Below are 60,948 nucleotides of genomic sequence, written 5' to 3' on the forward strand. Positions count from 1 at the left end.
ACCATATGTAATGATGATGGACCACCATGTATTTGGTATCGATGGATTCAGAAGACCCTAAGCTACCATAAGCATGCATGCAATGTGTTTATAAAGGAAGTATGAGTGAAAAATTGTACAATAAACTAGAGAATTTCAAAAACGAAAATTAGATTTTTTTTTGTCATTTATTACTGAAAAACACACAATATAGAACAGTTTTTGAAAAAAAATTTTTTTTTCAAACTCTTTGCTTGACAGAAATGTGTTATTGTTTAATCAAATGTGTAAAGAACAATTAAATTATTAACTTTTTTTTACAAACAGTCCTAGGCATGCCAGTGAGCAAAGCAAGGCCAGGAGGTCTTGTTGTACACTTTGCTTGCCTTGCAGTGCTCACAGTACTTTCTGACATCTGCAGGCTTGTGTGCAGGGTTTGCTGGGTCCAAGGGACAATGGGTAGGGGTGTGCGGCGAGTTGTCCTGTCTGCATTCTGCATCAGAGCAAATACACAATCAAACTGGAAGCTTTTTTTGTGTCAAAATTCAATGTAGAAAAAATAACTCCTATAAACTCATGTAACCCTATGAAACTCCACTGTACACTAAAAACACACTTCACCTCTCTTGACCTGAGCAGTTTACTTAGTTGAGTAAGTCAGTCTATTGAAACAAATTGCACACCACTCTTGAACTGAGTTTACAGGGAAAGAGTAGTATGGTACACTAAAACAAATATTTCATGCCTCAATCGCTATCTGACTAAAAATCCAAAACATATACATACTCAAGATGTATGATATAATAATTAAAATGATAAAGAGGTTATTTGAAGTTACATACCAGTCCTCAAATGGATCTTCCCCATCCTGGTAAAATACTTCGTCATCTGTGTAAAAGCTGTCTGCTCCAGATTTCCCCTCGTCACTTTCCAGTAATTGTTCCAGAGCTTGTTCTGCCCTAAATCTTTTACTGCTTGCAATTTTGATAAAACAATTCTGTAATAATGCTATATCTCTCTCGAATTTATCTCTTTGTGCTCGCTAATACTCCGATCGTTCTCTGTAACACTCCGATCGCTTTCTGCTTTCTCCACCTCATGCTGATTCTCCGATCGGTTATTGATTACACCTGGCTGGAGGTCGTTTTACTATAGTCCAGCCCAGCTTTTACAAGGCTACAGCAGAGCTACAGAGTCCTCTGAATGGCTAGAATAAATCATGGTAACCTTCCTCTGATTGGGTTAGAAAAATATTCCTCCCAGCGGTTTTTACATTGGTTGTTGTGTGTTGAATCTGCCTAACATAATAGTTTTCATTGGCCTGTTTACGCAGTGGTATTGCGCAATAAGGGAAGCGTGTTTAATATACAAACTGGATACCGCTGTTTTCAGTGGAATCTGAGGAAGACGGCAAAAAAAAACCGCATCTCTCTAGCATTAATAGTTTTTGAGATAACTACACATTTGTAAAAGTATGCCATTTTGGGCGGTACCGCCCAATCCGTCCCCAGAGGGTTAATACACAATTTGGTCTACTCTGAAATTCATACAGTATATCAGAGTCCAAAAACAAAACCTTTCATCAGTACTGGGGCACATGTCTCCTGATAAAAATGTGTCCCCATATTTTGATACTCTTCTATGATACATTTATTGATAAATGGCTAACTCGTCTTTACCTGCTGTATGAGGTTGTTCACAACCTGCTCCCTCAATTAAAAGCTGAAAAACGATAGAATAGGTTTTAATGTTTTGTTTCCTAAAATGGATAGGTAAATATTCACCTCATTCGGTGCTTTTTTTTTTTTTTTGTTAAACTATCCCTTACTATTTTGGTGTAAGAAACCGCGGGAAATGATTCAGTGCGACAATGAACTGAATGAATCAAACTGAATCGCCAATAGATTCAGACCTTGTTGATCTGAACAGTTGACATGATTCCCATAACACATATGACCGCTGGAAATTATTTGTGGAAATGGTTATCAGATCGGAATACGGTAGCTATTCTTTTTAAAAAAACAAAACAAAAAAAAAAAAAACAGTAATATTTCACCAAATATACATGACACGGTGTCGAGTAGCTTTTTCCAATTAACGTACTTTACGAAGCTTAGCTACAAACGCACGATGTTTGTTAGTTTGATTGAGTAAAATTCACATTTGGTTCGATTTCAGGTTAAAGTGTTTACAATTTATTGTGTGCCTGAAATTGTAGCAAATGTTTCCCCTCCTGGCAATGGAGTCGGCATTGTTCAGACCTATTGCTAATAATAAATAAATAAATAAATAAATAAATAAATAAATAAATACATACATACATAGGCTAACTATATAGTTATAAATGTTTTTTTTCTGATCACTCTGTCAGGATGCAGTGATTTACAGTAGCACATTGCTATGTTTTATTTCCGGCATTTGCAAACAGGAAGGGCTGGAAGGAATGATGGATGAAAGCCTGATCAGTATATTCACTGGATGAGATTCATTGAATACCACGGACTATTCAATACACCTCCATAAAGCAACACAAGCCTATGTTTTCTAGACACGATGATTGACGTTACTGATCATCTTTGGCTCCAAAGAATAACAGAATTAGTAAAACATTGTAACTTGCCAATTGCTATAATGTGTGATAAGAATGAATATAGTGTAATAATTGTCTAATTTCAGATGATCCCTCATGCACCTGAGTCAACTAACACTGGTTTAGTTGGAAGAATAACAGACATCATCTCTTTAGAGAGTACAACCCTGAATCTGCCGGCAGGATACAGTGATGCTGTGGAAAATAGCTATAATTGAAGTGACCGGATAAAGTCAAATCTTATAATGAAGCCAATTAGTCTGTAAATGAATGACCAGGACTCAGGAGACCATATGTGTGCTGGCTGGAAGAGTGCGAGAAGAAAAAAAAGAGACAATGAAATAGGTTTTTAAAATATAAATAAAAATACAAGTATAAATAATAATATATAATTAAATAAAATATATTAATAATAAATATATAATACCAAAAAATGGCAAAAGAAGCAAAATGAGTTTTGAAAAAAATGTTAACACACTCCGAGATAAACTGTTCCATCCTTTATTAAACATAGCTTGCAAGTGATAAATATTACAAAGTTATTTCCTCCAAAATTAGCTTATTTTTTTTTCGGTCAATGCATAATTGTTGTTAATCAACCGGCAGTAATCAAACAGCTTTTTTTTCATCTCCATTTTAGACAGTTAAATATCAAGGATGTGCAAAAGGTCTGGATTAATGTTCTAAATGAAAATAAAAACTTGACAAAAAGCACTTCTTATCCTTGACTAAAATCAATAATTGTTTAAGCCAATATCCAGTACTTTACTTTTTTTATTTTCTTTTTTTTTTTAAACTGTACACATTTTTAATTATTCATAGTTTTCTTTTATGAACGGATTTCAACATATTGCCATTTGCTTTAAAATTCTAACTGGGTAAATTGCAGCTAAGTCTATTTAAAAAATATTTGAAACTTCAGATGAAATTTGAAAATGAAATTTAGAAAATCCAAAAGAAATGATGACCCAAAACCCTCTCTCCCATTTCAATAACAACAACAAAAAAGACTCGTAACTTTCAACAAATGAAAATTGGGGAGAGGAAAAATTGCAGAAAAAAGAAAAGAAAATTGAAGAGAGAAGTAAACCCCAGCATTAGAACTCCAGAAAAGCTGATTGTCCAGTCAGAGAATTATGGACAGAGATTCCATGACATTAACCATGTAAAAGTATATCTAATAATGTCACAAACCTTAGAATCAAAACTTGCATGTGTGCAAATTGTCCATTTTTTGTCTTGTGATTTAAAGGCTGAAGGCAATAAGCATTGGAACAGTCAAAAACAATCAAACAAAAACATTTTTTTTCTTCATCGTATACAATGTATACAATCTTCCATGAAAAAAAAATTAATAAGAGCATTGTGTTTTTTTTTCCCAAGAAAGAAAAATGGGATATACCGAGGAAAGTTTGTACTTTAAGCAACAGAAAACAAATGTACACAATCTCCCCTGTAGGGTTTTCTGCACCCAGTTATTTAACTAAACGTAATGTTATTGAGCGCTAGCATGCTTTGATTTTACATTTATGATGAACGCTTTGGATTTGGTCAAGTGAGGGGTAATACTGTCAAATGTTTCATCCAGTCCATGTTCTGTAAGATCAACACTTTGTGTGGGACATTAGAGAAAGAAACTTATTCACCGAACATCTACAGAACTTCAATGTTTGAAATAAAAAGCAAAAATGAAATAAAAGAGAGGTAACAAAAAAAGTAACATACGAGACTGTCCCATCATGTCTCAGTCCAAAGACTACAGAATGGATCAAACGCTCCACCAGAACAATGAACTTTTTTTTTTTCTTCTGCAAATACTACATACTACAAAAACGCACAGCCGGGGAGAAAATGCATCTAAAGAGCTCATTCAAAAACAAGAGAAGTATAATCCCATACATTTTGCACATTTGTTACACAATAATACACAGTGATCACAAAACAAAATGACAAGCTTCACAATATTCATGGCTTTTTGTTTGCTTTTCTACACAATATACAACCATTTTAATTTCATTTCAATATTTTTAATTCAAGGGAGAAAAAAAAGCATATGTACAATAAGTCATTATTACTTCTGACCTAGCAAATATCGTGTCATCATCTGTTCATACATTTTTTTTGTTTGATTAAATTTGATTTTTTTTTCTCCTTTTTACTTTTTTCTTTTTTTTTTAAGAAACAGCTGAAATTAACCAAACAAAAATGGAACTTAATTGAGGAGTCAAAAGGAAGTTCAACTTCAAAATCCAACTTTCTCGTAAATATATGACCACAGGTATATGGATTCATCTAATATAGTCTACAAGAGAGAGCAGGAGAGAGAAATGAGTTACTATAAACACCCTACGTTCATTTAAAATAAAACAACAAAAAACATTACAGACCATAACATTGGAGCAAAGATAAAACCAACCCCTTAATATCAAAGATTGAACAGAATGACTAAAAGGGACTGATTTACCAGGAAAAAAAAAAAAATGTAAACATCCTATTATCTAATATTGCACCTGAAAATTTAATCCAAGGTAGCTTCAAAATTCTTTTGTTCAAAAGTTGCATCGTTCCACCACAAATCAGTGGCATTTATACAGGACAAAAACACATAAACAAAATCAAACTGCAAGGATCAGTGTCCATACACATGACAGAAAAACGCATGTGCATGGATTTATTTCCATTTATTCACCATCGAACACATAATAGCTTTCAAATTTCTCAGCTATTAAACATGACCTGCATGACAGACCTCAAAGTCTGATTTCCAAAAGAAACAAAAACCGTGTCATGGTGAATGTTTAGGCTGGGGGTTAATGTTAAGTGCTCAACTTCTTGTCAACAAGCAGATGTTAAACCCTTTGAAAGCCATTTGTGATCCACGTTTCCGAAACATGGAGCACTACCTCACTAACAGAGAACTAAATCTGACCAAAAGATAACCGTGAGTCCAACCAGAATGTAAAATCATCCTGCACAGAATCCCTAATACTGCATATTGACTAAACACTGCTTATATTGTGACCATCATTCAAACGCCTCCGGGTTATGTCTACCGAAACATAAACGTGTACCATAATGTGGGTTTGAAAAACCGGACTCTTTCGGAAAAAATGAAATGCACCCTGCACGACGCACAAAAAAAGTCTTTCTCCCAGCTCTCTCCGAGACATCCGATGGCATCCATACCTTAAGATTCTGTGCGCTGAAACATTCTTGTCCTCTTTTGCTTAACCATTTGTTTTGATTTTTCCTTTATTAAGAAAAGTGCTCCTCCATATCGAGGCATCTCTTGTGCATTGCTTTAACACGATGATTGATCCTTGTCAATGCTTTCTGTTAAAACTCACGTTAACAATCTACGCATAAACCGTTTTTCCAATAACTCCGCCTATTTGCCATATCAATGATTATCGTCTCCGGTGGCAAGTACCTTTAAGATACATGGCCAATTCAGATGGAGACGTCGCCCGATTAAAATAAAAAGAACGAAACCGTAAAGACGAAAAAAAAAAAGATAAAAAAAACACCCAAGCAGAAACACAAATCAAAAAGGAGACAAAGTTCATGATGATGGGACTCTCTTGCTTCATTCTTTGCTGTGCAGTGAAACGCACCGTCACCACAAACAAAGTTACATGACATCACTGCATCCTGTGAAAGTGAAGGCATTGAGAGACACGGGAGAGATCCTGTTCGTGGGCGCATGCACTCCAATTTTACAGTTCTCTCTGTACATTCGGCATCAGGAGACTCATTCGTGCTAGTGCAGGTCCCATTTTCCCTGTGGCCTTCTCAAGGCAGAACCAACATTGACTAGATCAGCAGCGCTCTGCATAAGGATCAATCTGATCAATGTACACGAGTTTGTCTCGCTCTTTCTGAACCAGAAGGTTCTTGGAGGACTTTGTAGTTCCTAAGCGTGTAACGCTACAAAGATTCTGCTCTCTCCATCTCAGGTAAGAATGCTTTAACCATTCCAACTTCGAAACTGAACATATACGACACGAGAGAGAATGATTCAAACTTTACAGGGGCGACTGAGGGAGGAAGCTTTCAAATGAACCAAAAAAACGAGCTTTTATATTTTTAAGTGACCCTGGAATCTGACATCCCCCCTCTGAAAAGAAAAACATAAGGGTAAGAACATAAAAGGATGCAAAAAAACACTAAACCTACTAATAAAGTGTAATATAAGTAACTGTAACAGAAGCAACAATAATAATAATAACTGTGATAATAATAGAAGTAGCAATAACAACAGCAATAATAAGTTGAGATAACAATAAAGAGCTTTGCTATAGTAGGAAACCGAAGTTTGAGATGCACGGACAGTCTGGTGTTTACAGTCTGACTGATTGAGCTGTTCTTATGGGTTAGTTGGGTAGGCACACGGACAGGCACTGCATGCGATGGGGTGATGGTGTGCTTGTGTATGTGGTGGGGATGTTCTGATGTAGAACAGAGGGGTGGTGGGGCATCCGAAAGGGGGATCTGCAGTCCCGTCAGGGCTCATTTCTGCCCGGTGATGGACTGGGATATGGAGCGTGGGGGAATCATGTCAAGCAGATATTCCCGCTGACGGTCCGCTAGGCTGGATGCCTTGTGGCCCCCGATGGCTCCTGGATTTAGATAGGCAATATTCAGACCTGCGATGGAGGACAACGACAGAGAGGGGCCGGGAAAATTCAAGGAAATAAGAAAACAGATAAGAAGTTTAAAAGGTTGAAAAAAAAAAAATAGGTGCTTTACAAAATAGAGTTTGTGACATAAATTGGAAGAATGACAAAAACATGTTCTAACTTCTAATCGAATCCTAACAATCATGACAGAACATAAAAATAAAACGAGTGAGAAATTGATTATGATTCAAATAAACGGCTAAATTTATCATGTAATATTACAGATTTTCTGTATATTCAATGGCCCCCAAACATACTTGGACACTTTCGAATACTAAAGTAAAAATTTAAATAAGTTAATACAAGTAGAAAAATTAAATCATTATTAAAATTAGGGCTCTCAAGCAATTAACCTTTTTGGTCCTACTTTATATTAAGTGGTCTTAAAGGGAAAAAAGAAAAAAAAGAAAATTCTGTGATCATTTATTCACCCTCATGTCATTCTAAACCTGTATGAGTTGCTTTCTTATGTTGAACATAAAAGAGGATATTTTGAATATTGACAGTTGGTGGGTCCCATTGACCTCCATAGTATTTCTCTTCCTACTAAGGAAGTCATTGGGAACCACCAACTGTTTGATAACCAACAATCTTCAATGAATAAATGATGACAAATTTAAATTCTGGGTGTACCGTCCCTTTAACTACTAAGTACTTAACGTCAAAAAATAAGTACAGTGTACTTATTGTGTTCATATTGTATTGCAAAACACTTCTGCTGCTATTGACATGGGTAAGGTTAGGGACATGTTTGGTGGTATAGGTAGGTTTAAGCTGGTGTAAGGGATGGGTAAACAGTGTAATTATACATGTAATTAAAGAAATTAATTACCTGATGTAATTACATGCAGGTATACTAAAATAGAAATACAATGTAAAAACATGTATGTACACAAAAAGTGCATTGTACCAAATGATTAATTTAAAAGTACATAGTAGTACACTTAATATAAAATGGGACCACATTTTAAAATTACATAATGTGGCGGTTAATTAATTGCACACCAAATTTGGCTGAGAAATCATTCCCAAAAGATAATTTGAAGTCATTATGGTGTTAAATTAGAAAAGCATAAAATAGACATGACAAAAAAATAGCTTTAGAAAGATTTTTTTTTTCAAACTTAATTTGTATACTTTTTTATATGTTAAATACATAATAAAATCCTAGATACGGTAAGTACATTTCAAAACAAGGAAAATCTTCAAAGAAAGGATGTTAGACCTTCACTAACTTTAAATCTATTTTATTAACTCATCGTTTTTTAATAACATCCTAAAACTCTATAAAGCATTAGCTCCAGCCATTGTTCACATGAAGAGAGTGTTGACTTTCACTGCTTTATTATAATTCTACATCCGGAAATCTTTGTCAGGTGGCACAGCCTAGTTTTATGATGAATTTAATATTTTCCTTTATCTTCAACACTATTGCATAGCACTTTCTCTGCTAATTTTATTCTAGTCAGTCTACATGGTGTCCAATAGCATGTCAAGAATTGCATAATCAATGAGTTGAGACTGGACCCCGGGGGTGGATGAAAATCAGTTTAACAAAATGTGATTCCATAATTAATCCTTAACCCATACAACATTTCCTGACCATGCCATTTCAAAATCATGTAATTAAGGTATGCTGTGCATTCCTAATTAAACGGCATCATCTTACCAGGGATGTTGTAGATCTGCCTGCGGCTGTCATGCTGAGCCCGACTGCTGCTGCTGGTACTGCTGCTGCCACAGCGCTTGCTTGTCATATCCAGCAGCCCACTGGCCACTGAGAGCTGGGAGGCCTGGGCGAAGTTAGAGAGGACACCTCGGGCTGAGCTGGACAGACCCCGCTGTAGAGCGGCCTGTGGCTGGGGAGTCTGAAAGAGAAAATGAGGGAGAATCAGCGTTAAATTTCATGACACCTCTTTGTACCATTAAACTGATTAAAATCTGTGATTAGCTGAAGGGCCAGAATAAAACAGCCATTTCAAAATCCATAAAAATGGTCTCATGAGATCCCGTTATTTGTACACAATGAGAGTGTGCACCTGTCGGAGGGCATGGTGTCGGATCAAGGTCTCCGCTTTGCTCACGTTGGGCACAGTCTGGGTGGAGCTGGGGGACAGAGCAGCCTGCTGCTGCAACCTCTGCTCTATTTCCTGAATGGACAGAGACAGAAACAGGAAGTCAACATACGGTTACAGAAACTACAAGCTAGCAGTGTCAGTTGAAATGTCAGCAAAAGTCAATACTGCAACTACCACCACTTCTACTACTAAAAATAGCCGGTTTTCATTAATAAATAATACAATTATATATGTTTTGTATAGTTTATTTGTCCTGAATAATTACTTAAATTTAAAGCAAATGTTAAATAACTGAGAAATAAACAAAGGGATTATGTCGAAGTTTTTTTTTATTATTATTATTTGTTAATATTTCAATCATTATTATATTTTTTTCAAATAAAGCATTATGCTTTGTAGCTTACCAATGTTATTTGAATATTATTTACAGTATATCCTATAACATTATTTATTAATATTTTAGGTCAGTTTATATAATGTTATTATAATTTCAGTTTTAGTTTATGATAAAGTATTAAATTTAAAATAAAAAATCTCAAAGGTGAAGTTTGTAATGTTATGCTAAAATACATTCGCTTTTGCAAGGGTTGTTTTTTTAATTCCGCTAGGTGGCGCTAGAAGCACAGTAACTGCATACTTCACCTACATTTACTCATTTCAGTTAGTTGCTGGAGCAACATTTTTAATTTTCCTTTAGATTTTTTCTATTAAACGATTTTTAATCATTTTAATTTTAGTTAACAATAACAGCAGTGTAGCAAACTAGTTTGTGGTGTACTGAAAGTCAACGTTTAAGAAGAATCATCAAGTTTAATTTCTTCATTCAAATGTTGGAAATTAAACTCTATCATCAGTAAAATGAAAACTCAAGATACTGACTGACCTGTTCTTGCTGCAGAGCCTTAACGAAAGCGTTCTTGAGCCTATTGGTGTGCTCGGCCTTCAAAGCCTTCTTCTGATTGGACGTCATGCACTGCTCACAGAGAATGCGACCACTTTTCTCCTGCTTCCAGTGTGGGGTAAAGTCAGTCCTGCACTGGGCACAGAAGAACGGCTCCACGTGTGGCAGTGACCCCCGCATTTTACCTAGCAAAAGCAGAAAACATGAGTTTAGTGATTGAGCAGAATTAGAACTTCAATACATAAACTGAAATTGCAATATGGTCTTTTGTGATTATTAAACCAAATTCGCTCACTTCACTTTTAGGTCAAGTGTGAATGGTCTATAACGGTTTCCACTTGCACAACTTAAGTAAAACATTTGAACATGAGACCGGCTGTTTAAAAGTGTTTTTTGTCTTTTTTGATCCTAGCATTAGATGTCAATGCTTATAATATGGAAATTCATATCGCAGTATGATTTTTTTTAAGTTTAGGCCATATTGTGCAGGCCTACTGTGCAAGGTGTTTTTGTGGATTCCTCTTGCTCCTACCCTGACTATCAATGACACTCTGCACGACCTCCTCCAACCCCACCATGTAGATGAACTCCGAGTTGGCAGCAGAGGGCAGGAAGTGCAGCAGGGGCGCTGGAGGTTTAGGTGGAGGTATCTCCAGCAGGGTCTTCTCCAGCTGCTTGCGGAGGGCCAGTTTAGCGGCTGCTTGGCTGCTGGCCTGGTCGTTCAGAGAAGCCACGCTGGAGGCACTGGAAAGGGTGGAGGGGCTGACGGCACCAACCCCACTCACACCCACCCCGACACCAGCTGCTCCTGCTGCCTGCATGTGTGCCAAGTTCATGTAGATAGCCGAGGACGAGCCCGAGCGCTGCGAGACCCCCACCTGCTGGCTGGCAGCCTGCATCACACAAAGCAAAAGGGCAAATCATCAGTAACCCACATAATCCATTTTTATGAATGATTCATGTTGCAGCTGGGCGATGTATTGAATATACAACATATTCAATATGATTTTGTTGGCGATATAAAACTAAACAACACTATAAATATTGCTGTGATTTAATGCACAATTTTTATTCGCCAATTAAGCTGAGGCCTGTTCCAGTTGGGTTGTTTTATGCACCATCCTAAGGAAGAGATATTTTAAAACATGATTTAAACATCCGGAGAAAAAAAAAAGAAAGACCTTTGATTCATCTTTCAAACTGTGCACTTGAATAAATGGGTTCAAACACTTATTCAAAATGATAGAAAACAGATATACAAACACTAATGTTAATGTTGAAGTAAAAACAAATATATATAGGGAAATTAATGGTCATACTTTATTTTAAGGGTCCAGTTCTCACCATTAATAAACCCTTAACTATGACTTTTGCCTCAATAAACTCCTAATTTGCTGCTTATTAATAGTTAGTAAGGCAGTTGTTAAGTTAAGTTAGGTATTGGGTTATTAGAGATGATTAGAGATTAGAGATGTAGAATATGGTCATGCAGAATATGTGCTTTATAAGCTCTAATAAACAGCCAATATGTTAATAAAAGCCATGCTAATAAGCAACTAGTTAATAGTGAGAATTGGTCCCTATACTAAAGTGTTACCAAATTATAATTACATATTCTGTGTAAGTACCGAGATATTTATATATATACACACACACACACACACACACGCACACACACGCACGCACACGCGCACGCGCACGCGCACACGCACACACACACTACTATTTAGACATTTTGGGTCGGTAAGATATTTTTAGGTTTCTGAAAGATGTTCACTAACGCTGTATGCATTTGATCAAAATACAGTAATAACAGTAAATACTGTAAAATATCACAGCTTAAAGTAACCATTTTATATTTTAACATATTTTAAAATATAATTGAGTTTAGTGATGGCAAAGCTGAATTTTCAGCAGACATTATTCGTGTTCAGTGTTCAAGAAACATTTCCTGCTATTATCAATGTTGAAAACAGTTATGCTGCTAAATATTTTTGTGAAAACTGATACATTTTTCAGGATTCTTTCAATAGAACGTTAAAAAGAACAACATTTATTTTAATTAGAAATCTTTTCAACATATTATAAAATTTTTGCTGTCACTTTTGATATCCTACCTAAAAGTTCAATGAATTGCAGGGAGGAAACCCACGAAACATATTAGAACTAAATGACTGTTTGACCGTACCTGTTGATAGCTCACTGCGTTACCCAAACCACCTGTGGAGGAGCGGCCCATGCCAGGCTTGGAGGGCACTCTCTGACCCTGAAGCTGGGCAGGATTGGGTGCAATAACCCGCTGTGACATCATCATTTGGGGCAAAGATGCATTGGCAGCAGACCTGATTACTGTGTGGCCCTGAGGGAAAAAAAAAAAAACACATTGAGAATTATTAATAACTCCGCAATGCACTGCATGAACACTAGATGTCAGCAGACACTGTATATCAGATTACACAGTGTTGACATCAAATGCTTTGTTTGTACCCAACAGATGGACCGTAATTAAAAATGGTAACTAGTTCCAATCTATACAGTTATGCTGATCTTAAGGTGCTGCTCCCATGGCAACCAACAGCAGGCTCTAACATGTTCAGTCTAATGAGTGCAACGTATCGAGGAGTATCCATGTGCATTGTGCTTGTGCTTGAAATCATCAGTAATACATGTAGGGGGGGGGAAGGAAAGGCATATACTGGTGTGCATAAACCCCCATGTACCTGTGCAGTGCGCAGGCTCTGAGGCTCAGATGAGTGCATGCCGGGCCGGACAGGTAGTTTCCCGAGCCCCTGAGAGCTGTGCATGGGTGACGGCTGCACTGATGACGGGGCATTCTGGACCACCGGCACCTGAAGAGAGTAATGTGTGCTTCTATCAAAAACTCATGTACAGAGATTCATTAGAACGTAAAACAACAAAAAACACACAATGTATTAGTGGAACTCGAGCACCATTTTTCAATGTTAAAGCTGCTGAGCGACTTCCACCAATTGGAAGCAGAAAAATAGGTATTGTTTTGAATTTTACCGATTGTTTGGGATTTTTTTTTTTTTTTTTTTTTGATCCAAGCACTTCCCTTATAGATTGTTCAACAAACAGGTAATCCTGTCCCGAACTCATTCATTTTTTTTTTTTACACAGCCCAGTGAGGTCATATAGACAATTGTGACATCTAACACTTATTTCGCAAAAATGAGAGGTAGAATTTATGTATAAAACATACCAAACATATGATAAGCGTATTCATCTATAATGGTATTTTACATGCTAGGGCATTTCAAGAAACATAATACATAAATCACATAATAAAATTATTACTACTGTGCAATGCATGTCCATAAACAATGCATTACCATGTATAATAATAATAATAGTAAATAAATACATGCTGCGGTTAAAAAGACTATAATGATAATACAAATTATTGTATGCTTGAGTAGCACCAAATTTTCATCTTCCAGCTTAAGAGCAAGCAAACATTATCCGAGTGGGTTGTGGCACTTGCATGTCATACAAGAGTGAGTGTCTATGGGCTGTTCCTGCATCTAGACAGACACTGAGTTGAGAAGCTAAGACAAAATCTCTCAATGGCACAGTACATGGACAAACATTACACAGAGCTGTGATATGGTATCTGAGGTTATGGCTGCCCTTCTCGCTCACTGTTACCCTATTTCACCCCCGCTAGCAACTAGCGTCCTTTCAACAATAAAACGATTTACCTTGACAGTTTTTCCTGGTATTAATATAACACTCAGCTGGACACGAGGGGAGGTTATTTTGCTTGGTGCTAAAACAGTGAAGGTGAACATGCTGTACAGAGGAACTGCAGTGGAGATGTAGAGTACAAATACAGGCAGATTTACAGCAATTCAACACTGCGACAATCAATGCTGATTTTTTTTCTTCTAAAATGCGGTCTCCAATTACAATTTAAAATGCAGAGACAACTATGAGAAAGCCAATTGTGAGCTGGTTTCACAGAAATCAGAAGAGGATGTTCACAGTAATATTTAGAAAATAGGATAAAGTTAAAAGTAACTATACTCCACTTCAAAACGATACCAAAGTTTTTTTTACTGCAGCAGTGTGACACAATTTAGCACACATGTGGCAAAAAGATAATTCATAATAAGAGGTCATAGCTCATGAATATTAACTAATTTGTAACGCTTCATAATTTGCTTGGCTAAGTCAGTCATGTGATCCAATTCGTTTTCATGATCCAGGTCTTCACTATAGTAGAACTGTGTAAATTTGCAAACAGTTGCTGAATTAATCTGTAATTACAAATGAACTTCGCCGTCGTGTTTTGCATCGACTTGCACACTATCATTGTTAAGTTTGGAGCCAGTAAGACCAAAAATTCAGTAAAAATAGTAATATTGTAAAATTCTTCCTTTTAAATATAATTTAAAATGTAATTTATTCCTTTGATGCGAAATCTGCATTTTCAGCTGGTATTACTCCAGTCTTAGTATGATAACATTCTGAAACATCATGCAACACTAAGGCCCCGTTCACTAGTGCATTTTTTGAAAGCGCTGCAGACCCCGTTTTAGTTTGAAAACTCTGGGGTTGCATTTCAGTGTAAACCAACCAAAACGGACACTTTTGAAAAGATGGCGTGGCTGCCCACATTCGCTCTGCATATCCTTGATGACCGTGTAAACAATAACATCATGCGCACTGTTGTATATAGATATATAGGTAAATTCCCCATGTGATCAATCCAAGCACGTAGACGCGCCCGCAATCTAAATATTAGGGAATCTACCTATTCATATCTATGGCTGTACCCGCATGAATGGTCCCATGACATGTGTTTTAGGTTGTGTAGTGTAGACGGAGATAATTTCTGAAATGCAGCAGAAACGCCTGTGTAGATGAGGATCATTTTCATTCTAAAACGCTGTTTTAAAACGAAAACGCACTAGTGTAACCGGAGCCTAATATGCTGATTTGCTGCTCAAGAAACATTTCTTATTATTAAATGTTGAAAATGTTGTGCAGCTTAATATATTTGTGGAAATGGTGATACATTTTTTTAGGATTCTGAAATGAACAGAATGCTCAAAATAACAGAATTCGTTTGAAATGGTAATCTTGTTACATTGTTAATATCTTTACTGTCAGTTTTGATCGATTTAATGCATCCTTGCTGAATGAAAAAAAACGAAAAACAAACAAAAAACTAAAATCCTTAAATTGTCTGCACTGTGTCTGTCACTCCACTCTGTTCCTCTTTCTAGCTTGAACTGATGGTAAAACTAAGGACATTATTAACTGTCTTTACATTTATTCTGAAAGATGAAGCTCACGATTATGTAAAGGGGTGACATTTCCGACTAGTGCTTACAGTGTTCGGCCAATTACAATGCAATGGGTCAGCTGGCCAATCAGAGCAGACTGTGCTTGTCAGAAGGTGGGACTTTGTAGAAAACTATGCATTTGAGAGAGGCGGGGCATAGAGGACATAGAATAACGTACAGTATTTGAAAAATCATGTGTTTTTTTTAACATTAAAGCATGTCAACATATTCTGTTACACCAAATACACAAAATAATGATCTTTAAAAAAGCATCATATGACCCCTTTAACTGCACACTGCACTTAACGGGCACAGCGTTATGGCAGGTTTTCTCAATTCCAAAAAGGTCTTCAACATGCCTGCCTATCCAATAAATATAATTCAAATTCACAACTGACAGAGTGTAGGGTTACTGGCCCAGTTGGCATCAAGTGTAGAGTAAGGCACAGGACATGGTGTATGGTTCTGACCTTTTGCACTACGTTCTCCTTCTGCATCTGACTCTGCCTCAGTTTCTTCAGGAGCACCAGCTTGGCTTCCTCCAGCCTGAGCTCCTCTCGGAGAGCTTTGATCATCTGCTGCCGCTCGTCGCCAGTCTTCCCCTGCAGAACAAACACACAAGAGAGATCAGCAACTCATTCAAAGGGTTTAATGGTGGGTAACCAACAATAGATGTGATTCCTCCACAGGAAGCTGCACCTTAAACATCTCCAGGTTGGCCTGATGCTGTTTCTCCTCAGGGTGAGGTGTGCTCCGGGGGCTGGACGCCTCGTTGTCTGATAAAATGATAACGTCTGGTGATGGAGTGCGTCGCTCTCGAACTAGATCGCTATGAAGAGCAAAAATAGTGGGATTTTTAGGAGCACCGTTAATAGTAATTTTTAAGGGAGTCCAGATAAAAAAAAATAAAAAAAAACAAGGCCTAGCAACACCTGCAGGATAAAATCATTAAAGTATTATTTAATTTCACACCATACAGCAAAAACATACTCTACTTCCCAGAATATCAGTTTTTTTTTTTTTAATAATCTGAAATGTGCAACAATTTACATTCCAAAGCGACTTACATAACACATTAATTATTATCTCCAAGCAAGCAAAACGATTGAACCCAAAGTAAGTGAGCCCAAGTTTATTTATACAACTCATTTTCCTGACACTAGTAGTTTCAGGTTTACTTTAAATAAACTTGTTTAGTCCTGCCATTTAAAAAAAAACAAAAAAGTTTTTTTTTTTATACTAAAACTGAAATAAAAACTGTGTGTGTATATATAAATATACATACATATATATACATAAATATATATATATATATATATATATATATATGTATGTATATTTATATATGTATATTTATATATACACACACTGCTTGAGATATATATATATATATATATATATTAGGTTTTTATTTAAATATAGAAAGCTGAGTGTATATATGTATATATGTATGTATATATATATATATATATATATATATATATATATATATATATATATATTAGGTTTTTATTTAAATATAGAAAGCTGAGTGGGGGGAAATTTAAATACAAAAATAGAAAATGATTCACAGCATTAACAAAAACAACACCAGAAAAATACTACAATAGCACTTAATAAAATTATATGTAAATGATTTATTGCAGAGTAAGTGGAACTATGAATTTTTTGAGTTTATTATATTTGTAAACATTGCATTTTATTTATCGGTATTTCCGGTAAAATACGGTACTCATTTCAACAAACAGATGTTGAACGCTTTCCCGAAACCTCACCTTCTTCTGGCACTCATGTCCACTGGCTCATCCACTATGTTTTCCTTCCCATTCTTACTTGGACCTCCATGGCCCCCGACTCTCAAACTTCCATTCATCTTCTCCTCGTAGGCCACAGCGCCCATCAGCCCCTGGCTGCCCCCGGGCCCTTTGCCCTCTGCCATGGCTGCCGCAACCGCCGCCCCCTCCAAAGTGGCCAGATCCTTGCGTTTGAGGAGGGCGAGCATCTTAAGCCTCTCCATGGCCTCGTGACCCTCCATCTTCAGGCGCTTGGCCAGTGCCTCGTCCCGCTCATCTTGCGCCTCCAGACCCCGCTTCAGCAGGTTCAGCCTCAACGCCTCCTCAGACATCCGCTCCATCCTGTCAGCGACACGGAGAGAGAGAACAGTTGAAAACAAATGCTTTTAATCACCCATAGTAGATCAAATAAATAATAAAATCATTGAATTTTAAACAACTTGGGGCAATATTTACTTGATAAATATTAATAAGAAGTTAACTTTTAAACAAAAATACATGCACAGTGTTCAAGAGTACATTCATTTTCACAGCTGTATCAAGAGATTTTACTGCTACTGGTATCAAATACTGAAATTTTGGTATCGTGGCAGCCCTAATCTGTGGGAATCAGTACAAATTCCCCTGCTTGAGACCAACGCAAATCACTTAATTATTCTTTTACAGCGAAAGAGCTGAGAGCAAGTGCGAGAGAGTGAGAGAGATCTACTATGACTCCTCACACGCCCACAGACTTAACAGAGCCATTAGTCTGCCTCGTGCTGAGGCTGTGGACTACAGTGCTCGAGAACCAGGGCCTCTCCAGGCTTAATTGATAAATTACATGATCATTACATACAAATCAGTGTAACTTCCATGGTTTGACTTGGTTTGAAATTTGCTTGGGCTGCTAGTAGAGAGGGTCTCCCTACCTCACATTCAGCACGCGTTACGACAAGAGTGATTTCTGAGTGCACACGCAGCTGAACGGAGCTTCCCAAAACTGCCACTGACAACGTCACAAAGCTTTCCCCACTTGTGGGATCGTATTTCTTGCACCAGATTACTGAGACTGAAGATACAAGTCTTACTCAAGAACTATAATTAGAGGATTTCTCTCTTTTTTTCTGATGAAGTGGAGTTTCACTCATGGACCAACATCAATGCTTTCAGCTGACAAAATCTATGTATTCTATAAATAAATACATATTTTTCATTGTTTTACAGTTAAAGTGTGCAATTTCAGCTATGGAGACACAACTACAGGTAAATCAGTTGGAACAAAATACATTTCAACATTACGCTTCAGCTGTAATTTTAATTTGATTTAAAACCAACAACTGTTCTTATTTGAATAAAGAGAAAACAGGAAATAATGACTCAGAAAAGGTGTGAGCGGCATTCAAACTCCTAATCGCCTACATCTGAACTAGCGATACGCTGCAATTTCAATCAAAAACATGCTCTAGAAAACTGAAAACACTGGGTCACATTTACATTCATACACAGAGAACTTCATAAAAAATTCCCACCTGATTCACAACTTGCATGTTAGAACATGAACTGGTTCTTAACCTTGTTTAAATGTTAATGAATTTAGAGCATTCTATATAAGTGCACAAGCGCCCAAGGTTAGTCATTTGCATAAAACACACCCATAACATCTCCATATAAGAGAATGTTTTGCACAGACTTTCGTCACTAAGCAAACTTACCAAAGAAATTCTCATCTGAGAGCACAGAGCAAGATCTTTAAGCATATATGGAATACTGTACAAAATTATCTTAACACTTTCATGAGGCCACCTAGAGTATATGATTTTGCCAACATGTGGTAGTTGTTTCCGCAAATGAAGAAAACCCTAATAGTTCTTAATGAATCTTGATTGGTTTGTGAAAATTGTTTACTGAAACGTTTTTCGGTTTAATTCCAATTAAAAAAATTCATGTTGGCGCCTCGCTAATTGACCACCTCAGCTCCATTCATCAGCTCATGGTACGCTAACTCCTGCACAACGGCTCTGTTGACGGATCTAGTTTTGAAGCACGAAGAATCTGTTTTGGGAAACAAAGAGAAAACTACAGTGCAGTAGATTGATAAAAAGCACAGTCTTGCTAAAGAGACAGAAATGCCTGGAAGACATCCTCTCCATCTGTCCGAGAGTGTGGTCTCTTAAAATATAATTTATGGTAAGATGGGACACATCAGGACCACAAATTCTTAAGTGCACAGGTAAAACTACAAAACGGTGTTCTATAAAAAACGGTGTAATATGCATGTTTGATTTTAACACACGGTTAACCCAATAAATGGTTTAAACCAGTGGTGACATTGGTTTATTGAAGCACCAGATGAGCCAATTTCTGCTGCATTCTTACAGTCAGCCATTACCTTTCTTTTCTCCCCTCTGGACAAAAGCACAACACACCACACGGGAGTCCAACAGCCAGTCTATAACGTGACTGAATCACTCTGTGCGTGTGTGTGAGTGTTCCCATGCAAAGCGCACACATACATTGCGGGGTCATGCGTGCTCAAGTGCAGATTTGATTGTGTGTACACATAAGACTCCGAGTCCGCACTCGGAGACTGGACATGCGTCACATACTACAGATCTAAATGATCATGTGTGTGTTTGCTCGTCTTTATTAGTTAGGCACGCTTGGGCGGACCCTTCATGGCCAGAGGGCAGAGAGACGCTCTCACCCCTCCCACACGCACACACACACGGGGAGTGTCTGGACAGTGAACGTGCAGGACTCTATGCAGGCTATTGTTTGTGCTGGAACCTCTTTATCTGACTGATGCATTTGTATTCTGCTCGTAGCTTCAGTCTAAAGGTAAAACATTATCAGGTGCTGCCGCTTGTCCAGTATGTATTCTTTGAACCCCATATATAGTGAGAGCAAACCTTTAATTGCATATAAACACAGTGAAAACTTTTAAAGGTATACACACATGTACATTTACAGATGGATGGAGGGCTGGGGAAAAAATACATTTTCATTTGTGTTATCCTCCTCAGTCCTGATATTAATATTTTTTACATTGCAATTTTGAGCAGTGTAGAAATTTATCATTGCAGTGCTTCTCAATTCACAAATGAATGACTCCGAGCCGTTTTTGTGTGTGTGTGTGTGTGTGTGTGTGAATGAAAAGCATACATTGTGACCAGTGGAGCACGGTTCCCGAAACAAATGACTTTTATGGACCAGTTATTTTAATGAAGTTAAAAAAAGGATTCGTTAGGAGTTTGAATCGGGAGGAAGGGTCTTAAAACACTGCTCTGTAAAATTTACAGCAGAAGCAAAGTGAGGCTTTCTTATGGAACAAAATGGACATTATAAAATTAAATTTATCCAAATTAACTGGCACAATTTGGAAGCTTTTCTAAACCAAGAGCTTGTTTTGTTAATTAATTCAAGTAAATTCCTTATCTAAGATTATTGGAATATTGGCAATTGGAATCTAATTGATTCAAGAGCTTGTCAATACGAATCAAATATCAGATTGAATTAAAATTTCATGAAAACTAGAGCTTAAGAATCAAAAATCAAAACTGGAATCCAGTTCAATCAAGAGCTTGTAAATGAATCATACCAAACGCATGATCTAACCAAATTAAGATCTTGAGAATCAGAATCGAATCAAAATTCGAATCGAATTAAATTGAGAGCTTGTGAATAAGAGTTGAGTAGAACTTAGAAACGAACTGAATCAATTGCTTAGAAATCAGAATTAAAAAAAGGAAATTCATAACAATGAGGGCTTGTAAAGAATTCAAATTCATATTTAGGAATCAGAATCAAAAAAAAGAAAAAGAAAATAATTAAAAGAGCTTATCAACTAATCAATACGTTTCAATTTGAGAGCTTGAGAATCAGTATTAAAAATCTAAATTGGAATCTGAGAATTGAATCTAGAAGGCTGTATATCTAACTGAAGTACATGATATAGGCTAATCATATTGCTAAGTATCTAAGGGCAGCTCCATTAAATAAGGTTACATCTAAAAATGAATACAAGGATACAGAAAACACTGGCCAAGTGATCCCATTTTTATAGCGTGAAGCAGACAAAATAAAAACAGAATCTATTCACTTTTGAAAGAAAACACATCGTGAATACTCATGGTTCATCTCTGACACCTCTGAGCTCCCCTCTCAGTTTGAGGTCATGCAGAATGCAAACATTTGCCCTAGGACTCCTTAACTTTGATTTCAGTGTATCTGCAAGCGAGGGATTGTGTATAATGTGATGCTGGGATCAAAGGTGTGTGGATTCACGTATTGGTCAGGAGAAAAGTAGCATGGAACCATGTTCCCGCACTAACAGACCACATATAGACAGACAGCGAAGGAGAGTTTCTCATCCGTGTGTTGACAAATGATGCTCTTTGTCATGCAAACGCCGCACAGGTCCTGGTGCAAACACACAATCAGCATACGTTGTCTAAAACCTTTTGTTTGGCGCTAATGAATATTAGTTAACCTCCAGCTCCTGGAAAGCTCAGACGTAATCATCCATTTCTATAAGATGTAACTGATCGCAGGCAGTACTGTCTATGGCAGCCATGGTGACCTTGCTAAGCCATAATACTTTAGAAAGAAGGCTTTAGAAGTGTGTGTGAGCAAGATGAATCCGTATTCACTAACTGGACAAGTAACACCTCCACATTTCTGGTTGCAGTAATACTATCTAAGACCTCATCTATCAAATGACATAGGCTCATCGCAATCGTTACTTTCTGAATTCTCTGACGTAGAAAACATTTGGTGTATTCTATTCTGCCAGTCCAGCAAGCTACACTACCATGCATTTTTAGCTGAAGTTCAAAACAAAACATGCCACTTGGAAAGCTTCAAGAGAATCTAGATTAGAGGCATTAAAGTCATAAATAAAGGTAAAACGTGAATTTTCCAACTATTTCCAAGTATCCATGGTAAGATTATTTTACTTATGTAAGGAATAACCAGCAGATGGTTATTATAAAATAAACAATGTTCAAAAATAAACCAGAATAACGCTCACAGATTATAATAAACATTCAAAAGTTTTGGGTTGGCACAATTGATTTACATGTTTTTTTATTCTCACCAAGGGTGCATTTAGTTGATCAAAAATACAGTTGTGAAATATTACAACTTTATTACAATTTATTAATGAGATGCTATTAATCCAGTCCTCAGATTCACATGATCAATCAGAAATCATTCTGATATGCTGAAAACGGCTACACTGCTTAATATTTTTGTGGAAAATATAATACTTTTAGGATTCTTTGAAAGTTTTATTTGACATTTATTTGAAATAAAAATATTTTGCAACATTAAATGTCTTTTCTGTCACTTTTGATCAATTTAATGCATCCTTACTGAATAAAAATATTAAACCTGAGCTAAATCTGACATCGAGGATTAAGGTTTTTATTTTATTTATTTTTTCATAGCCAACTACAAGTCACTTGGCAAACCTCAGCCAACCAAATGCTAAAACTAGGCCTGGCTGACCTTACAGTCACGTTCAGCTGCAGTTCCTATGATACACACAGTACTGTAGTTATTCCTAAACCCAATTAAGCTCCCGAGACCCAGAAGCGACTGGTCTTAAAATGCCTTATTGTAGGGACATCCCCAATTACAAATTAAATTGAGCTGTAATTGGTCCCCTGATGACTTCATCATCATCTCTCTATCATCCCATTATTTCTCATGTCATCGTTTGCACTTATTCTTCTTCTGGCATAGTTTAATCATAAATCCGCCGTTGTGTTGCAACGCAAAGTCTAATTTACAGGACTGGCTTTACAAGCACAAAAATATCCGGTGATCTCGCTTACAAAACTCTACAAAAAGAACTACACTACAATTTTAAGAGGCGGCAGACTAACGTCCTTTAATTTAACAACAACGATTGAAGAACTGAAAAGCAAGCACATAAAAGCCTGATATATAATGTCATATCCTTACTACAAACCACCCACCTTGCACGACTGAGTGTGTGAGAGGAAAAAAAAATGGGGGAAGAAAGAGGGTAAAGAGTGAGAGAGAGGGAAAAAAATGCGAATGACTGAGACAGTAGAACGAAAGAGCGAGGGAGTGCGTGAGCAATAAATGCACAAGCATACACATTACCAACAATGGCACCAGCCGGCCAATCAAATGGTCCGTTCAGTGCACGTCAGTCTGACCCCCCCACACCTTTACATAATATAATAACTGTTTCAGTCAGCTGCTACAAAAACCAGACTCTTTTTACTCGGCCCACTCCTCCTTTATCCACCCCCCCTTTTTGCATATCGACGCACACACACACACACACACCCCAGCCACCCCCTTCCTCCTCCTCCTCTTCCCCAGAAACATGCACACGCGCACTCCACGAAAGACTCACTGCTTTGGGCACTACGCCAGTCAACGCAGCAGCTCTGAGATAAAAAGAAAGAGAGAGCGAGAAAAAGAAAAACAGAGATTCACAGAGTGAAATGGTGTGCGCGAGCACACAGCGGATGAGCCGTATCACTTCACTCCAGATGAGATTATCTGGCGATCTCTCCCAGCGACCCTCGCAACACCCTAAACCACAACTTTCAAATCTCCATTTTATCTAATCAACCTTTTGTCCCACCATATAGTCCCACTGATCCCTTTCGGATGGTCCCTGGATAGTCACTCACGCAGGACTTCTTGCCAAGGTAGGGTAAGGGCCTAAAAACGTGGAACAATTTGTGAGTGTGTGCGTGTGTGGTTTGATGGGCCATACCGACACAAGACTCACTTTGTGCCCTTCAGACCCGCCATTCTAATACAGCTGTGCCACACACCACAAAGCAGAGCAAAAACTGACCCCTCCCTTCTCGCTCTCCACCCCTCCCCCCCTTCCAAAAAAAGTATTTCTTTTTTTTCCTCCCTGCGTTGTAAAAATAAACACACACGCTCACTTTCTGGGGGCCCCTTAAAAGGTACGAACGACCACAAACTACTTTTCGGTTCTTATTCTTTTTTTGTAAACACATACACAATGCACGTTTGGGATCTCAGTCGGTTCAGGTGGGGGGCAGAGTTGGGGGTTAGGGCAGACGGAGGATGAAGAGGACGAGATTGAGATGAAAAAATGAAATGGAAGAAAAAAAAGACAGCAGCACTCTCCTGACACGCTACCCTGTCATAATGCCAACCCTTAATTCCCCTCTGCCCATCCCCCACCGGCACACCATTTTCTTTATGCACACGCCACTGCTGCCTGTCGATCAGATCACTGCAAGCACAAAAATGTCCTCCTCCTTCTGCCCCCACAGCAAACACCATCACACCCTGAAGCCCCTTGAACCGGTACACCACAAACACACGGGAAAAATCAAAGACCCTTGCCCCCGTACAAAAGAGAAGCGATTCGAGAAGTGTATCAAAAAAAATTGCCAGCTAAAAGAAGTGATGATAATAATATGGCCGGTTGCAAGTGCACGATGGAATCCGCAGCTCATTTCACGCATGATCTGCATCATGACAATTCATTTGGCTGACGTAACCCACTGCCCCACCTCACGGACCAAAGTGCTGGTGGTATCGCATCCTCCCCCAGAGATGTACAAGGTGCCTTGTTTTAAACAGCATGCTAGGACTCCCCCAGGACCAGTCTGATATCTGAACGCTCAGATTCCTTCATGCAAGAGTAGCGATGTATCCTCCCCAAGTTTCCTCCTGAGGCGCAGCACTTATCGTGAAAGAACAGGGGTTTGCACCCATCTTCACTCCCCCCCTGCCCCCCCCCCCATCCTCCACCCTCAGAGGCTGGCCAATCTCCCAAATCTGCCTGTTCGCATGCAGCTCCTCTGATCACCAACCTGCTCAATTGGCTAGATTAAGCCTTTCCTGTTTGCAGCATCTGATGCTGAGCACGGAGACCTCAAAATGGCTGCTACACCATCGCTAAAGGTGTGTGTGCCCACCCTGATTAATAAAGAAAAAAAACAAGATGCACTGGGCAAGAGCAGGTCTGGCTGATCGTTTTGTTCTCGGAAGTATCCGTTTGGATGGAATCGCCGCTCTTTGGGGTTTAAATGTAAGGAGAGTGATTTATAGTGAAGGGCAGGCGTTGACGCAATAACCTAGTTAAAGCTGGAGCGAGCAGGCCTGGCTTAGGGTCATACAAGGTGAGAGCCATGAACGCTTGGGACATGGAGGCAATGGTGGATGTCAGAATGCAAACTTCATAGTAATGTCTCAGATTTGGTTGGGAAATCATTTGGGTGACTTTTCAGAAGGATCTATTTGATTTTTAAGGAGTTAACAGTATGGATGTGGTGGGAAGGAATAGTTCACCCAAAACGGAAGTAAATGACAGAACGTTTCTTGTTCCAAACTTGTATGATTTACTTTCTTCTGTTGATATGCTAAAGAATGACTAATTTTATGGACAAAAACAATGTGGTTCAAAACAACACCTAGGCTCCAATGACGCTCACTGTATGGACAAAGAAGAAGAAGAAGAAGAAGACAGACAACTTTCAAAATGACTTCTATACTCTGAAGAAGACAGCAAATCATACAGGTTTCTAACAACATGAGGGTGAGTAAAAGAGGACAAAATTTTTTGGTGTACTGTCTCTTTAAGCAGGCCTCTGTTGACTTTGGAGTAGAGGATGAAAATACTTTTTTCTGTTTATATTATTTGTGAAGAGGGGTTTGGATTTGACATTTATCATGTCAGAACTCTCGGCCCTGGATAAACACTTCATACACCGAATAAACATTCTCCTTACTTTCACCACAATGGACAGAGTGTGTAGACGTCAAGCAAAAAATGCAACCATAACAAGAGTGAACTTAAATATTTAAGTTAATGTGCTAGAAAAATATAACCCTCTAAAATAAAGGCAAGGCATATGACAATAAAAGAAAAGAAAAAAAAAAAGGCACCTTTAATCTTCTATTAATCGTATAAAGATAACCAAGATGGGAAATGATGAACGACTTGGCTGTAGTTGCTTTTAAGGTGACCATGTAGTGACCACACTTGCTGCCAAGCCTTTTAAACAAATACAAGTCATTTTAAAGACTGAAGGCTAGAATACACTAACAGATTTTTTACCCAGACTGCGTTAATGGTTATAGAGGAATAAAATGGGAATTACACACTAATAGACTTTCAAGTTGTTCCGAAACACAACAGACTCATGCAAAAAATGTGTTTGTTGTTTGGAGACAATGGGTTCTAAAATCAGCTCAAAATCAGGTCTTGGTGAAATCTTTCAATTCTGACTGCAAACTAAAATCAGCAAATTGACATTCAGTAACTCGGATCAACACATTCAGACTGCAAATCGGGGCAAAAAACTGGGTTTTTTAATTTTTAAATTTGGATAGCCTAGATTCCAGCTTTCAAAACTGCTGCACACCCGAGCCCTTCTGGCATGTTGCAGAACGAAATGTCAACAAGGTGACGACCCTCCATTTGCCATTAGGAGGTTTATCTTCAGCTCCTCAGCAGCTGGCTGCCACTCCGTGAACTCGCTTTCACAAGCGACAAAGCACCAGCGAGAGTGTGACCTCCCCCAGGGCGCGTAAAGCAGAAATATGACTTGAACAGCAGACCCGGGTCTCATGATCTCATGCCGCAGCCATTTCTGCAGCCTGACTCCAGTAGAGACGCAAAAGCAGGTGACAACACCGGTTCGGTCAAGACCTGCCCGATTTCTTTCATTCGGCTGTCACTTTGGCTCTCGCTTCTCCTCGCTCTGGTATCCACCACCTGAGGATCCGAGAATAGGCTTAACTAGATAAAAACAGCTGAACAAGGTGGTGAGAAATGTGAAAAGATTTAAATGAACAAACACAGCACACCTGACCACAAAACATGCACTCTGGACCAGAGAGAGGCTTTAGGGGCTAACTAGTTCACAACAGTTACTTGTCACCTTTCTGTTTTTAAATTAGTCTTCCGAGTGAGTAAGCCCTCTGATCAATATGGACTGGCAGAACACTTGGGCTTAAACGTGTGAAAGATGTCAACAGAACAGCTCCCTAAACCCCTCAAGAACATGAATCAAATGGCTTTACAGAACACAGCCTTAGATTAGAGAAGCTTTTTTGACTTTTCTGAAAACTAGGCCACCGATTTTGCAGGTACTCCTGGACAAAACTGATCATCTGCTTTTCTAAAATGCTATTTAGAACACAAACTTATTAGCAAAATGGGTCAAGGCATCTGAAATAAAGTCAAACATACAGTGATCCAGAATTTGGTCACAATTCCGAGTAGTTTCCAGACCAGATGTTCCTCTTGTGTCGCTATAAATACAAAGCTCTGTTTGTTTAAGCATCCTGACCAGCATAACACAACACTGATTCAACCAAAGGCATGACTTTGGGGCAGGTCTATCGGATTGTCCGACCAACAGTAGATGGGGAAAATGTTCGGAAAGCCCATTTAAAAACTTGTTACATTAACGCAGATACACAAGCAATGTGTATGTGGAGAACAATAATGTATAAGTAAATCGGATCAGCAAAAGGAGTCAGAGTTACTTTAAACTCGACATATTCTCAAATGTTGACTTGTAATGACAACAGAGTGTGGTACACAGTTTACCACAATCCCATCAAAAATGCTACAGATGCAGCTGTTTTGGGATAGGTGATGCATAATGTTTTATATAGTTGGAGTTGCAGTTTTTAATCTCTGCTGTTCCTTATGCGGGAAATCTGATAGACCATAATATCAACATTAATTATTAGAACTGAAGCTCAGGGAAGTTAAAGTACAACACAGCAATGAACTTGAAGGGCAGTATACTTTCTATCAGTGAGCATCTGAGAATTAGTATCTGCAGTGCACATCTCCAAAAAATCATAACCAATGAGACTACCAGAGAGGTGTAGTTGGGCAGAATGGGAAGAAGCTAACAGATTTACATTTATGTATTAGGCAGAAGCTTTAATCCAAAGCGACTACTTCATTCAAGGTACACATTTAGATTTTATTAGTCCTTGCCTTCCTGGGAATTGAACCTATTCCGCTGATATACTCTACTGTTTGAGCTACAAAAAAATCTTACCAAAGTTCAATCAAAGAAACTTCACATGTGTACAAGATGCTGACGATAAACACTAACTTTGAGCATTCCAATATTAACAAGAAAGAACAAAAAAAAAAAAAACAGCAAAAGTCCTTGTAGAAGGCGTTTTCAAACAGAGCCCTGAACTCAATATTTGTAATTGTAACAAAAGAAAAAAAACTTTCCAGATTTTTCAGATATTTCAATAATTTGCTTTGGATTCAGCACAGCTAAAAGCCTATTAACAATTAATTAAAAATAATAATAATTACATCAGAAACAACTAATAAAAGTAAATTAACAATTAGACTTTGTCTTCGTAACATAATGCTTACTATAAACAGGTCTGCATTCAGAAAAATACAAAGCTGCTTTCATATTTCAAGAAGGGAATCCCTTGCAAAGGATCACAAAATTTGGGAGCCCTTGGCATCTAAAACGCCTGTCCTAAAGACCTTCCAAACAAACCAACAAATCACATTCAAGGAATCCCACTGGAGCTCTACAACAATTGTATTCATAAGATGCAAATGAAAATTCACATTTAAAAAAAGCTTGTTGACAAATTTATCAGTATAAATCATTTCTCGCATCACACGCAATCCAGCCGCGATGTGATGCAAGCATAATTGAGATGTTGTAAGTCAGCTGTGCTGTGAGGTCACAAAAGTAGGTTGCTGAGAGGGAATTTCAGGACAGGCGTATTAGCATACCGTCACCAAATGGCACGTTACGCGCACGCTCCTATGCTGACAGGAATTTCCAAACCACTTCTGGGAGGTTGAGTTGAGTACAGTATCTAAAGCTTAAATGGTTAATTCGCTAATTGGACCGTTGTCCTCACCAACGACCTACACAATGGCTAACTATTACAGTATATTACTCAGAAGAGAAATCTGCTGGGAATATGACCAAAATTTGCATACGGACAGTTTCTGACACTAATGAGGCCAATTAGGCGGATGGCGCCCATGGCAACTAAGTTGTAATTGGTTGGCTGGATACATACGGGACGTATGGGTAACAGGATGTGGGCTGAGTCAAAAATGTGTTTTGGAGCTACCAGCACATGATGCATTTGATGCCTTACCTTAACGCACCTCTGCAGATTCAGCGAGTACCTGAGGGTAAAGCAACCAGGATGAGACTGCGACAAAGCAGACTGGTAGTCGTACCTGCAAAGCCAAAACCAGAAGACCGTCTGGCATGTGCTCATGTATGCGCACAAAAACATTCACCATCATCTGCATACCGCATGACAGAAGGGACGAGATCACAGCTGGTATCTCGGTCCCGGCGTCTGCGTGCACCTAGCCAGAAATGGCGTCTTCCTCTCACTGTACCGTTCAGCCACAACACTTAAAATCTCGGTCTTCATTAAACAAGACAACAGCTCATTGTGGTCGTTGCCATGACAACAGGCCCTTCTATTTTTAAGCCATGCCACTAATCAATTCCTGTTCTGCTGTCGCCCGAGGGAGGGAGGGGCGGTTCAGAAGGAGGGTGGGGGCAGTAGCAGGGGGCAAAGGGGAGGAAGTGTGTGGGGGAGTGAGGCTGAAGACAAAGAGACCAAATAAAGACAGCAACAAGATCTTTAAGATACCGAAAGAGGTGGTAGAAGCAACAGCGGTTAAAACAGCCTACAGTGAGGAAATGCGAAACCAGGTTTCCTCCTCGATTAGACCTGCGAGGAACAGTGCTAACCAGAGGCCCGTGCTAGTACGCAGGTACCAAAACCACACGGGGCTGCAAACACGAGGAGGAAATACTGAATGAAACTGAACTTTAATTTTCACTCGAACCTTGACAGTCTGAACCAGACTGCGTAGACTGATGGGAATTGTCTCTTGGGCAGGCCCCGGTTCCCTCTCTGCTGCTGCTCTTCCTCAGAAATCCTCACATCCAAACTTCAGCTCAAATACGTAGAGGGATGAGAAAAACCCTCAACAGGAGGTTTTCTAACAGAGACAGCAACTGTAGAGAGACGAATGGAGAGGATCTGAATAAAGCTACAGACCTAGTTATACAATATACAGACAGACTTCAAGGTTAAGGAGGAATACAATCTAATGCTCTTGGCAGAAGAGAGAAAATACACAAAGAGAAGCAGTGAGAAGAAAAAAAAAAAAAGCTCTGGAGATGAATCGCTCCGATATCCCTTAGAAGCTGAACGAGAATTTGAAAGATGGTCACAAAATAATAACGTAATTTAGTCAAAGCCATTATGAGAAAGAAACACACTGGCCTTGTTTTTAGATCATTTAATTTAGATGAATGGTAAAATATATTTCACACATTTGACCACTATTTATGATAATACGTTACAATGACACGAATAGTTCTGATTTCATCCAGGAATGCAAAAAGAGTTAATGGTATTTTGAATAGAATATCCAGACACAAATCTGAACATTTTCAGTCGCGTTTGCTTCCATTAATTTTTGATCAGTGTTTCGCTACACAACATACAAACTTTTATGCCAAAAGTGCGCACATTATGTATTCACACGTTTACCTCATATTTCTTTAATTACAATAGAACCACAATTACTTTTAAGACTCGCAGAAAGATAATTCTCTGCCGATCCATCAGTCAATAATACTTGAAAATAATTCCCATATTACAGTCACGGTAAACTTCTGCGTTCTGTCTCAATTTCATTTATGCATCAGTTATCAGCATTAGGTCACAGTAGAGTGAGTTTTGAGCGAAAACATTGTGTATTAATCTTAGGCCTGGGTGATAAAACGCTATCATTATTTATCGACTGTACTCCATCGATAACAATAAAAAAAAAGTTTGATATAGCACACGATATAGACACGTGCTAAGAGTGATGCAGACAGCACTCACAAACACAAGTGCTGTAGAAGTCCTGTGGCTTTGGGACACAAGCCACAACTTTCCAAAAGACTTAACACATAAGAGAGGAAATATTTGTTTACAATATATTTTGTTTGACTGTAAAAAAAAAAAAACATTATATCGTTGATACATTTTTACATTTAGCCCTAATTAATCTCACACTGTCAATCTGAAATAGACTAATGGCGCATGCTGACTTTCTGAAAAGCCCTGCATGGATTGAGGAGATTGAACCAGGATCACGAAACCCAGACACTTTCTATCTAATTTCTATTGTTGCAATGGTGTATTAACGGCTTGCTAGCTACATTTAAAGAAAAAAAAGAAAAAAATCAAGTGTAAAAAGCATATATTGATAAAGACAAGTTGTATACATTTATGACATTTATATATATATTATTACAACAACCTGACATTCATTAACTATACCTTACCTGACAACAGAGGCTAATCTTTTAGTGAAAATCTGCCTTCAGTATATAGCTGACCTATGTCTGAATGCATGACAGCATGTTCATATTCACCTACATGTATGAAACATGTTGCATCACAAAAAAAGGACTTCTGTCTCAAACCTTATAGTTACAGGGCTATATCCCTTGTGGCATCCTCCTTACGTGACAATAAGCATTGGTCTCTAATATACAGTTGATACAACCAGAGTCCACAACCTTATTCAACCTGAGAATGCGTGCTCTAAAATAAAGCCTGCATTATTGTGACTAAGGTGTATAATTATGCAAAAAAATATGAATCTTTCCAATAATCATATTTCAGAACAGAAGCTGTGCGGTATGGTTTGCCTGGTCGTGCTTTTAGGGGTATGAGCAATCCTTGTAGCATGCATAAATGCATAACATGTTTGTTTTAAGCAGTGCCGACTGAACTGATGTCATTCTCAGAGAGAATTAGTCTCCTGCTCCTTTAAAGAAAAAAAAAAAGGGAGTTACAATATCTTTTTTTTTTTCACCCAGGGTACCCAGTGGAGTCAAAATGCGAGAAAGCCAGTCTAAGCCGGTTTGTAACCTCAGGGTATGGAATTATCTCTTAATATGTAGCCGTTAGTGGTCAGGACGTCACACGAACACAGAGAGGGAGAGAGGGAGAGAGAAAGAAAGACAGAACGAAAAAAAAGACAAAAAGGAGGGGGCCAAAGGGGGCAGTAAGAGGAAAATGTACTTCTTACTAGGCGCTGAATCTAAAACCTGGCACCTTGTCAAGACGGCTCATTGCGGAACTTCAGACCACAGGGTGGGGCATACGTTGTTTAAACAAAAAAAATGTGAAAAAAAAAAGGAAAAATGCTGGAACGTGAGCCATCTGGAGAAAGCGAGGTAGCAAAAAGATTTTAAAATGGGGTTGAATTGGGAAGGAGGCAGGGAGGAAAGCCAGGCGATTAAAAAAGAAACCCTGCCGTATTCAAACCAATCAAATGCAAAAAACAAAAAATATCTGATAAAAATACATAAATATCCCCTAATACACAATCCCTGCACACTACCTTTACACACCGACATGACCAGTGCTTTATCAATTTGAGATAAAATCTGCAGAGGCTCCCTGCTGACGCTCAAAGTAATGGGCACACAGGCATATACTCTAGGAAAACATGATTTCCACCAAGGAACCGGCGCTCTGGAAAAGCAGATAGGCTTGGAGAGATGGACTGAGCGGAGTGCACACACACTTAGGACCAAAACTTCAAGAAAAGCCAGATTTCTGAATTCGTACAAACTCCATCCATACCGGCTGAAGAGAGATCACGCAGCCCTTCAAACAGAATGACCCAAGAAACATAGGCCTGCAGATGAATGGAGGGACACGGAGAGGATGCTTAAATGTGATAAAGTTCAATTTGTTAATCTGCTAAACAGTAATAAGACAAAGAGGCATTTGTGCAGGGATTATGGGAATTGTATCTTGCGGTTGCGCATGTACAGAAAGTCAGCTATAATTTTTATCAAGGTTAACTACAGCAGGTACAGCAGCTTTCAGAGATTTCCTCAAAGGTACAAGCTGAATTATTTTTCTTTTCTGTTTATTTATACATTTTAGTTAGCAGTTTCAGCCCAAGCTACTCTAAGGATCCAGCAATATCATGTCAAAAGTAAACTTTAACTCAGTAAAGAGGTCCAAGATGATATGAGAGATCAAACAGCAAGTAAAACCAGGTCAGATCAGGTGTTATTTAAGTATGATTTGTACTATTTTAGTATTTATTCTAAAAAAATATATAAAAAAAATAAAAAGTTTTTTTAATTTTAGTAAGTTTTAGAAATTTTGTTGTGCTTTTCTCTTTTATTATTAATTTTAGTTTTATAAATATTTCTATTCACCTTTTTCCCCCAGATTTGGCACTGTAGTACTTTAATTTAAAATCTTCAATTTAAGGGGAAGCAACCAGTTGCAGGTATCAGTGTTGCTATTGTTAATTGTTTTCAAATTACATTTCCAAATATAACAGACTTATTGACTTAAAGTTATAGTTTATCCCCCCCAAAAAAAAAGTTAAAAAAAAAGTTCTTTCTGTGGAACACAAATTTCGAACAATTTTGTAACAATTCTTTGTCCATACAATGAAAGTCATCTGGTTCTAAAAATATTACCGGACCCCGTATGTATTAACCCCGTATGTATTACATATTAAGATATTACATCACACAGGTTATAAATAACATGACGGTGAATAGAAATGCTGACAATTTTTGGGTGTACTGTCCCATTGAGAGGTTTGTTGCAACTGGACACTGGCATTGGCTAATGTCACAATAATAAAAGAGAAGTTTATGACTGCTTAGTCAAAACAAAATCATTTCTAAGACTACTTTAGCTTAAATAAATGATGCAATGCCATACACAACGTCAGGTCCATCAACTTTAATAGACAAACTAGCCCCCGGGCCATGAAAACGAAGATGGTTCCAGAGAGAAATGCTTCGGATGGGTTCCGCTTACTCTTTCATATTGCACTGAATTAAGTGTTCCAGCAGTCTTTCGATCAGCTTAACCCATCACGCAGCTCTCTTGCTCCTGAAACGAGTGCAGCCGGAGAACCTCGTGCTACAAAAGCCACCCATCTGGGGACTATACACCTATACCTCCCACTGTGATCATAAAACGGGTCTATGCGCTTCATATTCACTCACAGCTTCCGTCTTACTACAATGTAATACATTGCGGAATGATGAAAACAGCTCTGCCTGAATCAATACTTTTGAATTTTTCAACCAGATCCAATACCTGAACCTGCTGCAATTAATGCAGTCCACACCTCATCGCCAGAGAAAGCCCACTTGAGACATCAAGCAAATGAACAACAATCCAAAGCTCTCGTGACGGCCAAGACTCATGAAGCTTAAAAAACTCATCTATTTCGTGATTGGGATGGTAAGACACCATCCACCAGGGGAAAAGGAGGGGAAAAAAGAAAAAGCGACAACATTCCTAAAGCTTTGTCTCCAGTCGGGCTTTTCGCTCTTCACATACACGCATTCTTCAAGAATCAACGTAAGAGGCCCGTCATGTCATTTCTTGCTGCTGTTTATCCAGCTAAAGCATCAGGGAGGCCCTCTAATTAAACTTCACAGGAAGCCATTCATCTGGGCTGATTGTTTCTGCGTGGGATTTAATAAGCCTCGCACGAGGCCTGCACAAAGCAGCCTCCCCATTCAGGTGTTAACAAGACCAGCGCACAAACATACATGCAACGCATTACAGTCGACTCAAACATTCGCTCTCGCTACCTGCTCACTGTGCCCACCTAAGATCTCACAACTAAAATGGTGGAGAATAATTAATCAGCGACTGACAGAGCCAAGTGAAAAAGGCTGAGGAGTCAAAGGTTCCTGTGCAACTGACGACCACCAGAGGGATTCAGATACATTTAAAACTGTATCTGAGGCTGACATCTAGCCCAGATTGCTTTACAAATCAGTTATTTATTTCAGCTGAGCCGTACGCACTTCATCAGTGCTACGAGGAAAAATCAGCTCTATAAACCAGGCCGCATCCAAGCAGATTCGTCCTTTTCACGTTGTTCTAATTTGAAATGGGTTTTGTAAAGATTTAAAGAGACAGTTCACCCTAAAATGAACTGAAAATCATTTACTCACCCTCTTGCCACTCTTAACACTCTTTAGACTTAACACTCTTTAGTATATTTTAAGTGTATATAGGGTGTATTCAGTTTTCATTGATTTTTATTTTCATTTTTGAGAAGGTCAATCAACATTATTTTATTGCAATTACCTCAGTTATTTCAGTCAACATTTCTAATGTTCATTTATCTAATATCTATAGTTCATTTCAGCTGTATTTTAATGAATGCAAACAATGTTTAATAGTTTTAAATGATGATAACAACACTGTCCATTCTAAATTACTTTCTTCTGTGGAGCACAAAAGAAGATAGTTTGTAGAATGCTTATAGTGTTAGTTCAGCCAAAAATGAAAATTATGTCATTAATGACTCACCCTCATGTCGTTCCAAACCTGTAAGACCTTCATTCATCATTCGGAACACAGTTTAAGATATTTAAAACTGTGTTCCGAATATGAACGTTTTCAGTGGAGGGACTGAGAGCTCTCGGACTAAATCTAAAATATCTTAAACTGAGTTCCGAAGATGAACAGAGGTCTTACGGGTTTGGAATGACATGAGGGTGAGTCTTTAATGACATAATTTTCATTTTTGGGTGAACTAACCTAAAAATGGGCTTATTTTCCAACTCCCCTAGAGTTAACCAGTTGAGTTTTACTGTTTTCGAATCCATTCACCCAATCTCCATGTCTGGCAGTAGCACTTTAGCTGTAGCTTAGCATAGATCATTGAATCTGATCTGAACTTGAAGAGTCAAGTTTTAAATAGGAAAAATATAGAAACTCTTTGGTCATATTTGAGCGAGATGCTAATGGTCTAATCAGATTCAATTATCTATGCTAAGTTAACCTAAAAGTTCTACCGTCCGACCCAGAGATCAGCTGAATGGATTCGAAAACGGTAAAACTCAACTGGTTAACTCTAGAGGAGTTGGAAAATGAGCATATTTTCAAAAAAAGTGGAGTGTTCCTTTAAGTGTTTTTTCCACACAGTGAAATATGTTGTTTTGGACCCCACTGACTTTCATTGGTGTGGACAAAACAGTTAAAACTATCTCCAAAATATCTTCTTTTGTGTTCTGATGGTACAGGTTTGAAGCCACAAGTTTGACAGGCCGCCACAAATAAATCAATGTATGGCAAACACAATGAAACTTACCTGCTTGTATTCTTTAATTTGATCTAGGTGTCTGTGTTTAAAGTGTTTTTTTTTCTCCTCCTTTGGATGTCACCATCTCTCAGTGCTTTTATGAAGAGAGCGCATCTGCGCAACTTTCGGATAGTGCATCAAGAACCGGATTGACCAGGTACTCGTTACCACCGGTACTTAAAAAAACTGGTACTGTAACATTTCAATTTTTTTAGTACCGACTTGGTACCAAAGTACGGGTCTTTTGACAACACTAGACAGAATGTTTCTTTTTTTACTTAATCCTTTATAAATCACTTCCACCTCTATATACTACTGAACACTGACACAGACTGGTAACAGGCCTAAAAACAGTTTGTCATACTTTTCTTTTTATTTGCACTTCTTTCACTGATCTACATTTATCACTTCAAATTCATTAACATCATCCATATCAATTAGTAAAATGTACAAGCAACCGACAAGACTTCTCACCCTCAAAAGATTTTTGCTTGGGAAATTTTTTTTAATAAACGTAATGTTTCTGATTAAGGGGTAATTATCCTGATTTTTTCTTTTCAAAACATTCAGGTGTCAATTTTACATGACTATAGGTCATGAAATAAGCACTGATTTTGAGTACCGTATTTTTCAGACTATAAGTCGCACCTGAGTATAAGTCGCATCAGTCCAAAAATACGTCATGATGAGGAAAAACATATGTAAGTTGCACTGGACTATAAGTCGCATTTATTTAGAACCAAGAGAAAAAATTACCGTGTCTGCACTCTATGTCTTCAGTGTAGACTACAGGAGCACGGAGCAGCATAGAGCGCTCTCTCGCTGCTGGAGACGGTAATGTTTTCTATTGGTTCATTTCTCTTGGTTCATTCCTCTCGGTTCATGTCAAATTAGTTTTGATAAATAAGTCGCACCTGACTATAAGTCGCAGGACCAGCCCAACTATGAAAAAAAGTGCGACTTATAGTCCGGAAAATACTGTAGGTATCATTCAGACCTTCGCATATAGTCAATGAAGACTTGATACAGGCTGACAACAACTAGTATGAACACTCCTCGATTACAAATTTTCTCTATAAGGAAACAAATTAAAAATGAAAACAGCTAAATGATAAACTGCAGTGTACATGATTAATTACTCAAAACTTATGGTAGGCTATAAGTGATTAAGAGTTGTAACCCTGGAACTCAAACCACAAATTGAGTACAATCAAAAACGTTCCTGAGAATATGACAGACTAATTTCTCTATGATGTCAATGTGAAGGTCTGAGGTAATGATGTTGTCCATTATTACACTGCTTTATACAGCCAAAAGACATGTGCTCATATTGTTTCCTAGACCAATAAGCCTTATCTGGGGAAAGGGCGGGCAGCAGCCCCTAGCTTACCCAAGAGCCAATGAATCAAACCCTTTCGGACTTGACACTTTGGTCCTGAGGGTCTTTTTTTAAAACCACTATCACACAAAACCTAAAAACTACCAGACGTGAACATTTCCCTCTTATACTAACCGGCTTTAAAACAACACTAACGATACTGAAGGTGCGTTGAAGGGTAGGAGATCAATGGGAGGACATCTGAGTGGCAGTGCCCCGCTCTCGGCTCTCAGGATTGTCGCAGTGAGGGTTCGTTTTACAAAATGAGCACAACTTGGGTCCACATCATCATATTGCACTGCCGTAAATCTCATGGCGCATGTTTACAGAGCAAGTCGTTTTGTTGTGTCTACTCAATACGTTTGCCAAAGGGGCACTGCTAATTCTAAACACTACCTTTTCTGACCATTCAGCAGTCCTGAAACCCAGCCAAGTCAAGTACTCTTTCTGATCCAAGAGTCAATATCCAGTTCTGAGTGTGATTTCCCCTCTCAAATATCTTCTTCGATGGCATGGTCTTGTCTTCTAGATGAACCCATGATTGAATCCAGGTTTTGTAAAGTGCTAAGTCACAATATGAGCTAATGCAGAATCACCTGAACATAGATAGTTTTTAGATTGTGAATAGTAATTCTACACTTTCAAATGCTTATAAAAATGATTAGTTCACCGAAAAATGTAATTCTGTCATCATTTAACCAACCTCATGTGATTAAAGAGAACACAAAAGACATTTTAAAGAAGGTTAACATTGTTTTGGACCCCACTGACTCAAAGTCAGTGAAAATTGAAGCACAAATAAAAATGTGTTTTTGGGTGAACTATCCACAACTCAAAAGGCTTAAAAGAACACTCCACTTTTTGAAAATAGGCTCATTTTCCAACTCCCCTATAGTTAAACAGGTGAGTTTGACTGTTTTTGAATCCAATTTAGAATCCGATCTCCAGGTCTGGCATTAGCACATTTAGCTTAGCTTAGCATAGATCATTGAATCTGATTAGACCATTAGCGTATTGCGCAAAAAAGCTAAGCTAAAAGTGATTCAGTCAGACCCGGTGATCGGCTGAATGGTTTTGAAAATTGTAAAACTTAACCGTTTAACTTTAGGGCAGTTGAAAAATTAGCCTATTTGCAAAAAAAGAGGAGCGTTCCTTTAAGCCCTTAATTGTGAACCACTTAAAAATATGCATTGGGCTTTAAAGTAAATTTAAAGTGAAAATCCTTGCATTCAACATGGGAATGCCAATGTTGTGCTGAGGCACCACTACCAACATAAGATCTGGTGTGCAGCAGGTTTAGGTAGAACAGGTACTTGAACAGGTAGCTCTAAACCATGACAGATCTATGATGAAATCTACATTGATAATTGAGCTTAGAGTCTTTACTCATCTCAATGTGTTCCGTCTTATCACCTGGCACCGCACTTGACAGGTTTCGTGGGCTTAACAAAACAAGACAGTCACTAGCAATAAGGTGCCCGTGCACCATGGAAATTAAAAGAGAACAAACTGCATAAAATTCTTTCACAGGCGATGGCCATAAGCTCGGGTGCACCGACTAAAGTGATGAATAGCCCAAAAAAAGGTAGAAAAATAAATACCACGCTGCCAAGTATCTTCCGCCTGAGGGGAAGGAGGGGGAACAGTCCACACAAAATGCCTTTGAGCAAAACAGTCAATAAGAACATTGTTTGGACCCCTCTTGAGGATGTAATACTAGTGGGGTGCCCCTCACAGTATGCAGCAGCCTTTTTCAAAATTAGCAGAAAACACTCCAATTGGCTCTTATTAGATGTGCTACTTGCTAAAAAAAATAATCTTCACAGTTCTGTTGTTTACACAGATTACTTACATCAGACATTAGTATGATTTCACCAGGGTAATTCCTAGAGAAGTACATGTTCAGTGACTTCTATGCAGACCTTTCTCTCTGCACAATAAGTATAAATGACTTTAATAACGGTGGGTGAAGAGCTTTTTCTCTGTGACTTGTCAAAGTGGGAAACTTTTATATGCTATAAAAATATCTAGGAGTACATAAGTTTCTTGAATAAATCCTTGAACTTAAAAGGTGCACTCAGTAAGTTTGTGTTTACATTCAGCTGGCTCCTGTTAAGTGGTTTCAAACTTAATGCTGACACCTATTTGCGTGGACACAAATAGGATGTTCATACCTTAGTTGTTGGTTTTTCTTTTAATTTGTTAGTTTGTGTGTCTTTCCTGAATTCAAACTCATTCGGTTTGCTATGTTATGTCTATTAGTAGTGGAAGTAGTCACTTTTGCAGAGGTCATTGTCTTTCCAAAGTCTTTGTTAAAAGGTTATAAGCCATGAATCAAACTAAATACGAACAGTGTGAATCAAAATACCACAAACTTTCATTTAAAGCAAAATCCAATCAAATGTCTGTGAACTCAACAACTTTTAGCAAGGGAAAGGACTACAATCCCATTGTGAATCACAGCAAATGACAAAAAATAAAAAAGGATAAAAACTATTGCTTTAAAGCTGTATAGTGAAAGTGAAAAAAGTGAAAGTGACGTGACATTCAGCCAAGTATGGTGACCCATACTCAGAATTTGTGCTCTGCATTTAACCCATCCGAAATGCACACACACAGAGCAGTGAACACACACACACACACACACTGTGAGCACACACCCGGAGCAGTGGGGGATTCGATGCCTTGCTCAAGGGCACCTAAGTCGTGGGTTTGAAGGTGGAGAGAGAACTGTACATGCACTCCCCCCACCCACAGTTCCTGCCAGCCCGGGACTCGAACTCACAACCTTTTGATTGGGAGTCCGACTCTCTAACCATTAGGCCACGACTTCCCTTTAAAAAAACATTCTAAAAGTATGGTAAAATATGAATATATACAGAAATATTTAGGTAGTTCGAGAGCACAGGTGCTAATGTCTTCTTTGGATGTGATTTGCTTGGTTTGATTATCAGATTGATTGATTTCTTTGCAGAATGATGGTTAATGTTTTTTTTAACTGAGAAATCTGCTGTAAAATATGGTTTCTTAAAATAAGTTGAAATAATGCAGAGTGATGGCATTGGTGTAACAATGATTAACAACCTTGTAGTTCGCTTTAGGTCTGTCTTTAAAAATGTTTAAGTTATTATTAAAAATCAATTCCCAATTTAAAAAATAACCTGAACTTTTAGGACTCCATTGCATGACATGGCAAGTCATGTGATCTCAACATGGCAGCACCCATGAGCGGGTGACCCACTTGATGTAGCGCAGTTAATTCTTTAAATGTACAACTTTTTTTAAATTGGCAGAAAATTACTGAGTGCATGTATAAAAAACTTTGCATAGTAGCAAATAAGATTTGGCCTATAAAGTGGAACTATCTGTTAAGTGCATTTTTACATTAAGACTGAGCAGAAAAAAAGTAAAAGTCTTCTTAAACAAACTACTGTCATCTGCTTACTGAATGCATAGGAAAAATTCTTGTGAGGTCAGACTCTGCAAATCAGACTGCTAGGGTAAGCCTCTGACTATATAAAGCCTATAAAGTAAACCCAGTCTCACTTTGGACGTGTCTGCAGAGAAGGAATAACAGAAAGCATATATCATTGATCAGAGTTTCTTTCTAAACGTCATCTCCCTCGATTATCAGTGGCTCCCTGTTGGCTTCGATCAATACCTGCATTCACGCTGGAATTAGATTTCACTCTTGCGTCTGTCAAGTGTTGGGCAGCCATTTGCGTGCATATGGAGCAAGTTGAGAGAACGTCCTCACTTACGTAAATGGCTGATGCATTTTCGACATCTTTTTTTCTAATTGTACAGGCTCACCGTACACCATCCGTGTGCCCTCGGCACAGTAGAGAGAAAGCCCACTGCCCCGAACAGCCACAAAACACTCACTAAACAGCCCGTTTCGACTGATATCGTCGGAATACGAGCGTTAGGTTTATTTTGATGGCGTTGCATGTGTGTACATGTTGGGTTTTTCATTGTGTCTGAGCTGCTACTGCACTACTGTAGCCACAGCCGGGAGGACGCGAGGCTTTCTCCGCCAATCTGAGTTAACCCCTAGAGACACCAGATGAAACAATGAAAGCCGTTTCACACATATAAAATGCTTCTTCGGCCGGTAAACTTGTCAAAGTTGCCTCCTAAATATGACGGGCTTTTCGCGGAATCGCTCTTGAAAAAGCCGCTCGATGTGCGATACGCCACGGCGCGATCCCGAGCTCATTTTAATAGTATTAGCCAGCCACTTTGAACTGCTGAGTGTTAACGTTAGAGGCGCTTTGCTTTCCACGCAAAATCCGCTATGCTATTGTCTAGCTGCTCGGCAGACTCCCTCAAAACCCTTTTTAACCGTTTAGCCCATTCATTTACAGCAAACGACGGCCGAATCACATGCGGATACGATAATAGACCATATCGTTCCTAAATTCCCCAATCCGACCCGAAACCGGCTAGGCCGCGCGTGGATCCCCGGACTCACCTGACTCGCCTTTACCCTTCAGGTTCCTCTGGCTCCGGGTTCAATCTCCGATCCTGAAGCGCTGCTGTAGCTCTTCACGACCAGTCCCCGGCACCGGCAGGGAACACAAAAGCGCTGATTGGGCCTCGGCGAGCGCTCATCCCCTTGGTCTCTGCCCAGACAGACGGGTTATTGGTCGGCGGCTGTGTCGGAGACGCGCCCCTATTAAGGTGTATGTTGTTGTCTGTGTCTGGAAGGGAGGGGACAAGAAGCTCTGAAATGATGGGAACTAAATGGGTTGTTATGCGCGTCGTGTCGGCAGCACAAGGCGAGCTTACTACACTGACAGATAAACTGTGGACAGCCATATTAACTCCCTCTTCTTTCCGAGTGACTGGAGCATTTTGAAGAACATTGTGGTGTGAAACCGCCGCGATTCCACACAACATTTGGACATTCTTCCAGCCGTTTCCAAAACTTGCCGACGAACAAAACAGGCTGTACTTTTTCGCAGTGATCAGTGTTAGAGGGTTGCTTTTAGGCCGCTTATGTTGACTGAGTTATTCGCACGAAATTTGATTTGCCATTGTCTGAAGCACTAAGGGTTAGAATTTATTTTTATTAGTTACGAAACCATGCTTATTGTTCCTGTCTGATTATGTTGCAGGGACTCAAACATATGAGCATGCTTTATTTCTATTCTAATGGAGATAAATAATAAATCAATAATAACCAATTAAAAAAATAATATTTTTAAGTTTTGAGTTTATAATTTTTGAGTTTATAATATTTTAAAGGATTTTTAATTGCAATGCTTGTTTTGTATAATAATACATGTAATTATATATATGAATTAGTTTTTAAGATATTGCAAGAAAATGAAATACAATTAAAAAATAATAATAATTTTATCACTCTGTCTATCAAGCTGAATTATCTTTCAAGTTCGTTTTTACTAAAAATTTTAATTATTTTAACATGGCATCTAGAAAATGATCATAATGTGCCAAAAGGGGGGAAAAGCTACTGTCATCTAGATAATAAATGCAAAAAACAACAAAAAAAACAGTGTAGACTATGGTTGTTCAAGGTATTATATATATATATATATATATATATATATATATATATATATATATATATATATATATATATATATATATACATACATACATACATACATATATATATAGATATATATATAGATATATATATAGATATATACACATACATATACTGTGTGTGTAATATTTTGTTTGCCATGTTGCACTTACAAAGGAACAATAATAAATATCTCTGCATCAACAATTATACATGTATATTTACTACAGGGACAGTCCTTTAGAGCATGTTCTGTGCTCAAGGGTACAGTAGTAATGGTTCTTCAACCTTTTTTGTGTGTGTGTGTGTGTGTGTGTCACACCACTTGTTGGGATGTTTCCAGAAAGACGAGTTAAATGGCAATGCAATGCAATGGCCTACTTGTGTTTTTATATGAAACATTTTTGCATACAAAACATGCATTTGATAACATCACAATGGACATCAAATTGAAAAAAATATTTTTAGATGTCTAAATGTAACATTTTCAATATGATATGACTTTTATCGCTAATGTCACCTCTACGATTCACTTTAAAACCAACTTTTATTGATGTAGTATATTAATATAAATAGCCTATGCCATGTTCCACAGACTCTCATACTTAAAAAAAAAAAAACACAATGTGTCACAACAATGTGTGGTATGACACAGACTTATTTAGCAGTCACCAAATGATAAACATCCGATAAAAGTGACACCGATTGGAATAGACACTGATCTCAAGCAGATATCAGCAGCATCTGCCCAATAGTTGTCTGCAGCAAGATATCCATAATTTGCAGTACCCATGTGAGACACTGAAATCTTTTTTTTTCTTTGTTTTGCTCTCATTCTTATAATCGACATACTGATGGGGCAGTAGCACACACTGACTGAACAATACGATTCTCTTGACCTACTTACACATGCATGCATTGTTGCAGCCAGAATACTGAGTGCAACAAAGGTGTGAAACTCTCTAACTAAAGGTTCACGAAAAAACCCCCATCTCTAATCGTTTGCACGTGCGTATACAGTAAAACCAGACCCCGTAAAAATCATTGTTACATGCAGCGGTTTTATCATCCGGGTATTGTTTACACTCACTGTTATGATACTGTATCTCGCTCGTATACTGTAGAGGATGTATGGGACCGCAGCGGCTTTGTCCCTTCTTGTCAGTCGAGCAGAAGCAGCTCCCTGGTTAACTGGAGCTGTCTTTGTGTTATAAGCAGGGAAGATTAGTGACAAATCGCAATATTTGTCCACCGTAAACCCGCATAGCGTTTTAACCGAAGGTGGGTATGTATTGATGTTCCTCTCATAGAACTCTTTTATTGTTTGTCAACACTGAGTCTGAGACCTCTAGCGGCGGTTTGTGCTGTTTACGGCAAATTTACAACGCACGAGCTGAGTGAGTCACTGCAATATGGAGTACATTAATAATAACTCACTACTGTCTAGTTACACCTTACTCCATGTCGCATCTTAGCACTGAAATGAAAGGTTTACTTCATTAAATTCACGAAATACCATAAGGAAACTGTATAGTTCACAAATGAATTATTAAAAGGGTTGGTTCACCCCCAAGATTAAAATTCTGTTATCATTTAGGTAACTCAGGTTCTTTGTTCTGTGGAAACACAAAAGAAAATATCATAACTAATTTGTTAACACTTTTTGACAATGAAAATCCATGGGCTCCAGTGATGTTTTGGATCCCTTTGACCTTCAGAAAGTCAAACGGGTTTGAAATGATAAGTGTAAATGATAACAGAGTTTAAATTTTTAGTGAACAATCACTTTAAATTCAGAGCACGTAGCATTCACCCGTATGAACAATTAAGAATTTCCCTTTCCAAAAAAAGAAAAAGAAATGAAAAAAACAAACAGTAGATTTCAATAGATTTCTATGAGTCATATGTTCAAAATACCCGAGAATCAAAGGAAGTTCATTATCTTTCATCTGAATACCTCGTTTACAGACCAATATAATGATTCAAACAGAACTGAAACAAAGTGTTGAGTGACTTTTATAAAGTTTAAGTGGTGAAAACCAAGTATGTGACAAACGTTTCATTAATCAGCAGCATTATTTTGCCAGTTTTTTTGGAGTCAGGTAACGGCTTAATTGCGATGACTTACTTCCACTGTGTTTCTCAGAACAGATTTTATGTGTAACTCATTTCAATGAGGAGGGCCTGTTGGATTTAAGAGTACAGATTAGTGCTAAATATTGCATGCAGTGATTCTCTGGGCTAATCCAGCATTCCCTCCATGGATTGGTCATTTGCATCATCACCCGGTAGTCCAATGAAAACTAACACTCACTTTATGAAATATCAACAACCCAATTATTTTAGGTTCAGTGACTAAAACCATATTCCAGTCTCTCTCTCTTTCTGAGGGTCTTGCAGTCACATGGTGTCATGTGGCAAGTGTATGAGTGCAAAGTCACATGTTAGATACTGTAACTTCCGAACCAGGTTCACATTTAAACCTGTCATCTTAAACACTGTTTCCTTTAAGTATCCGGTTAGATATGTGTGCTAATTTATTTGTGTGGTATGCAAAACACCAGAGATTCTGAAATGTGTAAACTGACACATTATATAAACTTTCTGTACATGGTGTTTATATTAAAATGGTGTGAACTGCCTTCAGTGAATTCAGAATTTTAGTTTTTGCACCACTGTAATGTGTGATGTTTCCTGTAATCCCACATCAGAAATGTGAAGAAACACATTACAAGATGGTAACAGGTTTATGTTGGATTCAGTATGTGGTTCATCAGCGAGTCCCAAATTTTACCCTCAATCTAACTGGACAAGTCAGCAGGAGGTCTGCATTAAAGACTAAAACTAAGCCATCTAAGCGGTTTAACTCAAGATTAAAAGCTCTGACTTAAAAATCATGGAGACAAAACAAAAACCTCAAATACTTCCATGATGCCATCAGGTTCTTAAGCTTTTAAAAGAATATTTTATAAAAGTTGAGCTAAATCGACAGCGCTTTTGGCATAATGTTGATTATCACATTAACTTCCACTACTTTTTCTCTTCACTGTTAAAATGACCGTGATTTTATTGGTAAAAGACTGCAAAAATGCTACTGTAAAAACCTATTCATTTGTAAATGTACTGTATTTTACGGTGAAACTGTATTAGACATTACATTTAATTTTATGGAAGTATAGAGTTTTTGGAAGTGGAATTTTTTTTTGTGAAAAAACAAAACAAAACAAAAAAACACTGATGATGAGCTTTGGTTCCTCCGGTAGACTTTCTCATCACCACCTGCTTTTGGTGTTTAAGGTACAAAACAAATTTAAATTCTTCAATAGGTTGGTATATTAACATTATGTAATTTTTTATGGGTTTTAAATGTAAATTTAAAATTTAAATGTAAATTAAATCCTAAAATGTTCATATACTGTATTATTTATGTCTACCAAGACTCCAAGTTTTTTTCACTGTAGATTTTAAATAATTTACTTTTATTTAATTATTTATTTTTATAGTGAATTCTTTAAATGCAAAAGCACAAATCTGGGTTACAGTGGAAATAAATTGTCCTCAAAACTGATAACTGATAAATCATGCAATTTAAAATCAAAAACAAAACAGGACAACATCAACCTTAAGCTCAAATCACATTACAAAATGACTGGAATGACTGTATAATTTTTGGGGGATTTGAGCTTAAGGTTGTAATTGTTTTATTTTATTTCAGATTTTCTATCATGGATGTATGATGATACTTTGGTATAATATTATTTTGAACAAAATTCCTGTTAGCATTATTTTAGTGTGATAAAATCTTTTCTGTGTAAAGTTATATCAAACTTTACAACTTTATTGACAACGTAATTCCTAAGGCCTTCAAATGGCTAAAAATGATTTAAACACACACAGCTTCAAAACTCAAATAATACACCAATTTTAACAGAAGAATAAATGTAAATTAATTTACTTTTGATCAGATTTGACCATTTATACGATTTATGAAATTATTTGCTTCAGAAATGCTTTTAAATCCTCCAGAAACTGTCTTCATTGTAAGTGCTTTATAGTAATTGTTGCCTTTTTAAAGTCTAAATAATTTTTGTGATGTTATGCCAACAATTTTTTTAGTTGAACTTAACTTTAAATATATATCAATGTACATTTTGTGGGCTCTGTGTTGGTTACAGAGTAGCTGTGGTTGTGCTATTGACATCTATAAATACTGTACAATACACTACATGCCATTTAATTGTCCTTTTTAGGGAACTAGTCTCCCATCTGGTGGTCATAATGTTAAATTCCATCTAAGTAGCACAATTCTGAAAGATAAGACAGCAATCGTAATTCACACACACCAAGAGCATTATCCAACTTTCAAGCAATGATTTGGTCTAGGGTAAACAATAAATGCCTTCATAGAATAAATATTCTTCTATGTTATTTTATTACAGCACCCTGCATTCTCATTTTATTATAGCATACATTTTCTTTTAAGATTTAAACCCATATACAGAGATTTCTGTTTGTTGTAACTATGTTTGATTCATGATGTATGATATGATGTTTGAGATTATGTCTCATTTGCTAACTAATGTTCAAAATTAAGAGGTAGAAAGACAGCAGACAGGGAGTAATTAAGCTTCATGTTAATGAGTTACAGCTCAGTAAGGTTTGAATAACATTATGTATTAGACACAATTGGAGGAGGGGTTCCTCTGGTGTGTGAGCTGCCAATTCATTCAAAGGTCTGCATGTTGATTATTAATAAACATTTGGATAGATAACACTTCCAAATCCATATTCAGAATCAAATTTAGCACACGAGCGGATTAAGATATTAGTATAAGTGTCATCAATATCAGATATGCGACATCAATATTAGAGACAGCTTCAAATCCGTTCTTAAGCTCGCAGACAGGGGAGATGTTACGTAAACACTCAAAGTGCATATTAAATAATCTCATGAATGTTATGCAATCTGTCAACTAAGACTGCAGTGCACGCACGCACGCACACACATACACACACACACACACACACACACACACACACACACACACACACATACACACACACATATATAAATATATATATATTATAACTCAATTATGCTGTCTAGAACACACTGAACTCTTTATATAATCTCTCTTTTCACCTTAGAATGCATTACTAGCAAACCATCCATGTATGTGCTCTGTATAATGACATGGGTATGACACAGGTATTACAAAGAGAGGGTGACTTATGAGGACAACCCATGTCCCCATTTTTCAAAACGCTTATAAACCAATGAGTTTTTTTGAGAAAGTAAAAATGCACAATGTTTCTTGTGAGGGGTAGTGTTAGGTTTAGGGTTGGTGCAGGGCCATAGAATATACAGTTTGTACAGTATAAAAACCATTACGCCTATGGGATGTCCCCACTTTTCACAAAAACAAACAAGTGTGTGTGTGCGTGTGTGTGCGTGTGTATGTATATTTACACAAACAGATTAATTACAGTTTTATTTGTTTACAGTTTAAACGGACACACAATTAGAGTGAATTCTTAAAAAAAAAATTAAAAATTAAAAACTGGAGTGACAAATATTAATTTATGCTGAGACTTTCTGTTTGCTTAAATGAAGAAATCTTCCCAGCAGAGGGCAGTACAACCTTAAAAGAGAAACGCTGGCTCTGCCAAAAAAAAGTATATGTTGTATAATCAAATGAGGAAAGAACAAAAATTAATAAATGAAATAAATGAATGATTGAATGAATGAATGAATGAATGAATGAATGAATGAATATGACCAATCAGGTTTTCCCATACATTTCATTTCATTCTGTCCCATGACTGACAAGAGGAAAAATATGTGAATATAACACAAGTTATCCATAAGTCATAACTTTCCAAATGGCATTTTTTTTGCTCTCTGCTGAGCATAGCAGCCTGCTAAATGCCTGAAATGAACATGTGCTTCTAATTGTGAATCCTTGTTCAGTCTATTGCAGGACTAAAGTGCAGGACTAAAGAATAAAATGAATGTCATGGAAACTTTGCACCATGTCCTTCACTAGGATCATTAGCAAATTATATTCACTCTAAAACTGTATTTTTTATTATTAAATTATCAAAATTATCATTATTCTTAATTGATTTAATCAGCAGAGCAAAAAAGAATGGAGTGAAATCTCAACCTGCATGACATTTAATCTCTGAACCAGTTAACCTTGGACACATGTGACAGCAGAGATCAAACTGCAAGTGGAATATGTTCATTAACACATTCTTTGCAATTAAAATGTCTGCTGAAGCAGATTTAAAAGGTGGTTGCATTTGAATGCTTCCATTAACATATATGTGTAATACAAGAGGTGGTGGATACAAATGAGTTTTAAGAAAACAAACCCCTTTAAAAGATTTAACACAGGAAAAAATCAGATCTTAGTAACCATCTGTTGCAGTTAAACCATTTTAAACAGAGAATCCTGAGAACAATGATGTTAGAAATAAAATGCAAGAGATTTCTCTGTTGTTAGAAAGCCATAATGTCACAGAAAATGAGGTTTATTTTTCCCTTTCAGAACAATAGGGTAAACCTTATTTTACTATTTAATTTATATTAATATTTTATTATATTCATATTGTTTACACAGTAATAGTGGTGTTCATTTTCTCTTTTTATATTCATCAAACACCCATAACTTCAAAATGGAAAGCCTGTTTTGATATATATTCTTGTACTTCTTTATGAACTTCACTTTAATATATGAACTTTATGAACTATGAACTTCTTTAAAGTAATTAGAATGTTATTATATGTGTGGCATTTTAGTGACTGTAAGTGTATATGCCATTAATCATGCTGAAAAAAAAACACCCTAAATATTTACATATAAATAAGCTATTCAAACTAACTGTAAAATACACTACCAGCCAAACGTTTTAGAACAATACGATACAATATGAATTCTGCTCACCAAGCCTGCTTTTATTTGATCCAAAGTACTGCAAAATCAGCACAATTTTGAAATATTTGTATATTTAAAATAACTGTAAATGTCATTTTTTCCTGTGATTTCAAAGCAATCACATGATCCTTCAGAAATCATTCTAATATTCTGATTTGCTGCTCAAAAATCATTTATTATTATTGTTGAAAACAGCTGGGTAGATTTTTTTCCAGGTTTCTTTGATAAATAGAAAGTTTATCTAAAATATTAATCTTTTTTAATATTATAAATGTCTCAGTCATCACTTTTGATCAATTTAAAGCATTGTTTCTAAATGAATAAATAAATACATTTATATAATTTCTTTCACAAACAAATTACACACACACACACACACACACACACACACACACACACACACACACACACACACACACACACACACACACACACACACACACACATATATATACTGACACCAAGCTCTTGAATGGTATAGTGTATAACAAAATCTTTTTATTTCAGATAAATGCTGATCTTTGGATCTTTTCATTTATCAAATAATTTTGTTAAATATAATGTTTTAAATAATGATATTAATAATAATACAAATTTATTTTAACAAGAAAATCAGCATATTATAATGATTTCTAAAGGATAATGTGACACTGAAGACAAGAATAATGATGCTAAAAATGTAGCTTTGATCACAGTAATAAATTACATTCTAAAATATTCGAATAGAAAGCAGTTATTTTAAATAGTAAAAATATTTCACAATACTACTGCTTCAGGTTTGGTGACCAGCAGAGAAGTATATATATATATATATGAAGAGTTCAGATGCAAAAGCCTCTAAGTGCCATCTGAAATCTTCATCTAAAATTAGGATTTTTATCAGGCTCCTATATTTATGTTCAGTTATTTCACTTTAATAGCCTGGAAAAGGACCTGCACATTGCCATTAAAGTAAAATGACTCAACCTTAGCATAGGAGCTTGATAAAAATCCAAATTTTAGATGAAAATTTCAGATGGCACTTAGAGGCTTTTGCATCTGAACTCTTCATATATAAAGTTAATTAAAATTGGTCTCTAACGCAATTAGATACACTAGACTCTAGAGAGTCAGTTGTGTCTTGACACATTAGAACAGTTCGAGTAGGCCTACTTGCAAACTACAAGCTGTTTCAACTAATTTTGTTTATCTTGAGCATTGGTAACATACGGTAATATTGGTAATAAGCTGTAGGCCTATAGACCCTCATCAGGTTGGTACTTAATTATTCTGTATAGCCTATATATATTCAGTCTCAAACATGTATGACAACAGTGTGAAATAATTTGTGTATTTCGATTTAACTCGAATGGTACCAATAATAACAACAATAATAACACACGCATAAATTATATAAAAGTACTCTAATATATAATGTAATAGCCTAAACAAAATAAAAAATAAAAAATTCTAAACATTCACATATAGCTCGCTTATTATTTTTACCGTAAAAGTATAGCCATCGTAGGCTATATCGTGTAGTCCACCTTATAAGGTAAGCTGAATCACAATTATTAACCTAATTTCCTGTTCCAGTGACGATGACGCTGGGGTGTCCTCGCTGTGTTGTGTCTGTGGGTGTAACAGTGAAGCTCTTGTCTCCTCATCTGGAGACTCTTCAGCACCTGGACAGCTCCGCGAGTCCCTTTAAACCTTCGATTTTTGGTCAAAAGTGCGACTAAAACAACATGTAGCTTCTTAAAAAGTGCCTTACATGCTACATCGTTAAGCAGCTAAACTTTTGCCGCCGAAAATCATCGTTACCACCCTGATGAGTGAATTACCGGTGACTGCGGCAAAGGAGTCCATGGTGCCGTCAAGATCATGCGGGGATGGGAGGATCAGCACTGGACTTACTCTGATCTGATGACGGACTAAGCATGTTTAGATGTAAATAACTGTCCGCATCTTAGTGGAAACGAGTGAAATATTTATGGATTGATCTACAAATCACACATTGCAGTATACAGGTAAGTCTGTCTCTGTTACTGTTCCAGTTGTGCATGAGAGCCATTAACTACAGTAATGCGCTTAATGAGGAGATGAAACCAAGCCAAAGGTTTTGTCTTAGAAACTATTCTAAACAGCCAGCACTGAAAGTATTTCTGGGAATCGAGTGCATGGTCATCAGTATTATGATGATCAAATCATATGATGTGCAGAAACGCTCTCAATGTAAGAAGGTGAACAGTTTACTATAGGTCTTGAGATGCAAATAAAAGGTATAAGTTTGATATTGATTTCAAAATCACTTCTGTTTTAATACAAAAATGTAAAAGAACCAAAAAAAAAAAAAAGAATCCTCAAAGGTGTACCAAACAAACAGTATAATTGATATAATTAAGATCTATTTCCTACCAATATCTGTCATAGATTAATCAGATGCTAAACCCTGCAGAGATGAAGATTATGAAGCATATACAATTCCTTTTCTTCTATTAAATATATGCTTCATATCATCTTATAAACTAAACACCCAGCAAAAATGTCCATGGTTAATGGGAGAAGTGGCATTATAAATTACATTTCCTTGTATTTTCTGTCACTTCTTGTGGGTCAGAATAAAAATTCATAAGCTATAAAGTCCTATTTCAGGCCACTCTAGTGAATGTCACTCCACTCTGGCAAATATCAGCCCATTTACACATTCATTTGCCATAAAATCTTAATATTCTCCTATCTTAATTAGCTGGCTCCAAGTCATTAGTCATGTGAACAAGGATATGAATATAATTACGCAAATTCACAGGAAAAGTTTCAGAGATTATGATGACAATGATCCCTAAAAATCTTGGAACATTTTTGGTTTTCTGAGCAGCATTGAATGTATGTATGAGGAATCTACCAAGAAAACAACCCATTCCATGTAAAAGAAAGCAAGGAAGAAATTTAAAGTCAAGTAGTTATGTGATTCTGCATTTCTAATAGCACTTTTGTATCTTCATGACCTCACTTGTGCTATATAGTACACAAGAGTTATGATGACTGACACTCTTATTTGCATATATCTGCATAATGTTTACCTACATTAAGAAGCAGCAGTGCAAATCTGCCATGTTTCCAGCAGGCAGATGTCCAGCAATCATTCAAGTAATCTGTCATATAAACAGGAAGACAGTGAAGCCAAGGATATCGTCTATTATATCAGTTGTAAAATGCTAATTCATTGAGCAGATACATTCATAGGCTCATTTGATTAATCAAACAAACAACAACAAGAACTAGTATCTTTTATGAAATTGATTTCTAAATACATACTGATTCCACTAGATGGAAAATTACAAAGTAAGTTCCTCCAGGTTGGGACATTGCTACTCTTTGGAGAATATATTTAATGTCAAGCATGAACAACAAGTGCAATTTGTTGTGGGTGGTGCAGATACAAGGGAGGCTTGGTGCAGCGGTCGTGTTCACTAGGGTTCTCTCTATCTATCACCTCCACGCTGTTTGCCAGACTATAGCTATACAAAAGACAATATCATTTTGAGAGCGAAGGGAAATACTGACAACAGCCATTTATCAGCATGATAGGGCATTTCTATCTGAACCAGAGCCGGAGTGGGAACCCTTAACCATAAAAACATCTTTTGTCTTCCGGGCGTGCAGCATGATGTTATCAAGAATGTAAAAAAAAATCTGGAAGAATAATGAACAAGGCAGGTAGAACATCTGTACTACTGTATACATTAATTACTTGTGAATCTCAGTCTGCTGAGAATCTCAGCGCAAACCCCTGATAGTTGTCTCAGAGGTCTAGATATAGACCTTTAAAAAACCTCTGAGGTGTAATCTATCTCCCTGGCACTTAATCAAGGTCCCCCTATTTGCTAAAGGAGACCCAGAATGAAAAAAAATGCCCTGGCAAGAGTTTTTTTTTATCTGTGTAAGATGAGCTGGCAGATGGACGCTATAAATGCAGAAGATATTACACTGCAGAGGAGATGGATGTTTAGGTGTAAAGTCTTAAGGGTGATGAATACCTCTGTGGTGACTGTAATGTAATGGCAATCAGTATTTCTAGGTGATGTGATCTGAATATTCATGTCTTGGTGAACATTTTGCTGCTTTTTAGAATGCATTATTATTTAGTAAAGTGCATGATGAGACGCCAAGAATCTACAGTTTAGTTAAAAACAAAATTGAAGAGTTGGCTCTCTTTCAGTTTATGTTTTAGTGCACATATATCTGTCTGTCTGGCCTCTAAATAAACTTCAAGGTAGCAAAGAATATGCATAATTGCAATCTGAATTTGAAGGAAATAGAATTGAAGTAAGCCGAAATTGGCAAAATAAAAGTCAGTGCAATAAGTGAAAATGAAAAAAGCTAGAAAAGGAAGGTTTGTCAAGACAAGTCAATCTGTGAATGATTTATTGACAAAGCCTTGCTTGCAAGCTTAAAGGTCTTATAGACAAACAGATATGTTTGAAATGTCACCTAAAGAAATGTATACATAATTTACATTTGCTTGTGGTCCATTTGTTTATTTATTCAAACAAATTATTTTCATTTCTTCTTAAGTGGACAGACATTTGAAATGTTACAAATATAGTAAATAAATACTTTTTCTTTTAAATTTTATTTTTAAATATCATCAAAAAAGTTTTACGGTTTACACAAACATCGATAATAATAAGAAATGTTTCTTGGACATCAAATCATGATTAGAATGATTTCTGAAGGAATGTGACACTGAAGACTGGAGTAATGACTATTAAAAATTCAGCTTTGCCATCACATGAATAAATAACATTTTAAAATTTAATAAAATAGTAAACAGTTCTTCTAAGTTGTAATAATATTTCAAAATATTAAAATTTTTATTTTATTTTCTATCAAATAAATACAACCTTAATGAGCATAAGTGACTTAACAGACCCAAACTTATATTTAAAAAGTATATACTTTTTATTTTTAACAGATTTTTTCTAATTCAAATTCCAATACATGAATTGAAAAGTAGCCAATTCTTAAATGTTAAATTCTGAATGTTATCCAACTTCAATATACAGTGATGCTGAATCTCATAGAATATTAAAATTATAAATATGTCTAACAGAAAAAGCCTTACTCATGCGACAAACACCTTTTTCGCCCTTTCATAGGATGTCAGGAAACATGTCTCTTCTGTCAGGGAGTCCCACAAGCATTTGGGAGAACTCCTCCGTGCTGAACGCCACCCCTCCTTCTGACTGGGAGACACCCACATTCACTGTGGCGGCGCGCTTCCGCGTGGTGGCCACCCTGGTGCTGTTTGTCTTCGCAGCTATCAGTAACCTCTCGGTGCTGATCAGCGTGACCCGGGGACGAGGACGTCACCTGGCCTCCCACCTGCGGCCCCTCATTGCCAGCCTGGCCTCCGCTGACCTGGTCATGACATTTGTGGTAATGCCACTCGACGCTATATGGAATATCACAGTGCAGTGGTATGCCGGCGATGCCATGTGCAAGATCCTCTGCTTCCTCAAGCTTTTTGCCATGCATTCGGCAGCGTTTATCCTGGTGGTGGTGAGTTTGGACAGGCACCATGCAATCCTGCACCCGCTGGAAGCTCTGGATGCCGGCCACAGGAACAGAAGGATGCTGCTGGCTGCCTGGATCCTCAGCATCCTGCTCGCCTCTCCACAGGTAAATGAAAGAGATGTTCTTTTAATTGGAGTTGTCATCTGTGGGACTTGTCTTGTTATGAAGCAGCACAAAACAGCCTCGGAGGATTTATAGATGGATGATAATGTTGCTGTTAGAACACTTGTTGACGGTGATGCGTGTCCTTTTCAAAACGCTGCATCCTATTCCAGCTTAATATGAGGAGACAACTATAAACAGATTATAACACTAATTTAATTGGGCAATGAGTGACATTTCATCTATGGGGGGAAAAAGTGGAGTTTAGTTTCAAAGTTTCAAATTTAAATGGAAAATTCCACTTTCAGCCTATTACACGCATTTCCTAACAGCCATCTAAGCTTGCGCATTTCATTTAAGTAATTAGTTGTGGCTTAAAGTGGTGCAATAACTGACCCTGGGTCCGTGACTCTTCACTGAGCACTTGCTTCATTGATTATAGATCCTATCTGTCAAGCTACAGTAGTCCCAGGGCATTTTCTGTAACCTTTGAAATGCCCGGTTGAATCTTGTCAGTGAGTTTTGCCTTCTTTCCTTCTGATAGAACTGTTTCTCTCCACACACTTAATTCCAGTAATGTCATTTTTAGCAGCCTGTGTATATGGCCATGGCTTTTAAAATCATTAAAAGAGAGATAAAGAAGTCTTTCTGAGACAAGGTCAGTTAGGCAGCCATGATTAATGGGAAAGGCATTCAATTTTGAAGAGAGTGGGTGATGAATTGTAGATATCAATACAATGATACTTCCCCACACCTGTATCCTGTGCACGCGCCTCCCCCAGAGGAGGAAATTGGGTTTTCCTCTGTCACATTCATCAGTGCTACCTGATCAATTGTGCAGCAGAAAATATAAAAAGTATATCAAATGGAAAAATAAAGGGGACCTGGAGCAAACCATTTTTTTTTTAAATCTGAAAGCACAAAGTGATAACAGGATGACAACTTACAATATATGATTGAATTTCAAAAGAGATAGCAAAATGTGTTCTTTCTATATTCTATATTCTATAATGAACCAAAAATAGATTTGCAAAGTCGGGGGAACACCTACAATTGGAGCTGGGTAGATTACTTCCAAGTTACATAAAAAAAAAATTACAAATAATTGTGTTTTGTACAGCAATCCATTATATTACACATTTTAGGTAATATAATCTGATTACTTTTGGATTACTTTTAGATTACTTTTGACTTAACTTGTTTATCACATTGATTTAAATAGGATAACCTTGATACACAAATACAAAGAGAAAGAAAATAAATATATTCCATTCATTGCTATTAACAACATGTGTTTCCCAAACTGGGGTTCATCAAGGAATTGCAGGCGGGTTTTGAGTTTAAAGAAAAGCTCATAATTAATAAAATCATAAATATGTAAAATAATGTAAACACTTACTAAAAATTAACTATATATAATTAGTAAGTATCATTAAGTCATGTAAATTAATCATGTAATCAATAAAAAAAGTAACTGTAGTCTGATTATGAGTATTATAAAATGTAATTTAATCTAATTAGAAAGAACTCAATTTTTGGAAACTAATTATGTAATCCAAATGACATGTTTTCATCACAATGCTCTATTTCATGTATCAATTCATGAAATGAAAACGTTTTAGCTTGCTGTTACTAATTTGCAAACTTTCTTTTACATTTCACATGGTGTAGTTATTTGTAGAAGATGTGTGAATATTGTATGCAAAACCTGATCAGCAGCTTACAAAGTGATTAAAGGGTCAGCCTACTCTAAACATAAACATAAAAGGTGAAATTTTGTCATGAAATTGGAATGAATAAATGAAGACTGGAGCTTTCAGGTTTCTATAAAGGACACAAAAGCACATCTCAGACAATAGCTTTACATGAGAAATGAAAAGTGTCTCTTTTTGTGTTCTGTACAGGAAAAAAAGAAGAAGAAGAAAAAAAAAGTTTATTGATTTTCTTTATAAATTTCTCTTTATCGTTTCAGTTATTTATTTTCAGGGCGATAAAGGCTGAAGGAGTTGACTTTGTTCAGTGTGTAACTCATGGAAGCTTCCAGCAGCGCTGGCAGGAAACAGCCTATAACATGTTCCACTTTATCACCCTGTACGTGTTCCCTCTACTGGTAATGAGCTTCTGCTATACGCATATCCTCGTGGAAATCAACCGCCAGATGCCTCGTGGTAAAGGAAAGGGTAACTGACTTTTGCTCTTATCTGACATGATACCTGTCATTGAAAAAAAGTGTGACTGCATCAAGATTCCATAAGTGTACTGAATTTGAGACAGGTTCTAAGGCTGCCTTGAATTTGGACTTTTAATGTGCTATTTTTGATAAAACCAAGTCTTATCTCAAATGACATCAGTTTTAATTTGTATTAAAAAAAAAAAGTTGAGAGGCTCTTTTGTGTGGTAATACAGATCGATGCAGATGCCTCAATTCAAACAGCAGTACAGAGTTTGAGTGTTTGAGTGTTATATCACCAGAAAGTTAGATAGATAGATTTCGCCATTTTTTTATTGTTCTTCTAAACTGCATTGGGTTTTGTAGGTGGGGAACCTTGTCTGAGACACAGTGGGACCGACATAATCCCAAAAGCACGCATGAAGACCCTGAAGATGACTATCATCATCGTGGCATCATTTGTAGTGTGCTGGACACCGTACTACCTGATGGGCATCTGGTACTGGTTTCAGCCTCGTATGCTGCAGGTGATGCCAGAATACATCCATCACGCTCTCTTTGTCTTCGGCAATCTCAACACGTGCTGCGATCCGGTCATCTATGGTTTCTTCACACCCTCATTCCGAACTGACATAATCAGCTGCTTCAGCAGAAGGAATCAAAACTCTTCTCCCAAATCACTGGACCGACTCTCCGGAAGGAGGGGGGGTGCAAGCAGAGAAGCCGAGTCAGACCTCGGAAGCAGTGACCAGCCCAGCGGACAACAAGCATAGAGGGTCAAGATTCCTCAGTGAGCTAGATTTTTCCCTGTAAACATGTAATACGGGACTTTTACTCTGTGTCCAGACATCTATATGTATAAGCTTCTTATGGTGTCTTGGTTTTTGTAGTATGAGCAAGTATCCGTTTGATTGAATTCAGTTTGAATCCACTTAAACATGGAAAAGCAAGAGTATCACATTGTGGTTTCAAGCTTGGATATCTTCTAGAAAGATACAACTATAGGTAATTATGAATGTAAAAGACAAAATGACAGCACAATGCTTCAGGCATTACCTTGAACGTGAGATATTTGCGGGTCTGGAACAGGGTTATAAATGTACAGTGCCTCATGTATAACGGCTTACATGTCTAGAATCAGTTAATGAGGATCTCTAACTAATTAAATCTCAGAGTTCAGAGTGACAACCCCAGCTAAAAGCTTCTCTGACACGTTGCTTATCTAACATTTCCTCTCTACATCCTGATTAGGAATGTCACTTAATGTTTCACAATGGCCTTAGCTCATGAATCATTCCTTAATATGAAATGCTGTCATGAATGTTCAGGCTCACACACTGTGTTTATCTGTGAAATCACTTTAAATGTTCTTCGTGGAATTCATCCAGTTGGGTTTGCAGTGTATTGTGTTGATGATGATATGCATGATATGTCATCTTTGTGATGTGTGCTTGTGGTGAAAAATTAATGTGGATGGACCATACAGCCTTAAACGGATAGTTCACGTAAAAATAAAAATGTTATTTACTCACCCATATTATTGCATTTGTATGCTGTTATTCTTTCTGAGGAAAATTAAGAGAGAATTTTGATGAATGTTCTAATCTTTTCCAGACAAAGAAAGTTTGTAGTAATCACAAGCTGTCAAGCTCCAAAAAGGCTTTATTTGCTCACAGTTTCATATTACTTATGCTGCATTCCATCTTTTCCGAAGCCTTGCAATAGCGTTGTGTAAGGAACATGCCATATTTTGATGGACATCAACAATATCAAGACTGACTTATTTTCACGTTTTATGATCACACCGCAAAAAGCCATTATATCTTAAAAATTAAGAATTGAATTGTCATTGCATTCAAAATATGCAATGAATCTTCAGTATTCTCATTTTGTGTTCCAACAACAGAATATGGTTTTCAAAGAATTTAAGAAAATAATGCACTTTAATGCACTTCCATTGATTTAAGGATCTGAATGAAGGTGACTGTTGTTACAACGTGCTGGTCAAGTGCATATAAGCACAGAAAAAAATATTTATTCATTTATTTAATTAACAGACAATCAACCTATAATAAGAGGTCATAATAATTATAAAAGGTCAACTCAGAAAACAGAGAAGGAAAATCAAAAGGAAGTCATTGATGGCTGTTCAGAAGAGCATGAGGAGATTCATTAAACAGTGTCCTCCGAGGAGCTGGACTGTGTCTAGGAATTTCACTTGACAATTATGTTGTGTGTCCTTCATGTTTTGAGATGTAGTACTGCAGGTTCTTGTTAAAAAGGTGTGATGTTTGACAGGGCACATTCCTCTGGCTAGACGAAACCAGTAGTTCAATTCCAGGCTGCAGCAAATGGTGCTTTTCCACTGCGTGGTATGACTACGGCATGGCTCGACTCCGCTCGGTTTGCATTTCCACTGCAGTTATTTCCATTCGCTGTAGAGTGGGCGGGATTATTCACGTCGTTATTGTTGCAACGCCTCTCCTGCTGCAACTTCATTCCACATCGCCCCATTAAGCTCTCGCTGGTCCGTTCCTCTGCTATCAACGAGAGGAATGCCTGTACTTTCAACAGACAAAGAAACAGTGAAAAGATGTGGTACTAAAAAAGTACCAGGTACCAGGTACTGTACCCAGTGGAAAATCCCCCAAAAATGAACTGTAACGAAACCATACCGTGCAGTGCAGTGGAAAAGCACCAAAAGTCACATTGTGCAGAGGACTGGTTCCTGTGGTCTTGTCCCGGTGGCTGTCTAGGAGACA

The 60,948-nt window shown here is 37.4% G+C and overlaps 2 protein-coding genes across 4 annotated transcripts; one reads left to right on the forward strand and one right to left on the reverse strand.

Moving 5' to 3' along the window:
• Window positions 1-3,054: 3,054 nt before the first annotated feature.
• Window positions 3,055-42,473, reverse strand: LOC132145393 (transcriptional repressor p66-beta-like). Of its 3 annotated transcripts, none has more exons than XM_059556402.1 (12): window positions 42,335-42,468; window positions 30,171-30,342; window positions 17,315-17,674; window positions 16,239-16,368; window positions 16,010-16,141; window positions 12,948-13,076; window positions 12,416-12,586; window positions 10,760-11,120; window positions 10,210-10,412; window positions 9,288-9,398; window positions 8,918-9,116; window positions 3,055-7,215 (listed from the first exon to the last, which is right to left on the reverse strand). In XM_059556402.1, the coding sequence occupies exons 3-12, from the start codon at window positions 17,671-17,673 to the stop codon at window positions 7,079-7,081; spliced, it is 1,932 nt and encodes a 643-aa protein (XP_059412385.1). In that variant the 5' UTR covers window position 17,674; window positions 30,171-30,342; window positions 42,335-42,468; the 3' UTR covers window positions 3,055-7,078. The 3 variants fall into 3 exon arrangements, with proteins under 3 accessions (XP_059412385.1, XP_059412386.1, XP_059412384.1); XM_059556403.1 differs by having other exon boundaries at window positions 30,153-30,342; XM_059556401.1 differs by lacking the exon at window positions 30,171-30,342 and having other exon boundaries at window positions 42,335-42,473.
• Window positions 42,474-51,969: 9,496 nt separating this feature from the next.
• LOC132145394 (gonadotropin-releasing hormone II receptor-like) lies at window positions 51,970-59,706 on the forward strand. Its single transcript, XM_059556404.1, has 4 exons — window positions 51,970-52,364; window positions 55,497-56,019; window positions 57,989-58,196; window positions 58,553-59,706. Exons 2-4 carry the CDS (start codon window positions 55,498-55,500, stop codon window positions 58,957-58,959), a joined length of 1,137 nt encoding a protein of 378 aa, XP_059412387.1. The 5' UTR covers window positions 51,970-52,364; window position 55,497; the 3' UTR covers window positions 58,960-59,706.
• Window positions 59,707-60,948: the final 1,242 nt, after the last annotated feature.

Source organism: Carassius carassius, chromosome 8 (assembly GCF_963082965.1).
Source record: "Carassius carassius chromosome 8, fCarCar2.1, whole genome shotgun sequence".
Taxonomy (NCBI): Eukaryota; Metazoa; Chordata; class Actinopteri; order Cypriniformes; family Cyprinidae; genus Carassius; species Carassius carassius.

What these genes read in the sequence shown, in the direction of transcription:
- LOC132145393 (XM_059556401.1), bottom strand. Translation starts at nt 17,673, where the DNA reads ATGGAGCGGATGTCTGAGGAGGCGTTGAGGCTGAACCTGCTGAAGCGG. An exon ending in AGAGCCTGCGCACTGCACAG is followed by an intron (nt 12,587 to 12,947) that starts GTACATGGGGGT and finishes TTTTTCCCTCAG; the next exon opens with GGCCACACAGTAATCAGGTC. An exon ending in GCAGATCTACAACATCCCTG is followed by an intron (nt 7,216 to 8,917) that starts GTAAGATGATGC and finishes CCTCCATCGCAG; the next exon opens with GTCTGAATATTGCCTATCTA.
- LOC132145394 (XM_059556404.1), top strand. Translation starts at nt 55,498, where the DNA reads ATGTCAGGAAACATGTCTCTTCTGTCAGGGAGTCCCACAAGCATTTGG. An exon ending in TCCTGCTCGCCTCTCCACAG is followed by an intron (nt 56,020 to 57,988) that starts GTAAATGAAAGA and finishes TTATCGTTTCAG; the next exon opens with TTATTTATTTTCAGGGCGAT. An exon ending in GCCTCGTGGTAAAGGAAAGG is followed by an intron (nt 58,197 to 58,552) that starts GTAACTGACTTT and finishes TGGGTTTTGTAG; the next exon opens with GTGGGGAACCTTGTCTGAGA.